This window comes from Lates calcarifer, linkage group LG4 (genome assembly GCF_001640805.2).
Source record: "Lates calcarifer isolate ASB-BC8 linkage group LG4, TLL_Latcal_v3, whole genome shotgun sequence".
NCBI classification, from domain to species: Eukaryota; Metazoa; Chordata; class Actinopteri; family Centropomidae; genus Lates; species Lates calcarifer.
The window spans coordinates 4,662,700-4,715,269 of NC_066836.1; the positions used below are offsets into that span (position 1 = coordinate 4,662,700).

The window sequence follows — 52,570 nt, forward strand, 5'->3', positions numbered from 1 at the left end:
GTCCCTGTGACCCTGCAGTGATCATGTGTGAGTGTAGTGCTGCGCGGGAGAAGGAAATAAAATAAGAGCTAAAGGGGGGACATCGTTTTTTTGTTGCTCCAAGATAAGAGGATATTACAGCTGGTGCAAGAGGGCTTATGGGAGAGGAGACATCATTCAGTCGGGGAAAAGGGTTATGTGAAGTACTTCTTGAAGAGATGAGTTTTCAGCCTTCCAGGGAAGGAGGTGGGTGTCTCTGCTGCTTTCGAATTGCCTGGGAAGGTCATCGCGTCTGTGGGTGGAACAGTGTGTGTGTTTATAGGGTGAAATTAAAGAAAAGCATAGAAAATACTAAACAGTCTCTGCAGGCAAAATGATACTCTCACACATTTATTTTACTGCAAAACAGTCAGATTTGCTCAAATCAAATCAGCTGTTGCATTTGTAAATGTAATTCCAAGCACATTATGAACCAACAGAGATCTATAGACCTTATATTTACTGACAATTACATCAATATTGATGCAACATATTGGCTGGAGACTGTCTTAGTTCTGGGTTTAGATTTCTCATTAAATTAATATGTGTGAAGATGATTTAATCTCATAAGTGATATTGGGAGCAGAGGCTGCTGCAATCAGTTACAGCAGCTGTGCTTTGTTGTGATGGCTAATTTAACTCCCTGTGACAGCTAATTAATATTTTTTTAAGAAGTTTTTTTTCTCTTTCTTCACCTCTCTGACTTCACTATAATGATGATGATGATCATAGTGATGAAGAAACCGCAAATCATGTTTTTTCAGATGCAGTGCAGCTGCAGCTCCTCAGTCGGACACCTCACAGCACCTTACTGGAGCAGAAGTAAGACTGTGTTTCTGTGTGTGTGTCTGAGGATTCAGCTTGGTTATTTACATGTGTGTGGGTTGGCAATTCGTTTTTATGTAACAGATATTACATATTCATTCTTTGCTGTGTTTCTGCCTTTGTTACAGCAGCATGATACAAATAGACAAAACATTTCATTTACTTAAATCAAAGGAGTGGTGCTCATGAAGTTGTACGGAGGACCAGAGGTGATTAAAAATGTACATTTTGTTTATTTCTCACAGTTACAAAGTAAGGTTGTTGTCATTATGAAGTTGTTTAGTTTGTCTTGGTAGTCAATCCACATGGTCTTGACATAACAAATAATTTGTTTGTTTACTCATGGACAGCTGAAAGAGATTTTTTAATATGATGCTAGCTAAGTGCAGAGCTAATCACTGTTACAAATCCCACTGAATTTCAAAAGATTTTTTTTAAAATAAGACATAAAATATAAGACTTTTTTGTGAAATTCCAGGTTTTTTTCATAAGCTAAACCAAAGAAGCAGGATGCAATGTGCATTTTACACATAATAAACTTTCACTTCATTTCTAAATAAAGAATTTACAGCTATCTCTTTGCTGTGAGGAACTGACGTCTTTTCAATGAATAATCATGCTGTGAACTCAACATAATGAGCTTGAAATTGTTTTTCTCATAATGATGGAGTGATTAGTCTGTGCTCACAGGATGGCAAAGCTTCATAATGAGAAAAAATAATGTGTAAATAATTACTCATGCACTCTACAGCATGTCTTTTATGGCCCCAGATAATGTTTTACATGACGTGTCTTGTTGAAACAAATGTTCAGCAGCTCCTCTGCTGTAAAACAAACAAGTTCATTTTTAGTGTCAGGCAGTGAAATGTTTCATTTTTCCAGTCCTCAGAAAATAACTGTGTCACACATTTTTGAACAAACTAAACAAACGGACAAACAAGCTATTGTTTTTGAACGTTCAAACACAGTAGTGCATCATTTGCTAAAGATTCAGTCATATTATGTGAGGAAAACTAACACACACAGTAGTTTTTACCTTAAGCTAAAAATACCCAAAATGGCTGTGAGCGTCATTTCCCAAGGTCAGACCCTTTAAAAGGCGTCATGAATACCAACCTAACATCTCACTCTTGCATCACTCAGTGTAAATCAGTCAGTTTAAAAATACTGTAACACTGCCCACGGGTTTAAAGCGCTGACCATGCACTGACTGTGTCCATGTCTCTCTCCCTCTCTCTCTCTCTGAATTTTCCACCAACTCTCTAAAAAAAAATCCACCTACCAGCTCCACTAATGCTCACCAATTAACACTTTATATCTTGTTTACGGTGCTGCATCTTGTTTACAGCACAGACATGAGAGTGGTATCGATTTAAACTCATTAAACTCTGACTCTCTCAAGAAGGCACATAAATATTTCCCAAAATGTCGAAGTAAGGCTCTAAAACAACACCACAACGCAGAGATGTTGTTAAGCACATGAAGCATGTGACTTAATGTGACACAGAAATGCCATATTTCCATCATGTGTTCTACACTTTCTCTCAGCATTTAAGGTTTGACTGACGCTGTTTTTACTTATGTCATCTTGTTGCACCCTCTTCTTCTGCAGGGGGTTAATAGACCACAGTATTTGAGACATCAAAGAAATTAAATTCATGCCACATTTTGATGGAAACACACTCAGAGTCATTTTCCCAACAAGTTCCTCTTGTCTCTCCAGCAGTGCTGTTCCCTGACTGGGCCTACAAGCCGGCCTGGTCCCCTGGCTCCAGACAGGTTCAACTGTGGCACTTCCTGCTGGAGCTGCTGGGGCGGGGCGAGGGCGGGGCCATCGGCTGGGGAGGGGAGTGGGGCGAGTTTGTCATCCGGGACCCCGAGAGGTTGGCCAGGCTGTGGGGGGAGAGGAAGGGCAAACCTCACATGAACTACGACAAGCTCAGCCGGGCGCTCAGGTGATGAAAAATGCAGCAGTGATGCATTGTGTACATGTACATTACACACACACACACACACACACACATAAACAACCACATGTTACAGCTTTAACTGTGAAAGTGTGAAATCCTCCCTCTCTGTGCAGCTTTCTCCCTCAGGCTGATGCTGTAAATAAAATGCACTCCTCACCAACATACACTGTCAAATTAAATTTTTAAAAATCTGAAGTGCCCACAGATGCAACACATTCCCATCTGGGAGGCACTTTTATCCAAAGTGCCCTACAGGAACGCAAGTGCATACCATAGATATACGCACATCCCAGTTCAAACGGACGCAGTCAGCGCAGCCTGACACAGAAAACATTTTACTTCCAGATACTACTACAACAAACGCATCCTGCACAAGACCAAAGGGAAAAGATTCACCTACAAGTTCAACTTCAGCAAACTCATCCTGGTGAATTATCCAGGATATCCACTGCCGCCCAGCCACCAGGTCATTACCACATCTTTACATCTCAAACCACAGTTTAAAGGACTTCACTGCGTGTGGAAACTGGCTTCTTGCTTATTCAAAATCATTAAAAAGACGTCTCCTAAACTGTTATTTGTCCAGTTTCCTAAAACATGTGTATAGTCCTTTAAGAAGAGTTTTATTCCACAGCACTGTGAGAAAAAATAATTAATTCTATTATTATTATTTTTTTAAATGGGCCCAACTTTAATAGAAACAATTACTCCAGCTTTATCATTTAATATGAATTTGGCTGACTTGAATAGAAATCGTTACCGAAACTTTATCATTTAATATAAAATTGACCAACTGACTGATCCTCTAGCGTAGAGGGAGTTAAAGTTGTATCACATTCACAGGCAAACCGAGGGCTTAGGTCACCTGCCATCCTTTAGAAGGCACCACACTTTGTTTAATTATATGATTAATGCTGTAAGAGGAGGGATTAGTACAGGGATGTGCTGCGTCTGTTAAGGTAGAAAAGTGCTGTGTAAGTGTAGTCCATTTAAAAATGTACTGTTAGTTTTTTCAAATGGAAATCCCAGTTTGGAATAAAACTCTTCATATCATATATTTTAATTAAGTTCTTAACATTTTCAGTCTTAAATGAGGCCAGCGGTGTACAAAATATCAGGAACACCTTCCTGCTAATGAGCTGATTAATGTCTTAATCATCTGCAGTGTTGAAGTGTTTAACTTTTCTGCCTCCTCTCAGACACGTCAGCTTTGATCTACAGTATGTTTAGTACCTCAAAGAATTAGCAACAGATCTAAAGCTGTGTTCTTCGGTGTTCTTGATATTTTGTGCACACAGCGTCTGATTGTTCTGTACTGAAAGATCCATGTTCCCATTTCAACCACCCTTCATCTCCATCCATCCATCCATCCTCAGCTGGTACAGAACGGTCCTCTTCCCTTCCCTCTGCTCCCCGCTGAGAGTGGCCTCCCTCTGTGTGGAGGAGCAGGGTCAGTGATGGACAGAGGTAAGAACAATTGGTACGACTGGTGCAGTTAGCAAGGGGCATTAATTTGCTTTTTATATTCTCTGTGTTTATTCTGTCTGTAGTCTGAGCATGAAAGTGACTAGAAAAAACAAAATGCTGCATCTAAGAATTAAAAGATAAGCAGGGTATGAAATGTATAAGACATAGCAGTGTTACCATTTTTCTTATTGTCAACAAATCCCATAAAAAGACCAAAACAAACAAAAGAAATGAAATCAAAGTAAACTCAAACCCAGTCCACAGCTCATTATTGAGCTCTTTATAAGGGGCTGTAAATATATGGTTTTATTTCATCAGGTCATTGTTGGTTTTGGTCTTTTTGTGGGATTTACTGAGTCTAGGAAAAATATAGAAAATTTCCAGCCTTGTCTTTCCACTTGATTTAGTATCTTTGTTTTGTTTAGCTTTTCATCTACCGCTCTTGAAATAAAGGGGAAACACCAAGAAACTTCTCAGCTCTCCATCCTCCCCAGGCTCACTCAGTTTGACGTCACATAACTCATGTTTAAAAGCTCATATGCTGCAGATTTCTAATCTGGTTCTTCTACACTTTAATGTGTTTCAAGGTGAAACAGGACGTCAGTGACGGGAAATGATGCAAGCACAGAGTTCGCTCTTGACCTTGAAGAAACATTTTTGCTGTTTCTAAAAATGATTAAAGTCAAGCTTCAGACTGTAATACTGCAAGTTTATTGTTTAGACTTTTTTATTTAGTGGTTAGAATCCCTTGAATTTAGTATTATTACAGTACAGTAATTATGCTGTTTTAGCTCAGAAATAAGCTTGAGAAAAGACCTTGAGATATGATTTTTTTTTTTGTTTTGTGTCTTCTGAGGTCAAGAATGTGCTTTCACACTTGAGATTTCATTTTTTTCTTTTTATTTAATTACTTTTTACATAAAAGTGTCCAATATATCTAAGTTATATTATGCTGCATCAGCTAACAAGGTCAAAAAGACAGTTTCCATTTTTCTGTGAATGACTTTAACTTGATTTAAGACCCATTCAAAGCTACAGGTTCCTTATGGGAAATAGTTTGGTGATATTAATATATGAATATTGATAAATGAAGCTCTTGTTGTCTTTCCCATGTGTCTCTGCAGGCATGAAACATCATGAAGAAACTGCTTTACAGTTTGTGATTGATGTGACTCTCTCTTTGTTCCCTGACAGCAGTGCAGCCTGTGCCTCACCCCTTCTTGCTCCCGTGCTGCCTCCCTAAGCCCATCCCGACGCCCCGGGCTCTCCACGGCCCCTTCCCCTTCATCTCTGCCCCTGCACGTCCGGGCGCCAGCCTGAGGGAGCTGAGGGAGTCGGGCCTCCCGTCTCTCGCCTCGGCCCTCCACGTCAGCTCTAACGGCTGGCCGCACAAGAGCCCCGCGGGGTGGGATCTGAACCACATCAGTCGAAGCCTGTTCGGCGGAGTGAAGCAGACTGAAATTCAAGGAGAGGAGAGGAGAACGAGGAGTGATGCACACATGGGGGAAAGAGAGTGAAGAAGAGGAACAAACTACAACAGACAGACCCATTTCCATCCTCAAATCTCTCAAATTCACTCTCTTTTTGTGTCTTTTTGAGCTCATTGTAGTTTATTATTCACTGCCTGTGACTTAAGATACACAGACTTTGTATTTATTGAGTTGGACAATGTTGTGTTTGTGTGTTTTTTTGTAATAGAAATATTGAGAAGCCCTGCTTTTCTTCTGTCAGTACTTCACGCCACAGTAGGGGAATTGCACTTGTAAACAATTAACAACATGGCACTTGTGTTTGAGTAAATAAAGCAGTGCACTCGATGTACATTATTCAGCTGCTTGCCTCGCAGTTCACCCCATGAAAATAATAAGAGCTGCATGAATGATGCAGTCAAACAGACACAGTGAAATTTTGATGAAAGGAGCCCTTCGTGTTTTCTCTGCAGCATCAGGACCAGCAGCCCGCCGGCTGGTACCACTCCGACACGGCAGGGGGCAGTGGCAGCTTTGACATGCCACAAACTTTTCACAGCGCAGCTTTTCCCGGGAGAGAGAGTCAGCACTGAGATGTGCAAAAAATGAAGATGTGCCACTCTGATCGGTTTTTGTGTACCATCATCCTAAGTCAATTTATCTGGGGATCTTTCCATTAGAATGACACAGTACACAACCAGTATTGTTTTTTTTGTTTTTTTGATGATTTCTTATGTTAATTTTCAGTATCATATAGCCTAATAATATATTAGAGCACCTACCTGGAATAATCTCAGGATAGTTTTACATGTTTTTAATTTGTTTTTATCAAGGATATCATGCTTGCTATTTCTACCATTTTGCATTTGTTTCATTTTGTTTGCCGAGTCAGTCTAGCTGCACTCGCCTTGCAAAAACGTGTCCTTGTCTTTCCCTCTTTTGGAGTGGGGGGCCCCAAAAAAGGCCAATTTTTTAGTTCACGAGTGACTCCTCTTCTCTTTTAACGATCTTTGTTTGAGATGTGATTTTGGCGCCGAATATTCCAACTATTTTGTCGATCTGCGGCGCGGCGGGAGTTTGTGTTGTTGTACGTGGATGTTGGACCCGTGTTATTCCTTAACTATTAGTTTTAATTCGTTCCCAGGTGAAGGAAGAGTTTGAGGACAAAATGCAGCGGAGCATCGCGTAAGTAAAGTGACGGCGGCTGCTAAAGGTTTCCGTTTAGCTTGCTAGGAACGAGGGTTAGCTTGGCGACGTTTGAACCCGTATTAGCATTAATCAACCGAGTTGAGTGTGCTATACGTTGTGTTTAGGGGTCTTTAAAGTGCTTACAACGGGGTTTAGCCTGTGAAGTGTAGCTGGGTTTTACTGTTAACCACAGTACCTGCAAGTTAGCATTAGCTTGAATTAGTCTGCAGCGTCTGTTTTGGCGAGAGGATTCATTTAATGTGCAGAGAGACTAAACTCATGTTGTTTAAAATCAGGTGGGACAAACCTAACTACACAGTTTTACTGTGTCTGTGGGAGAAACTGTGTTTATTTTGGCACAGATGTACAAGTATTAGAGTAACGTTGTGATCCAAACAGCTAGCTTAACCATCTGTCATGTGCATGAGGCTTTTAACCATGAGTTAAGACTAACTGCTCATTTTTAATAAACACCACTGCTTTGAATTAGTTACACACACTTCGCTTGTGTTGTAAATAACCATCTGAGTCCCGTTTATTACAGTTACACTCAACCTTTTTTGACTGTCAAGCCTGTCAACGCACCTCAGGCCATTCACTTGTTATATCTGTCTGCAGATCCTTCTTTCAGCCCAAGAGCAAAGACAAGGACATTCAGAAGAAAGCCACAGATGAACCAGTGAAAAAGTAAGATCTTGCTTCATTTAATCACAAAGAATTGGAGGTCATTGCTCTGTGAAATGGATTATTGTTATATATATTATATATTATTATTATGTGTGATGGAGAGCTGAACAGAACTCCATCCTTAAACTACAAAACACTGTAGGAGAAGATAGCGTCCATTTACAGTGAATTTGTTGCTGTCACTTACATATTTGAAAAACTCCACTGATTACAGGATATTACTGTTTTGTTTACGCATTATACTTTTTTAAGGGTCATGCTGCTAATTACAGCTGTCAGATTAGCAAGAATTGGAGTTATCTTTGTCTATATAGATACTTAGAAAGACCTGCGCTGGCTCCAAGACAGAAATATTAATTGGAAGATAACTGACTGTCAGCTCAGACATCAGTAAACCATATCAGTGCATCAGCTAATTTTCAAACACATCTTTGTATTGAAACCCCTCTGACAGTTTGAGTATGTGCAATTATCTTTGAATCTGAAGCCAAGATCTCTGTTGCTCAGTAAAACTTCTTGTGTCCAGTAGTTATTATCAAAAGCAGCGATGAAAAGAGATAACTCCAGTTTCTCATCTCCAAGCTGCTTTGATGATAACTTGCTCATTATCTCAGCACTGTATCATTTTTAAAGTATGTCTTAAAACTCACTTTAATACCCTTGTCTTTATTTAATGATCTCTTCATCATTGCTTTGACCTCTTTCTTTTACAACTCCTCCCTTGATTTTACGTCTTGGTTGTTTTTTTGATGGCTCATTCTATTGACTTTATCCTTTTTAAAATTCTTAATATAGCACCTTGTGGCTGTGCTTTTGAGCGGCGACCATATAAATGAGGCTTGTGGCTTCATTTTATTTGAATCGCACAATGTCTTTACTGCGTGTCCCTGCTCATCCTCAGACCTGTCAAGAGCCCTCTCAAGGTGCAGAACGGTGTCCAGGAAGCCGACTCGCCCATCAAGAAGGTTACCAAGCGCAGCCGTCAGATCCTGGACAGCGACGATGACGAGGCACCGGTTGTTAAAGAGCAAGTCGCCGCCAAGGGGCAAGGAGACAAAGAAGCTCCCAGTAAAACAGAAAAGGTAAAAGGCACCTGATACTCCATGATTCAATACACAATCAACTGGAAATTCTTGGTGGTGTAGGAGCAAAAAACAAATTGACGTTTTGACGGGATGTCATTGTGTTAAAGAAACAAAGCAGACACACTTTACGTTACGTATATTTCTGTTATAACTGCAAAAGATGAATTACCAGTACGATTGCTTTTTCCTTAAACAATGTAAAAGCTATTGAAAGAGTGTGTAACCCATCAAACGTTATAAAGCAGCATTGTAACCTGCACAATCAGAATCTAATAAGACTGTTAGAGCTCCTGTAGGCATATCAGTGCCTATTGTTTATTCAATGATGGGAAAAACACTGTTACACAAAGGCACAGTAATTGTGTAGTGACTCACAGTGTTGAATGCATTTGTCAATAAGCCACATAATGAAAAGACCTGATTATCAGCTCCTGGCCGTCGCTCAGCCACCTGTTGTTTGATAAACACTTCTCTTATCCGCCCTGTTCATTTTGTTTGTGATATGTCAGCAGTGATTGATCATTTGTTCATTGAGCGAAGAAATTTTGACAGATACACAATGTTTGTCAGCATGAATAACCCCTGCATCACTTTCATATGGTTACAGTAATTTAAATATTTTTCATGACTGTGAACAGCTCCACTAGAGATAAGTGCAGGGCAGCAACTGACTTATTATCATCAGTATTTGATCATTTCGTTTTTGTTTTTTTAGATAAATTATTGGTGTATAAAAAGTGAAACAAATGTGAAAAATGTAAAATTTCCATCAGGTCTTGATGGGTCCAAGCTTTTCCACCGCAGAGCTTATCACAAGTCAACAAACAACAAGTATAAGAGGATGTTTCTGGCACAAGTTCACTTACTTTTAAGCTGCATGAAGAACATTAACATTGTTGAATGGCCAAAACACTTTATTTTTTTTTATTTATTTATTTTTACCTCAGATCATTCATTGACACCACCAGTCATGTTTCAGATATGGATTTTAAAGTAAATGTTATTTAACACTGTTACTAATAGCAATGTGGGCAGGGTTACAGTAATTATTTTTTTTTATTTCAGTATATTTCGGTTTTGTATTCATGGTACTGCTAGGAGCTGTATCAAGGTGTGCACAGAACATATTAAAACACAGTTTATTCAATCATCAAAATAATTGCAGATTGATTTTATTGTTGTAGTCTTAGTTTCATCCTTTCCTTCTAGCTCTCTATTTTTGATTTATTTGCTTTCTAAGTCGTTTTTATGATCTCAGTTGCAGCATGTGCTGCTTAGGTGTTGGTGGGAGATGTGTCCAATGCAGTTGGTCTGTTGTAGATGGTACTTTAGTGGATATTAAGACAACAAATATACTAAAGATTAGCATCAATGCAACAATCTGTAATCATATTTGTGTTTATTTTCCTCCTAAGGACAAATATGAGGATATAAACTTTTACCAAATCCTAATTTCTGTTTTGTTCAAATTATCTGAGCCACTAAATCTTGGACTGTATCCAGTCTACCCCTGGGTGGGATTCACTGATATAAATAGCAACTTTATTGTGAGACCAGTGTGTCTGTGTTTGCATTCTTCATCAGCGGAGCTGGAGTTTTGTGCCTGTGACCACGCTTTAACAGTTATTATTAATAGTTTTTAAAGGGTGTTATGGAAGTTTTAGTCTGTGCAGTAACAACACTGTTTAATTGGGAGCATTGAGACATTTCATGTACAGGCCCTAATACTTGCTTTAAGAAGTTGTTGCCAGCTTGCCTCCTATACTGTTCTCTCTTGCAGGCCCCACTAAACGTTGCGCCTCATTGAACAACAAACTTGTTTTCCTTCTGATGGAGGTGTTTGTCGTTCAGGGTTTGCAGTGTTGTTTTCAGACGCTTTGTAAAAATGCTGAGATATTTTGCCTCACAGGCTTTGTTGAGATTTTTGCTTCTTTTTTTTCCATTTGCTTTCAGCCGTCCCATGTGGACAGGTCATTGTTTGTCCATAAACAAATGAATTCTCCTTTTTTCTCTCATTTAACTTGGCAGACAATGCCACAGCGAAGATATAACAAATGAACCACAGCTGTCCAGATCTTATTGTCCTGGACAGCTGGACAACTGTTACTGCCACTTCCTGCATTTTCAATATCATTTGCAGATGGAAATAGTCAAGATGCTGATGCAATTCCACCTCAAATAAAAACCGTGATTGGCTATAATTGCAGCCGTTAAAGCTTTTGTTCATGCTGCCTCCTCTCATGACGATGTTTAATATTTCTGCTCATCTTTTTCAGAAGGATGATGTGTTTAAGGCAGTTCCCACCCCCCTGTCTCCACCACCAGCCCCAACCACCCCCGTAACACCAGCCACTCCAGCCACTCCAGCCACTCCGGCCTCTTCAGCTTCACCGGGGACCCCCAGCACTCCTAACTCCATCTCCCCGTCTGGGATTGTTAAACGCAAGACCGGTCAGTATCTGATCAGGCTTCATTTATTGTTTCTTTGCCGATTGATTTTTATTTTCATTATTTTTTTCCCCTTCAGCCTTACACTAACTTTTCCTCCAGAGTTGCAGCATTTTGAACTTTGACACCAGCTGAGGATTGATAGTTTTTCTGCCTGGAGCTATTTTACTTGATTACTTGTTAGCAGGAGCCTAATGGCTCCAAATACTCATTATTTCACAATGAGGGAAAACAAGACATTTATCACAAACTGAATGCATGAGAAGTTTTTTCACCAGCGACAGTGAAGTACACTTTCCACCAGCCCGCTGCCCCTCTGGACTCTAGCATCTCACCCCTCAGATTGACAACCAGATGGTGTTGCACTCTTTGTCACTCTCTTGAGGCAGTATCACTAATTTGCATTGTGATAATATTACTACTACATTGTCTTGCGATGTTCCATTTCTGCTGACTGGACGTTAATAGAACCAGCAGAGCGAGTCGTCTTATTATCGTGGCTGATTGTCAAAGGTTATTTGGCTCAGTTTTGGTTTGCAGGCCTTGGTAACCTTCTAAAAAAGATGCATATTGGTTTCTGTTCTAACATATGTAGCAATTATTATTTTATAGCTGCAGTCTGTGCTCGACAGCTTGTACGTTTCACACGTGCAGGATAAGAGTGAAAATGAGCTGCTGCTGTTTTTTCACCCTACATGTTCATTATCTGTACATCTTAAATGAGATGTATGTGTAACTGCATTTAACATGAAACAGAATCACAAAGTGATTTCAAGTGAAGCTTTTTACTTTCTGTTCTTTTTTTCACACCACAAAAGTGAGATTCAAGCTACTTAGAGCTGCACAGGTTTCCAGAATTACAGATTTGTTTTCATTTGGGAAGCACCTCCTTTCTTACTTTGTTTCCTTCATCCTACTTTTGCTGTTCGGCAAGCAGCTCATTCTCTTTTCATCATCCCATTCTCTTTGTGTTTGATGACTGCAGTGTTTGCTTTCAGCAGTGGTGCGTTGCCACAATAAGAGCCCCTGCCACCACATCACTGCTGAGGAAAACATCACATTAAAGAAACGCTCTAATTTGACCAGAAATTGCATTCTTAATGTCCTGGGTTAATGCTTTCATTATAATATCTAAAAGGAAAACAGCAGCACTACCTGTGCTAGAACCTTAACAAGGACCAACACAGAGGCGGATGTGGAACCTAAAGCAGAATTACCCTCGAGCACCACTGCTGCATAAAATTACAGAGGAAATTACACTGGAACTGTAAGCTGCATAATATCTTTCAGGATGGAATTAGTGTTTTCATTAGCAAAGTACGTATCTGTGGTTCTCTATTTTTTTATTTTTTTCCGTTGCCCTACATCTGCAGTAAGAGAGCAGGCTCGTCCTGTTTTCATCTCCACATTCTTTCTGTTTGATCGTGGTATGATTTCAGTTGGGATGTCTCTCACTTCTCTTTTAATTTAATTCCTGTCCTGACGTCTGCAGCGAGGAAGATGTTCCCCAAGAGGAAGCTCGATGAGACCAGGAGCGGCAGCGAGAGTCAGAAGGACGAGGCCGAGGCCAAGGAGGAGCAGGGTCAGCAAAATAAACGACCCCGTGTGGAGACCAGTGCCAGCAGTGCAGGTACACCCTCACCTCTGCTATGAGTCTGATAACAGAGTAAAGCCCCTGCACAGGTCTGGAAGATCTTGGGGAGAATGGAAAAATTAATTGGAGCCTGTCAGGGTGTTGGGAAGTTGCACAGACACCTTGGATATGTGTTTTTAAAAAAAAGAAAAGGGAAGGACTATCTCCACATTAGGATCTTGTTTTTTATTATTTCCAAATTGATAAAGAAACACAATAATGGTGACAAATATCTGTACAATTCTTGCCATTATTAAGGCATAAAATGTCCCATCAACATGGTTCTCATATCCTCTACAATACAGATATTTGCTCTCTGTACAAATCTCATGGGCATATGTAGAGAGTTTAAACTCATGTTGTACATTGTGCTGGACTGTCAGCATCAATCTACAAGAATTTTTGATGGTTCATTAAACGTTTAAGCCAGTTATTAAGCAAAAATGCCAAATATTGTTTTGTTCCAGCTTCTCAAATCAGAGGATTTGCTGCTTTTCTCTTTGTTAAATTGTAAATGTAACAGATTTAAACTGTTGTTTGGAAACAAGCAATTTCTAGTCGTCATCTTGGACTCTGATGAATTGTGACATGAATTTTTCTTTATTCCAGGGCATGATCTAAACTGAATGATTATGGATTAACAGAAAAAAAAATAATCAGTGGATTTATTGATTTATAAAAATAATTCCTAGTTGCAGCTCTGACGTCAAATGGCTGATGATGTGTTATCCAAAGCCGCTTTGTCTAATCTGTTTGACTACGTTTTGACATGATGACTTATTCATGGTGAAATTAGGGGGAAGTAATGAGAGTGCAAAAGCAGGCAGCAAAATTTCCTTTCAGCAAAATTATTGACTTTTCCCACAGTCAGCACCTTTTTTAAACCTGATGTTTTTTAAGCAGCGGGTGTTCCTACAGAAGCCCAGCAGACAGGGAAATGGCCCCGCTCTCCTCTCCAAAATTGCTTGGTAAAATACCAAGAGTGACAGCTGGATTCGCCGGCCCAATCCACCAGTCATTTTAACTCGAGGATGAGAAAATTAAAGTTTCATGTCTGCCTCCTCACCCAGTCAGTATCATGACCCAAGCTCGGTCTGCTGAGACTCACTGCTACAAGTTTGTCAATAGTAATTTCTCTCTTACCTGACTCTCTAAGGTGAAAGGGACACCTCAGAAATATAACCTGTGGCATTTATTGAAGAAGGCTGCTCTGTTGAAAACCATCTTCAAACATAGGCTCACGAAAAAAAACCTGGGTTGCTCTCACTAAACTTGCTGGCATTTATCTCCTCAATGACTCCGCTCCCTTTCTGTCTCACCCTGTGTAGGGAACACCGGTGAACCCATGGAGGAGGGAGCAAAGGAAGAAGAAGTTGAAAAGGCAGTGACGGAGGCTAACAGCCCAGATGAGGAGGAGGAGAACGAGAAGAAAGAGGAAGGAGAGGAGGCCAAGGAGGAGGAGCGGGAGGAGAGAAAGAGCTCTGATGAGAGAGAAAAGAAAGCTGAGGGGGCGGAAAAGAAAAATGAAGCAAAGGAGAAGATGGATGATGAGAAAGGGCCCGCCGTTGCCAAGAAGGAGGTGGTTGAAAAGGACACGCGAGAGGGAGAAGAGAGCCCAAAAAGTCAAACAGTGAAAAAGCAGAAAGAAGCAAAAGAGCAGAAAGATAAGGAGCCGGCCAAGAAAGCCCCCATCAGCAGTTTCTTTGGTGAGAAGGAATTTGCATAGCTCTGTGCTTGCACAAAAAAAAAGGAAAACATGTCTGTAAATGTTCTGTGCTTTTATCAGTTAGGAAAAATGGCAAAGTATCGCTCTGCCCCAACCACTACTCCACCCTCACCTTTAAATTTTTTAATTAATTTACTTTTAACAGCTCCTAGAAAAGCTGCAGTGAAGACAGAGAAACCAGAGAAGAATGACGAAGAGAAAAAGACGAGTACAGAGAGGAAGAGTTCAGCGGAGGAGAGCAAAGACACAAAAGGGTAAGGAAAAAGTACAACAGGAAGTTTCAGACAGCTGAGTACTGATATGCTGGACGCCTCATCTGTCTGCTTGTTATCTAGTCTGGGTGAATCCAAATGTCCGGACTTGCGGACTTCACGGGCCTGATCCCAGAAAGTTCTAATCTACAAAACTAGATAGAAGAAAGTTGTTTTTTGTTCATCTGTGGTGTGACGCTCCTCAGTTCAGGGTTTAGTGTCGATAGAATATGATCTTGGTCGCTCATATAAAGGTAAAATTTCACTGTGCATTCTAATCATATCTGTTTTGCTGTGTGATGCAGCAGACCTGCAAATATCAAGCATAACCTGTGCCGTTAAGAGCTGTTCCAGGGTCAGGGATTTCAGTTTGTCTCCATGGAAACAAACAAGGCTTTTAAGTATTGTCTCATAGCAGATTTCAGCCCCTCCCGGTCCAACACCTTCACAGACTTTACGTGATGCCAGTGAACATGTCACTGTGTGCGTGACAAATGTCTGCAAGTCTGATCTGTTTTCTTGTCTGTATACTTGGTGGGTCTTCATGCTTCCTTCAGCAGGTACAAGGTTCATTCTCTGTGGCCTCTCAGATACACCGAACACTTAACTCATCCTCATTGTGTGCTGCTCTGCTGACCTTGACCTCTGACCCTTCTGGTGAAGCACAGCGCTGCTTCTCAGAGAGAGACAGAGCGGAAAATGAAGTTGTAACCGTAATGTTGAAGTAGAGCTACCAAAGATTTGTTTGTTGTTTGAGATCACAGGTGAGTCACGAGTCCCAAATCTTACTGTGACCTGGCGTGACATCTGTACTTGATGTTCAGGTGGCAGGGACCGACTTTACTGTTCAGCTTTAAAGCAACAACAGCGCATGTTTGCGTAAGTCAACACAGTTTTATAAACTAAAGTCAACATGAAATCATTCGATGTCAGTCTGAGGTGAAGGTCGGCTCTGCAGTGGACCTTGTGAGGTGTCCCAGATGCTTCTTCAGTTGTCTTCCTCTGTAAAACACGACACAGGATAAAACAAGCAGTTGTTGTGGCAGATGGAAATTATTGGAGTAGTAAAGGAAGGTCAAGCAGAAGTGATCATTTTCTAGTACAGATCAAGACCTGGAAAGTCTTCCATAACATTAACAATATTTTTTCTTTGATAGCTGCCGCACACAGTATATCACATTATTGTCTAGTACTCTGTATTTAGATGTATTTATAAACACATTTTCTACTATTAAAAGAAGTGCAGTCTCTGCAGGCGTATGTGATCTTGAAGTGCCCTAAGGCACTCAGTTTTTATGCTTATTAATTATTAGTGTTACCATAATGCTTATTGCATGCATAGTGCTTTTATTACATGTGAATAAACCAGCAGCAGCAGCAGCAGCTGTGTATTACTGCTTTGTCATTTTGAGGTCATGTTAACTATACCATCCACAAACTATTTTTAGATCAAGAAGAGAAGAAATGCATTTTTCATCATTCTAACTATTTATTTTTTATCGCTGCCTTGTGTGCGACAGCGTAGGAGTGATAGGCACGGCATAAAAAGGAAAGTTCACAGCACCTCGTATTGAACAACAGACAATGATATTTCCTTTGACTCTAGTTTTTTGCACCTTGTATGAGAGAAACGAAACACTTAACATATCGTGCATGCTCAACGTCAGTAATATACTGTTATATAATCAGTGTTTCTTACAAGAATAAATTATAACATTGCTGGTGAGGAAAATGCACCTCTGTTAAATATGTTGAACGTCTCTTAAGTAGAAGTATTTTTCTTTTGAGATGAACTTTGTTGTAGTTCAACTTCTTCTAGTGTGAAGCAATCAGTGAAACTTTCAAAACATCTTCTGAAATGCTCATTACATTTCAAAGTATCACATTGTTATGATAATAGTGTGCATGATTTTCTTTCTACAAAGAGTTCTGAGTTGGCTTCAGTGGCTGTAACAGCTGTCACCACCGTTCAGTTTGACACTAATTCTCTGTCTTTCTCGTGTTCTTCCTCAGTGACTCAACTTCAGGACAGACAGACTATGATCCGTCCAGACCAGGCTATCATCCCATAGACCACGCCTGTTGGAAGCAGGGTCAGAAGTAAGTTAAGCTCATTCGGATTACTTACATCTCCTGTCGCCTGTCTAATGCAAAAACTGTGAAACCTCAGCTTGAACATCCTGACTGAGGATTCTCAGTGGGTGCAGAACATTTTGGAATATCGTGGAATTTAATGTGTTCTGGTGAAGTCTCAGAATGTGGGAATGTTACAGGGTGTTCTAACTGAAACCTGCCGTGCACACTGCAAGTACAGAGAAATTTCCACAGTTACATGCTAATTCATTATTTAGGTAGTTTTAATGTTATTGCCACATCGCCTACTCCAAATGTTTTACAAATGCCAACCTGTCCCAGAACAGGGAGGTGACATCCATGTTTGCCCCCAGTCTGTCTCTTCTTCCAGCAGTCGTCGCTGTGGTTGATCCCCTCTTCAGCTCTGATAAAAGTGGTGGTTACTGTAAAGTGCATCAATGTCGCCACATAGAACCAGATTTAAAACTCTGGCACACTGCAAAATACAGGGTTTTACCTGGTGTTAATAGGCTTAATCAGCAATGTGCGAACTTGCATGGCAGCGAGGGCCTTAATGTAACAGACGTTCATTTATATGTAAAGGTCCTGAACTCCAGCTTTAAGATGAAAAATCAGTGAAGTGCTTCTTGGATCTTGGATCTAACAACAATGACACAAAAGAGGTGTTCGTGTTGCCTGGGTACTTAAACAGTGTTCACAAAAAAAGATGAAAAAGTCAAGGCACATTGCTTCATTAAGGTCCAAAAATTAAAAATCAACATGATAAAAACAAGACCAGCATATATTGACTGCACACCTGTTTTCCTCAGGGTCATTTTTCATAACTTCTTTTTCATATTGCTGCTGCTGTAAAAAAATTATCCAAAAGAATAACTTTTCTTTTTACTAACATTAGATTTTTTTAACACTGACAAAAAGCATGCACATAACTCCATCTACCCACCCACAGAATCCAACCTTTTGAACATGAGAGATGAAGAGAGACAGAAAAGGGAGACAGAAAAAAGTATTTTATATGCTATAAAATAAAATGTTTTTAGAGAGCTCCTAGTAGTGTATATAATATTCTCCAGCTTGATACAGGTCAGGACTCCCTTTATATTGCCTTCCTTTCTGTCTCAGAGTAATAAGGTGGCTAGCCAGTAAAGTAGTGAAAGCCAAGACCTTTTGCATTGTTACCATCACAGGAAACACACACAAAAAATCATTTCAAGTGAACTGGGAGTTCCAAATATCCTTATTTACTGGCATGAATGAAGCTGTTTTTTTACATCCCCTAGATGAGAGTGTGATTCTAAAGTAAATACAGAAATCACACCCTGTCTAGATGCCATAGACTGTTATTTCAACGGGATGTCGTCTGATTGATTATCATGGATTATGACAATTCTGGTAATTACAAAGCTTCGGATGCCAGAGTGGACAAGGGAACTGTCGTGGCATGTAATTCCAGTCTTTTTTCTCTGCCAATATTTGTTTCCACCCGCCACTTCTGACTGTCAAATACAGATAAAAAGGCCCAAAGCTAATTTACCCACCAAACAATCAAGATTTTTCTGTGCAGACTTCTTGAGTTAGACACTAAGAAATTCAGAAGAAATAAAAGTTTCGCTCTGACTTTGAAAGTGGAAAGTCATGAAAAAATCCTGGAATTTCAAATCAAGGCCATGGTGCAAATCACGCTGCTTATTCCAGACTTAGACCTGAGTCAGCTTCTGTGCTGTGTACGGTCATGTGTTGTGTTTGTTTTAACCTTCTTTGAATACGACATGGAGTTTATGGCTTCTTAACAGTATGAGGTAACATGTCAGTTGCAGAAAGTCACTGAATTGGCTTTTATGATTAGATAAACACTCTCGCTCTCAGATGTTCTCATTTTACAAACAAAACCCATCTGCTACTTTTTTCTAGATTTAGAAAAAAGAAAAACAAATGTTAAGTGTTCAGAATAATTAAAATGTATATTTAAATCTCATAGTTCATCTGAACAAAGCTCAATAGAAAATTCTCTTTTGGAGGCTTTTGTTCTAAAAGAGACAAACGCCACCATATGGAGCTTAATATTTTTTTTTACATATCAAAACTCATTGTAAGGACAGAGTTTTCCGAGCCACCGTGGCAGCTCTGACCTTTGTCCTCCTCGCTGCTGCTTTCATGGAGTTTTGATAACCCAGACTCAAACTCATTCTACTGTTGCACTAATTGTTAGTTGCTCTGAACAGCTGAGTCAGCTAAGCGCCGTGAATGTGAAAAACCTGTCAGTGTGGATGCTTCGCCTGCTAACTGCATGTTCATCACTCTCCAGAGTGCCGTACTTGGCGGTGGCTCGCACCTTTGAGAAGATTGAAGAGGACTCTGGCAGGTAAGAGCTCCATATGGAGGGAAAAGGTGTTTCATCCCAGATTGAGATAAACGCCATTTGGGAGAAAGTGATCGCTAACGATTCAAAGGATATACATATACCAAAGCATTTTTTACAAAATTACCACTCAGGCTTTCTGCTGGGAATTTCTGGAGTGTAATTATAGAAGTCTGTTGCAGCCAGGGAAAGTAAGGAAATTGGATTAATTTTCTAGAGAGGCTGGGAACTTGAAGAAATTTCACAAATAGGTCACTTTCCTGAATGTTCAAAGATGTATTTTAACTGTTTTTTTCTCACTTAACTTTTCTCACTTACTAGATTTTGGAGCCTTTATTCTCTGCAGCTGTCTTAGAAATCTGACTGATGACTTATTTTACAACTCCTCAGCTAAAAATAATGAGGTGAAACCAATGAGGAATGCAGCTTTAGTGAAGGAAATGCATGTGATTCTTAGCTTTAGGAATCCATTTTAAAGGATGAATAAAAACTTAAGGCTCTCAGCAGCAAATTGAAAATACATTTTGCAGACTCTCTTTATATATATATTGAGGATATTAAATGACAAATGTCTTGTTAATGACTTGTATTTTTCCCACCTAGTGCAATTGATGTATAGTGTTTCATAAATGAACTGTTGGTCTGCCTCCTGAACTTCCATTTCCGATTAAAACCTCCAGACAAATCTCATTTCCCCGCCTCCCAGTATTTACAGAATGGCTTTAAAATTCGTTTAACTCGTCTTCCTTGTCTCAAAGCAATCCCGATGTCATTTCCTAGGCTGAGAAACATCGAGACGCTGTCGAACCTGCTTCGCTCCGTGCTGCTGCTCTCTCCAGGTAAATGGTGTTTTATCTCTCCCATAATGCATGCTGATGTGGCTACACAGGCAGCTGGCTGCCAGCCATTCTATCAAGGAGATGATGATGAAGCCAGGTTGCACATAAAAGTGGGAGGATGAGTCAGTTCATTGATGTATGTGTGTATTTGTCAGAGTGAGTGTGCGTGAGTGTATGAGCATGTACCTGTGGGATTCCAATGGTGTGTGTACGTTTGTGTTGTAATGTGTTGTTCTGTGTGCACGTGTGTGTATTTTGATTGTGTGTGTGTCTGAGCTTTTGTGTTTTGTGTCTAGTGTTGTCTGTGAGCGTATGTGGTCATGTTTGTGCCTCTCTCTGTCTGTGTGTATATGATCGTGCCTTCAAGAGAGATTGTTTCTGTGTCTTTGTGTTCATGTTTGAGTGTGTGTGTGTGTGTGTGTGTGTCTGTGTGTATTTGGTGGTGTCTTCAGAGAGTGTTTCTGTGTCTGCGTCCATGTTTCTGTCTTTGTGTGTTGTTTCCTGAGAGTGTTTCTTTCCCTGTATGCCCATGTTTGTGTGTGCATCTGTGTGTGTTTGGTTGTGTATTCAGAGAGTGTCTTTCTCTGTATGTTGTGTGTGTGTGTGTCTGTGTGTTTGGTTGTGTCTTCAGAGGGTGTGTTTATTTTTTTCTTTGTATGCCCATGTTTGAGTGTGTGAGAGGGTGTGTATGTGTAATTGTGTCTTCAGAGTGTTTTTTGTCCATGTTTGTGTGTGCATCTGTGTGTGTTTGGTTGTGTTTAAAGTGTGTTTCTGTGTCTGTGTGCCCATGTTTGAATGTGAGAGTGCATCTGTGTGTGTTTGGTTGTGTCATGTCTGAGAGTGTGTCTATCCATGAGTCCCTGAGTTGTGTATGTGTGTGGGTGTTTGTTGCTGTCTCAGAGTGTGCTATGTCCCATTTGATGCCTGTTACATGTGTGTGTCTGTGCTTCTCCTTGTATTTGCGCATGCCTATGTGTCCTCTGCAATAAAAAAATGTGTGTGTGTGTATCTTTATTTATGTTCTCTTTCCAGACGACCTGCTGTGCTGTGTGTACCTGTGTTTGAACCAGCTGGGTCCTGCCTACCTGGGGATGGAGCTTGGCGTTGGAGAGACGGTGCTGATGAAAGCTGTTGCTCAAGCAACCGGTAATAGTCTCACGCACCTAAATAAACACGCACACACACAACCATAACCACTCTGTTGCACCAAAACACTTGCTTGTGCATTCTCAGCCTAACTGCTAATACCACCCTTCTCTGCTCATCAGCCAGCGAGGCGGCTGCTATTTACCGTCTCGCTCTTGTTTCCAGGGCGACAATTGGACAAAATCAAAGCAGAGGCGCAGGAGAAAGGAGATTTGGGCCTAGTGGCCGAGAGTTCCCGTAGCAACCAGCGCATGATGTTCCAACCGGCCAGTCTGACAGCAGGGGGCGTGTTCAGGAAATTGAAGGAAATTGCCAGCATGAGTGGGAACTCGGTGAGCCACGGAATAACATTTTCATTAGAGGAATGCAGGCTTGAGAAAATATTGTTTTCCCTCTATTTGCCTCTCAGTATTGGGGTCAGGGAGGGAAAAAGAAAGGAAATGTTAATGTGATTGTGTATCCTACAAGGAATTATTAGTTTATTTGTCGACTTCAGAGGAGGGAGGTAATTTCTCAGCCTTTGAATAAGTTGTCACCTGGCTGGAATCTCTCAAGCAATTAGTTCCTTTTTCCTCCCATTGCTACTGGGTCTATTTTTTTCCTTTTTTTTTTTTAATGCTCTGGATTGAACATGGAGATTGTACTCGCTGGTGACCTCAGTCTTTTTGCATTCTGTCTCTTCTCGCTCTTCTTCTGTGAATCTCAATTTCCTCCCGCCTGCCTCAGGCCATGAATAAGAAAATCGACATCATCAAAGGCCTCTTTGTGGCATGCCGCTTTTCCGAGGCCCGCTATATAGTCAGGTAAAATAACACTCTCTCACAGCACACATATACAGGCTCAACTGGGGTGTGTGTGTGTGTGTGTGTGTGTGAGTGATCGCAGCCACGCATGTGCATCTGCGTGTATACAGGTGCGCAGATGTTGCTGTGCCTTCCTACGTCCACGTGTGAATGTTCAAGCATGTAGCTGCTGTCATGGGCAGCAGGTGTCAACACTGACTGCTGCTGGTCTTGTGGTTTTGATTGACAGGTCCCTCGCTGGGAAGCTGAGGATAGGCCTGGCTGAGCAGAGTGTCCTATCAGCACTCAGCCAGGCTGTGTGCTTGACCCCACCTGGACAAGGTAGCCTTGAATTTTAAAGGACATGTTAAAAACTTTTATCTTGAAACACTAGTCAGACACCCATATGTACACTGAGGCCGTTTTTACTTGCTGTTATCACTCCTCCTGTCCATACTGGACATTAAAATACCCTTTCCTAAAGCGATTCCTATGTAAGTGATGCAGGACAAAATCCACAGTCCCTGCTCTGTCCAAAAATGTATTCAGACGTTTATCTGGGTTTAATGTGAGGCTTCCACAGTCTGATTTAGACAGGTGAGTGCTTTTAAAAGTTAAGTTTTTTTTAGTACAGAATCCCTCTTTGTGATACAGTCACTCCACCACAGCTCAGCCAGGAAAACACAAAGACAGAATATTGTACTAAAAATAGTTTAACTGTGGAAGATATCTTCTTGATTTGTCTAACTCACACTGTCGAAGCCTCACATTGACTTAGATAAATTTTTGACCATGGATTCTATCCCACATCACACAGTCTCTACTTAGATTTAAGTTTCCAGACAAGTATATAATGAGATACTTCTGTACTTGTGGTATGTGGTCTCTTGTGATCTCACCAATAGGGAGGAAGGTGAAGTGTAAGAGTGAGTTTTATTTATAACCCCTGTTAAACAGTGTTAAAATATTCTTTGCATTCATTACAGCAGTTATAGAGAAAATTTGATACATTTAACGTGTTAACTAAACCAATGTTTGATCAAATGCGTCTCTTCATAAACTTGTTGAATTAAAAAAGTTAATAAAAACAGCAGTTATGCTGTTTTTAATTAGTTTTTTAGATTAACACGTCTTCTCACCAGTATTTCTGAATTCATCACCTTCAGTTGGAAGTTTTGCAGCTTGCCTCTCATCACCTGCTTTCAGCACCGATCTGACCGACTCTCACCTCCAACACCAAATTAAATAAATTCATCCCTAACTTATTAGTATTCATTCCTTATTCTAGACTGGAGGTATGCTTTAATAAGAGTCAATTAGACCAGAGGCTCGGTGGGGAAATTTGCATTGATCTGTGGTCTGGACTGGAAATGTTTTTCTTAGCATTTTTATATATTTATTTAACCATTATTTTATCAGGCCAGCTAAGAGCTAATTCTTTGTAGGGCTGAAGTGGATCATTACAATTAATAATTCATTTTAATAACTCAGTGTTCAGTCGTATTTTTTAAAATATATCATAAGTAATGTTAAACAAGGAAATAAAATAATTAAATTGATCTGCAATTCTATATTATTTTAAACATTCTGGCTACAGTGGGGCTGGAATGGTTTAGTTCGTTGTACAAAAACACTGAGGTGTGGGCATACACAAGTAATTGCACTGCTTCAAGTCTTGTATCTTTCCTGGTCTTTGAAGTGCCTCTGAACTTTAATCCAACAAATTTTCGGTCGTATAAATGTTCTTACACTTACACAGATCTGTTTGAAATGCATCTTCCCTCCTTCCTTATAGGTTTTCCTCCCGCTGTGATCGACGCAGGGAAGGGGATGAGCGCTGAGAGCAGGCGGGCCTGGATCGAAGAGAAAAGTCTCATTCTCAAACAGACTTACTGGTAACTGAAGCCTAAACAAACCCCCTCGTTTCACTCTGCAGTCTCTCCTCTGCGCCACCACAATGCCTCATCCCCCTTAAGCCCTGTCCCTCATTCTCCCTCACTCATTCTGCTCACTTTCATTGTGGATGATATTGATTTTTTTTTTTTCTTTTTTTGTCTTTCCTCCCAAACACCCTGCTTTATCTCCCACTCCCTCCCCACGCTCTCCCATCCAGTGAGATGCCCAATTACGACGTCCTCATCCCTGTTCTGCTAAAAGAAGGCATAGACCAGCTACCCAATCACTGCAAGCTCACTCCAGGTAAGCGGCCAATCAGGAGGCAGAGAGGTTATTTAATCCCCAAAATGGTGACTGGTGTGTGTTTATTGATCCGTTCAGTGGAGGTGAGTCAGTTATTTTAGTTGAGTCATTTATCACAGAAAGATAAAAGATACCACTAAACTAAGGATTAGCTCCCAATTACACTGTTGTCAAGCTATTTGTGATAAGGAGTCTTGGCACTAAGGTAGGAAATTAATACCAGCCACCATCTGAACGCTACTAAATTGGGAAACTAAATTGGCCGTTGTTGGTCAGTTAGACTAATCTAGCAGCTATTTTGGCAGGTAAACAATTGTTATTCAGTGGGCTGTTTTTGTTCTAAAATGCATTCTAGTTAAGGAGCTCTTTCGACAGCACCAGCCAGTTTGGATGAAACGTTACTGTCCTGTCATATCTGGCTCCATGTTCTGTAAGCCGCAATTAAAGGAATTTGTTTGGTATATTTCATGATATCACTCCTCTGCTGCTTTTGAAGCTTAACTTAGCAGCGCAGCCCAGGGGGATGTGAGTCAGAGAACTTTCATATTAGGGCCAGATGAGAATACAAACAAACTAATTTCAACTGTGGTTTTGTCACAGAAACAGTTGTGGGTGTGATGTTGATGTGTCATGTGGGGATGTGTCATTGAAGCTAATTTCACAGCTTCTGGGTTTTTTGCGAACGGATCCGAGATCTGCCTCGCTCTCGTAACCTGGAGGCCCGTGAGCGCCCGCCCTGCCTCCTCCTCCTCACCACGCGCACCAGAAAGTGGCAACTGAAGAAAACTTCTCCTGGGCGAACTCACAATTAGTTTCTCAACTGTTTAGAATTCATGAAAAATGCATAACCGCATTTTTCATTTAAATATATATATTTTTTTATTGGTTGCTCTGTGTCTCGCTGTTTTTAGCTATTTACTCCCTCCAACTCTCTCACCACCTGTCTTCTCCCAGGTGTACCGCTGAGACCCATGTTGGCCCACCCCACGAAGGGCGTCGGCGAGGTGATGAAGAAGTTTGACGAGGCAGCGTTCACCTGCGAGTACAAGTACGACGGCGAGCGTGCGCAGGTGCGTGTTTGTCTGTGTGGACGTAGGTGGTGATGTGACAGAGTGCAACTGTTTCTCTTGCGTTTGGCAGCGAACATATGTCTGCTGAATTTAGGATGCATGTACCTCTCGGCTATGTTCTTTGAGTATGAGGTATTGGTGTTCTGTGACTCTCGCTGTGTGTTCACTTGACTGTGTGCATATGTGCATGGTGTTTCTGCATGAGGCATGTGTGCCTATTCTGTTAAGATAAACAGTATCGCTGCCTTTGCCCTGGGCCTGTAGGCAGAGCAAGCTACCTCTGCCATTGTGGACCAGAGAGGAGGAGGAGGAGGAGGAGGGGGGTGGGTTGGAGACGGAGAGCAGTGAGGGCAAGACACATATAGAGGGAGAGGGAGACGAAAACGAAGGCACAACGGGAGACGGCACTGGGGCTGAGGAAATTTCGAGAGAGAGACATAAAGAGACAAAGCAAGAGAGAGACTGTAATGTAAACCCCTCCAGCTGTATTGTTAATTTTGGACAGTCATGCCAATAAAGTGCCTTTGAACTGAGTTGAATTGAAGAGAGAGCGAGAGAGAGAGAGAGAGCGAGCAAGCCCTATGACGTCCTCCTCTTCTTTCTCTCTCAATTTTCTCTCTCTCTCTCTCTCTCTCTCTCTCTCTCTCTCTCTCTCTCTCTCTCTCTCTCTCTCTCTCTCTCTCTGGTGTCACTGCAGTGGACTTTACCTCAAACAGCCAGCAGAGGGACTCATGGCACACCACTCCCCCTGAGTGTGTGTGTGTGTGTGTGTGCAGTATAATGTATATGAGTGTGTCTGTTCAGATTTGGCGTGTAGCCACGAGAAAGTGTGTATCTGTGTGTGTGGCAGTTGATGAATCAAAATAGCTGTGTATGTATTTGTGGACTGTGTGTCCCATCTAATCAGTAAAGTAGATGACTGTGTGTGTATTTCATTTTATTATTTATCAAGAGATGACGCCTATTGATCAGCGGGAAAAAAGGGAGCTGTAAATGAGCCAGAGTCATCTGTGTCTCTCGTCGAATGTTAAAAAGGCCTCTTCTCCCTAAAGTAGAATAAGGCCGTGTATGAATGTAGTTAATGTGTACAAAGGGACGTAAACAAATATTGAGCACGAGACAGTACATTATAGTACAAACGAGTCAGTATACTGTAAGATGCAGCTGTAAAACACTTGGTATTAACGCAAAGCCAAATGCTGAAAAAAGAAAATAAAATGCAAGGACAGTTATAGCAGAAGATTGATCAAGACAGATTACAAAATGGCAGCAGAGAAGATACCTGCTTCTGCAGTTCACATGTCTGAAACAGTCAGTATTGAGTTCTCTAATGCCAGATTTGTATTCTTGAAGGCAAGCTGGCTTTATTCATGTAGCCCAAAACCACAAGATTGCCTCAAAAGGCTTCACAATCTGCACAGTGTATAACACCCTCTCACTCCTCAGACCTTCGATTTTTTTATTTTTTTCCCTTTTTAATGGGGAAAAAGGAAGAGAGCTCAGGAAGAACAACAAAGCAATACATATACTGTACACAAACACAACACAGACAACAGAAGTGAAATTGAAATACGGAGAAACAGAATGACAACATTGGGTAGATAGATTGCAAACATGCAGTATGAGAGTCAAGGCAAGATGTCTAGTTTCCAAGTACCAGAACAGGTAGGGGTCTACTACAAAGACCTGGAAAGAGGACAGATGCACAAAATTCAAGGAAACAGAGGGAGAGAGCAAGAGAGGGATATCAGCCTGGTAGTGGCGTTACCTGTCAGTGTCAAGTACGACCCTGCATCTTGGTTGCCTTACATTGTGCTGACCACAAAGGTCAGAGTTTTTTTTCACTGTCTTTCACCTGGTTTGATGACTCATAGCTCATAGGGTGCAGAGAACTCCAACATGCACAAGTGTAAAGATGGCGAAACCGCAGCTGTGTTGTTTTTTAATTTCAGTAAACCACTAACCGTGAGACGAGTCTTATCCCGAACTCTGCTCACGTACATATACTGTAGAACTGCAATGATTAGTTGATTGATTAATTGAGTAGTTAATCAACAGAAAAAGAACTATTTTCACAATACATTAATAATTAATGTCATTTTTCAAGCAAAAAATACTGAACGTTCTGTAGTTTCAGCTTCTTAAATGTGAGCATTTCCTTATGCAAAAATAACCTCAATGTCTTTGGGTTTTGGCCTTAAAACTATTATCAGTCAGTTTATAGACAAAACAATTAATAGATGCATCCAAAATAATAATTCTATACAATAATAATTCATGAGTTACAAGTGGAACAGAGGCGTTTATCTGGCACCTTCAAAATCTCCCACGTACGTCACTGAAGTCGTGACAGATGGCGATCTGTGATTGGTCGTGGTCCAACTCATAGTCTGACATGTCTTTCAGCCAGGTCACAGCAAGAATTTATGACTCTGTCACTGCCTAATCCAACACAGTGACCGTCTCAAAAGACGTGTTGTATGACAAATATTCTCAATATATATATATGTATGATGGTATCGTCACCTAATCTCTGTGATCATGTAAACTGACAGTTACGACACATATGGCGTGCGGTCTGATCTGTGTGATAATGCAGTGAATTCCACTCCACAAGACATATGGCTGTTACTCACACATCCATCACTCAGACTTAATCATCACATCTGAGGTTTCAGATAATACAAACACTGATCGCTTTAAAATCTCATTTTGGTTTGTCCTCAGTTTATTTATTGTATCATGTTCTTTATTTTCCCCCTTACAGATTCACATCCTGGAGAGCGGTGAGGTTCGAATATTCAGCCGTAACCAGGAGGACAACACCAGCAAATACCCCGATATCATCTCCCGCATTCCCAAGGTAAAAAACACTTGAACACAGAGCGCCGCAGCTCGGCCTCCTGGGACAGAGGCATGTCGGTGTGAGCTGTGATTGTCAACTGAGTGCTTTTACAGCGGCGCACGTTTATCTCGCTCTCTCCGTCTTTGATTTTGCCATTTTCTCTCAACATATCTCCCAGCGTCTGGTTTCCGTTTGCCCACGCCTTTTTGAAGCCCCTCTTCAAAGTTTATTTGTTCCATCGCTTGTTCTTAACCTTCCTTGCCTTCTTGCTCCTCTTCAGTTGTAAAGAGCCACCACTACCCACTAAATTTCTTTTTAAAAATTCGTCCACTATGGGTGGAAATTTTTAACCAGCTTGTCCTGAAACTTTAATCCCTCTAATAGATGTCAAAAACACTAGTCGTTCAATTAAAGGTGCAGCTGTGGGCAGGCTCGCCAAATTAGCGAGGATCTGCTGGCGTGAGGGGAGAGAGAGAGAGAGAGAGAACGATCACTAGCACCTGAAGCTTTAGCAGTTTGGCCGCGGGTTATGTGAGCACGCTCGCTACCTCGGCGCCTGCTGAGTGTGTTTTTGTGCCTTAGTGAGGAACTGCGAAGAAGCGGCAAATAAAGCCATACCTGTTTGCTCTGCGCCGCTCTGTGCCTCTCTGATTCACTGTTGCTGTTTTCAAGACTTTGTCAAGTACACAACACGTTATTAAAACATCAGTAATATTAAAAGGAATTCCCACCTGGTCTGCACTAATCAGGGCAGGTTATTAAATCAGATAAACTCTCAGAATAGTCAGGGAACATTACTAATAGGTCCCTTTGCTGGAATTTATTAAGACATAATTTATAGTTTATAAGAGGAAACAGGTGCGCTTCTCCTGCAGTGAATTTTCAGTTGGTGACTGATTCAGAAAAAAAAGAACTAAATTTTGTTTGCTACTCAAAACCTATTCAGGATAAAGGCAGCACTCCAGTGCTTACAGGAAAGCAAAATAATCTCCTCACAGCTTGAATTTTATTTTGAAGTAATGGACTGACAAAACTACAGAGGTTTTAAGCAACTCTTGTCACATAATGATTAGAAAGTTCCATTTTCCTCCAATGCGTGTAGTTTTTCAGGTCAAATCCATCCTTAGTGGAAATCACACTTATTACTGCTTAGTGTAAAAAAAATCTTCTGAGCTGAGAAATAAACCAAAAGGGAATACTGTTACGGGGAACTAAACGCTGTGTTTTAATTCATCACATAGTCTGCTCCATATTCACAGAGAAGATGCATTTTCTGGTCTACATCTCTCGGATCTCAGACACCAACAATCAGATGTTTTTGGGGGGAAATGATGCATCTCACTGGATGTATCTTTTAACGTCAATGTCTGATGACTCTGTTTAGTCCTTTTCAAGATAAGCTAAAGATGAGAAGGAGAAGAAAATGATGATGGATCGCAGGCTGCAACTGCAGGACTTTTCCCTTCCTTATTAGGTCTTTGGGTCTCTCATGCACGTAGCATCAGGCCATGTTTCTTCACAGGTCACATGCACAGGTTACGGTAAGCAGTGGTTCATTGTTTATTTCTAGAGTAGCTGATTGTGTCCAGCTGCTCATTCCTCATTGGTAGTTGCCATAGCAACCAAGGTCGAGCACAGACCCTCAGAGATAGGACAAGGCAGGGTCTCTGGTGAATAGCCCAGAACAACTCATAAGCATAACACTCCTCAGGGTTATTATTTACTCACATCCTCTCTGACAAAGAAAGGTGCTGAGCAGGAACTGCAACATCCCTGGTTCACGTTCAGTCAGCCTTTAAGTGTGCATTTATCTCTCTCTTGATTTCCCAGTTCCTTTCATCTTCCCACTGTCAGCTCTCTAATAAAATCATAAAAATGTCCACAAAAATACTTTTTAAAAACTCTTACCAGCAGCAAACCTGCAGGAGGCTTTTATTGTGAAGCAGCTATTGGAAATGCACTGCATTTGTCATCATGTTATCTTTGTCAGTGGCGCCATTGTCTGGAAAACAAATAGGCCTACACAACAAGATACAGAATGATTTGGCACCATTTGGTCAGCAGATGAGTTTTAAATATTGCAGGGAGGAGTGGTGAAAGAAGAAACAGACGCAGGGAGATTGTAGAGATATTGATGCTGCTGCTGTTTGTGTGAATCAGCACAGCTCCAGCACATCATCAGGGTAGAGCTCAGTGCCAGCATGACTTGAGTGGATGTGGTTTTCTCATGGCTCAGCTTGGTGTGAGTACCCCTCACCCCCCACCACGGGAAAACAGCATTAGGCCATTGCAGCAAATGAGCAAAAAGTTTACTTTTCAGTGCTCCCTGCCCCTCCTTCCATTTATTTTTCTTTCGTTCTCTCTCTCTCACACACCCTGTGTCTCATCAATTCACATAACATCTGCCCTCTCACGTTTCTCTCACACTGACTTTTCATCAGGTTTCTTTTTTTTTGCTCCTTTTCTCTCCGTGACTTTAAAAGCTACATGCCTCTTTGTCTCTAGCTCTCACCTCGTTGCTCCATCCGTCCACTTGTCTCTTTCTCGTGTCGCTGTGTCTAATCATTCCTCTCCTTTCTTCTTCATTACTTCTTGATGATACCTGTTCGTTCCCTCTCTACTCGCTGCTCTCTTTTCACCTCTACTTCTCCTCTCTTCTCACTCTTGTCTTATTCAGTCTTGTCTCTCTCTCTCTTTCTCTTCCTCTCATCTTTTTTCAGGGCTTTGATACAGCCTGTCTGCTATTTCACCTTTCTGCTGTCTCTCTGCCTCTTATACCCTTCTCCTTCTCACCACTCCTGTCTCCCCCTCTACTTTCCTTACATATTCGCTCTTTTTCTCCATTGCCTGTCGATGCTCCTGTCTGCTGTCTTCTCTCACTTTTTTTGTTTTTGCTTCCAGTTCCTCTTTATCCCCGTCTCCCTTCTCACCATTTTTGTCTTTTCTCTTTTTTCCACACATCTCTCTCCATCTCTCTTGCTCCTCTTCCTGCTCCTCATTCTCTCTACACCTCTTAACCTGTTTTCTTGTCATTTTTAATTTTTTTAATCTCCCTCCTTTACTGTCTCATATCATCTCTTTCTTATCTTTTTCACTGCCTAAACTGCTTCTTCTCCGTCCAAATCCTCACAGAGTGAAAAGTTTGGGTGTTTATGCTTAATTTCCATTTTGCAAGATGGCATTTTAAATGATGGCATTGTTTAATTTGTGCTTGAAATAATTTTCCTCTGTTTATGTAATTTATGACCCTTAATTTGCTACTTTTAATTTACTTGTGCTGTGAAAAAAGCCCATGTCAGTTGTTTAAATGGACTTTTCATCTCTGATATCGATTACTGATCATTAATGAGGCAGACGACAGTTGATAAAAGATATTACTTAAATTAAAATTTGCATCCCATGTCTGGCATTAAGTTGTCATGACAATGCCTTTGTGTGTCGGCGTGACATGTGAACAATGCCAGAGTGAAACTTCATACTATCACAGGTTGGCTGCATACAGGAGATGGTCTGATTAGATTTTACAGCACCTTGCTGCATTATTTTGCATATTAATGAGGGAAAACTAATTTTCCTGAAGCTACCATGTGACTTAATGCTTTAAATTATGAATTAATAGTAAAACGTTAACACATTAATATTAATACAGATACGTTAATTTGTAATTAATGCATTACTTAGCCTAATGACCTTAGGAGGATAACTGATTACGTTCAATATATTTCTGTTTCCAAACAACGAGCTACCTCTAATGTGTCTCCTACTCTGAGCTCTGATTGGCTTTCTCTGATCACCTCACAGATTTCACTCGCTGATCATCTCTCAGTCTGGTTCAGGTTGAACATTTAAACATTTGAAGAATCCCAGTGGCCTCAAATCGAGCAGGACGTAAGAGATTAAGCCTCACACACAGGATCTGGTGGCTTAGGTAATTAGCAGCCACTCAGTCTGATCTTGAAAATCAACAGTGATAGTCAATATAATCTTCCCATGAGCTTGATGGTTTATCCACAGCCTAAACCCTATCAGTGTTTTTCCTGCACAGGGAGACAGCTATCAGCTGCCAAAGCCTTTTACTTAATGAAGAAATAAATAAAAAAACAAGCAGCAAAACGTATCTAGTGAAGGATTTGGCTTTTGGCACAGTGCGGGCATACAGCCAAACGAGGGGGTGTGTTTAACGGTTTGGTAACTGGTTGAGTATAAGGGATGGCAGCAACAGACATGGCTACTCAAGAGTAGCGATAAATGTAGGGGAGAATGAAAATGTTAATGTGTTGACTTCCAAAGCATTTGGCAACAAATTGAGGGCAGCTGCAGGTCCTGAAACAGCCTGAACATGTCTGTATGCCTGTATTCATGCCATTTAAAAAGCTTCAAGTGAAGTCTCCTACGGAGTTGGAATCGAAGTTTGTTGGATTTACTTCAGTGAAACTTTCAAACAGTCTCCTGTTTGCTGCGGCAGATGTTGCTTATATGCAGATTGGCCAGTAACGTCATCGGGTTTTTTTAATCATGAAAAACCCTCTTCATCTCTCTCATCTCTCTCTGAGTACAATCATCTATGTTTTCTTTTTTTTTTCTTTTGCTAATTCCCTGTTGCTATGTCTTCATTATTTCTTCCACAGGTGAAGAAGGACTCTGTGGTATCCTGCGTCCTGGACTCAGAGGCTGTTGCCTGGGATCGTGAGAAGAAACAGATCCAGCCCTTCCAGGTCCTCACCACCCGTAAGAGAAAGGTATGGTATGGCAGGGGATGTAATGAGATGGAAACAAAAAGAATGACATGCTCCTGGTTTCATGAAGGTAGAGCAGACAGAAAGAGGGGGAGATTGATAAGTACGAGACAGAGGAGTCAAATAGATCGAGGAGGGGTGGGGGTGGGTGAGATTGCAAATGTCAGCGAGGTGTTTTTTCTCTCTTGATCAGAATAATGGCCTTTTTCCACCACACCAATCACATTAGAGTGAAACTGCTCCCTTTACCCTGTCTTTCTGGATGCATGATGACATCCTTGTAAATTAGGAAAGGAGAAATTTGAGCGCAAATACGGAGAACATGATGATGGAAAATGGGTGAAAATGATTATCCTGATGATTTCTTTGCTGGATGCTGTTATGACCACTATGAAATCATGATTAGTTGTAATGATGGTTTGATGCACAAACTGATTGTACTGCCCCTCTGGCATTTTGTAACAACATCTCGACTGTTTTCACCACCACAAGCGTCCTTGCTGAAATGAAATATTTCAGATGAGGAGATGGAATCCGATATGGACTAATTAAACATCATTAATGATTGGAGGGGAAAGTAATAAAGGAGTGAAATGGACAGTATAGAACAGGGAGAAATCTCCAGTTTGAAGACCACAGAGGTTTCATTATAAACAATGCCTTTTTATTTTGTATTCATCGCATTCCTTTATCACTAGTCATAGAAGCTGTGGAATATCATCACTGCACCAGTTCTTTCTAACATCAAACCAAGCCTAATTATAACTTGAGTGTGTGCTAAGTGGAGATTTATGTGTCGCTATATAAAAACGTGTTACTCCACACAAACTAGTTCTCACTCTGTAAGCGTGAGGTGCACCATCTGTACCTCGCGCTGGATCTCCCCTGCTGTGTCAAAACGGTGACCCTTCAGCTTGGGCGATGATTGTGTTGGTGTGACCAGCAAAAAAAAAAACTTGTTAGCGTCTTGATGGAGCACCCAACTGCCATCACACCACAGTTCAGGTTGTTTCAGACGCCTCAGAATGGCACAGTACAACTCAGCGTTGACAGTCTGACACCGGGGGATGAGTTCCCTGTGCTGACTTGACCTTACCTTCTTTGGCCTTTGAGACTGCAGGGTCTTAGTTAGCTCTGTAGTGGCTACACTGTCTGTTGCAGGACTCCTTGTCATTGAAAATAGTTCTCTGTACATCAGTGGAACGGTGTAAAACCATTGGCAGGCCTGTGTATCATATCACTCACTAGAACAAACATTGCTCCTTGCTTCTACTACTGGTCAAAAACTCTGGTCTGATACTAGCTAGTTGTTGAGGAGGAAGACAAAACATAGCAATGGGTTTCCAAATGGCTGGCACAACTCGATCCGAGAAATTCAATATTACCTCTGTGCAGTTATAGAAAAGTCATGAAATTTTACATCAGGGCCACAGTGGATACCATGTAATAAGGCAAACTCGAGCGAGTGCAGAGACTGACAGGAGTAAACAAGAGCAGAATAAACAGGATAAGGTGTTGGGAGAGGTGAGAGTAGGAGATGGAGAAGTAGAGGAGGTTAGTGAAGTGAGTCGAGGAGCAGGAAGTAATATGCTGGAAGAGCTGGATGAACACAACGAGGAGGTGCAGTGGTGTTAAGAGGTAGAGAGAATACGGGGAGGCGGGGTGGTTAACTTTCAAGATGAACGGGAGGGAAATCAAAGAGCTCTTTGTAACAAGTCCCAAGGTTGGATGTAGCGATTTGTGAATAAGATGCGTCTATTTGCATATTTTTGTCAAGGGAAAAATATTAAAATGTATGTGTGTATGTGTTGATGCTTCCCTGCAGGACGTGGATGCCTCGGAGATCAAAGTGCAAGTGTGTGTGTACGCCTTTGACCTCCTCTATCTCAACGGCGAGGTAAGACCCAGTGATGATGAGGAGAATATTACCCAGAGATCTTTTTCAGCGCCCCTGTCGTGATTTAAAACCGGCTGCGAGTGTGCGTGTTTATTGTTTGTGCGCTCGCATGCTCACCGCCTCGCCATGATGCCAACAACGTCCCTGAATGCCAATGATGGTGCTACTGGAGGCCGTAACTAGATAATGATTGTAACGCTCATTGTAATTCCAGTGGAGTGTGTCTGAGTGTGTGTGTCTGTCTGAGTCTGTATATGAGAGAGAAAGTCAGTGCCTTTCCTGAGACTGTGTCCCCAGCTGTATATGTGTGTGTATATGCATGTGTGTTGGGTCATGGGTGGTAACTGTGCGGGTATGTTTACATCCAAATGATGATGAATTTTCAGGCAAATTCCTAAAAGTTAGCGAAAGAAAATGCAAATAAGTGAATGTTTCCATGTGAATTTTTCCCATGTGGACGAGAACAAAATTACATAATTAAAAGAGCACCAGTGACTCTTATGCTGTGCTGTTTCATTGCTGCATCCCACCTAATATGGTATTTATGTAAATTTGATGAATTAATTTGCCTCTGTAAGCACATGCATTGTGTCTTTTTTTCCATTTGCTCTTACCCTTTATTTGTTTATTGTTTATTTCTCCTTACTACAAATTGGGAATGTCCAATTCCCTGTGCACTGCAGTACTTGTCAGTGCTAGCTCCCTGTGTCCTGAGAGGGTCTGTTCATGCTGTTCCCACCAGTTACTTCCCTGTTAAGTCCCAAACCAACCAGCAGGAGCTGCAGTAGTCACCACTAAGGTCATGTCCTTGGTACTGAATTCAGGAATTCAGGAGGTTTTATGACTGTAAACAGGTTGTTTTGTTTTGTTTTGTTGTTTTTATGAGACAAATTTTAACACTGTAGCAGATCAGTTGTGTCCACATTTGACCGCTTTCAGGGAAAATGTAAAGGAATTGAATTAAAATAATGAGATATTTTGGAAACGTGACCATTAACACACCTGTATGACATGCGTCAGAACACATGCACCCAGTGATTTCTATGTAAGCCTGCACACTGCTGGTGTCTTGATGCATGTCAGTGTGTCAGACTATGCCGCTGTCCTATTTCTCAGCACTGACACACATCAACTCTCCAGAAAAGCAGAACTTTTAGAAAATTCACTCTCCTGGATTGGAGACTTTTTCTGCTGTATTTTTACTCTGTAATGTATTTGTTGCGTGCTGTGGTAACATGTCAAACCACATAACGATCTGCAACATTAACAATATGTGTTGCATTCAAGATTATCAAGTAGGGCTATAACATAAAATGACTGACTACGACTAAATAACATGAAGAAATCTAATCAAATACTTGCAAAATGTCTTCTCAGAACTTTCTCAGTGGGTCGGGATCTGGACTTGTGGCTTTAGGATCTCTATAATTCTGGCTATGGTCCTGGTCCTAATATGGTCCCTCACTTGCTTCCCACACATGTATTTGGTCAGTAGTGTTCATTAGAAACACGACCAAGCTGTTTTAATTCCTTACAGTTTTTGGTAAGGCAGCAATATGTCAGTGCTGCGTCTACACTGCCTGAAATTAAGCAAGTTAAAGACAACCTTGCAGCGTCATCGTTACCTGGAGAAATCTGCATCTGTCGACTTCAGGGCATCACCCTTTTGTCAATACATTATGTAGTTTCTTTGGTGGTGAAAGACTTAAATTAATGTGAATTTGTGGCCATGTTATTCATCTTTCTAATGCCCCAAAAACTTCAGTAGGTGGTTGGAAACATGCTCATAATGATTGTGTCTTTTTGTGTGTGAAACCAAGGCTGTGTGTGTGCTCTGCAGGTTTGAGACTGTGTGTGCGTGCGTGTGGGTGTTTGTATGTGTGTCCAAAGCTGTCGTGACTGTGTATCTGTGAGTATACTCTGAGACTGTGTGTGTTTTGTGTTTGTGTGGGTAGCAAGTTGAGATGGCATTTCATTCTTGTCATTGCAAGGCTCCAAGCTACGAAGAGGAAATGGTTGTAATGATACAGTTTTGCCATTTGTAATGATGCATGTGTCTGTGTGTGTGTGTGTGTGTGTGTGTGTGTGCGTGTGCACGTCTGTGTGTTTGTGTGTAGTCCCTGGTGCGACAGCCGTTGTGTCGGCGTAGGGCTCTGCTGAGAGAAAGCTTCTCAGAGGTGGAGGGAGAGTTTGTGTTCGCCCGATCCATCGACTCCGACAACACCGACACCATCGCCGAGTTCCTGGAGCAGTCTGTCCGAGGTGTGTGCGTTTGCGTGTGTGTGTGTGAGATGGAGACAGACTTTCTTACTTGTTTTCCTTCTTGCTGTCTTTTTGCGTCTTGAACTTTGTGTGTGTGTGTGTGTGTACTAACTGTGTGCTTGTTCCTTCGCCTGCTATCCCTGTGCATCTTGAACCTTTTTGTGTGTGGGTGTGTTGCGTGAGAGTTTCATTTCATTTTGCCTGCTGCCTTCATGTGCAAATTGTGTTAGCGGTGTGTGTGTGTGTAGCTGTTGTGTACTTGTTCTGCTGTCTCTTTGTTTGGCCCGGATGTTGGTTGGATTATTGTGTGTGTGTGTGTGTGTGCGCGCAGCAGAGATGGAAGCTGTAAGTTGTGTAATTGAGTTTTCTTGTGTTTTGTGTTTCTGAGACTGTATATGAGATAGAACATAGAAATGTGTATCCCCATGTGTATTATGTGCGTGTATGAGTTATATGCCTGTGTCATGCATTTGTGTGTGTGTGTGTGTGTCACAGAAGGAGACAAAGACCTTCCATGTATCTGAAAGATAATCTGTTCATTTCCTTTCTGCACGAGTAGAATCGTGTTTTGGTGTATTAATGTGTGTGTGTGTGTGTGTGTGTAGATTCCTGTGAGGGCCTGATGGTGAAGACGCTGGAGAAGGATGCCACCTATGAAATTGCCAAGCGCTCTCATAACTGGCTCAAGGTGTGTGTGTGTGTGTTAGGTGGTGGTGGGGGTCAGTGCTGTCATATAGTAGTAACTCACTCACGCTTCAAGAATAGTACTCATAAATGTGGGGACACATTGACACGACACTTAGTTTATGACACAAACATAAACACAGCATAAAGTGACTGTAAAGACTATAAACTTCTTTATTTACCTCTGTGTTGGTGTAACATGCAAAAACTGTATTCTCCTTTAAAATGTCACAGTTTACTGCAAAATACAAACAGAACAGAATCTTCAAAATGTCAAAATAAAGCAGCTCACTGCAGCAGAAGAATTTGATCTGCACACAACTAAAACTGAAGAGTAAAGAATGATGAGTCCTCGTTAAGACAAAGAACAAATGCCAGCGCATTTTTAGTGTAACACTTGAGTTGATAACAATCCTAGGTCCGACCATTTTCACCCAAAATGACTTCACATTTCTGGAGGACAAGAACATTTTTGAGACCATTAGCTTGTCAACATTTTCAGGCAGCAGCTGAGACCTCTGACAGTTCACATTATTAATAAATGACAGTTAATTGTGCCCCCTGGCTTTAAATTTATGCAGAGAAATAATACTGAGATGCATTTTTCAGCTCCAATAATACACAGTGTCAGAGTTGTGTTTCGCTATATTGTGCCATGATGTATCGTAACACCACTAATTCATGAAATATACTCACCCCACCAGCTGAAGAAGGACTACCTGGAGGGGGTGGGTGACACGGTGGACCTGTGTGTGATCGGCGCCTACCTGGGGAAAGGCAAGAGGACGGGCACCTACGGGGGCTTCCTGCTGGCGTGCTACGATGACGAGAACGAAGAGTTCCAGTCTGTCTGCAAGGTGCGTGTCTAACAGAGGGCGCAGCAAACTTATAGTTCTGTTTAACATACGACGGAGGGGGGAGGGGGAGTTATGGTTTGTTTCACTGAGGAGAAAAACTGACTGTTAGAGCAGAAAATTCCTTTTTTATTCCTCCTGAAGCTTAAAATGTGCAAATGAGGTTTTCAAGTTCAATCATTTCTTAGATATTAGAGTAGTTTATCTTATCATTTTGATTGCAAAATTCACATAATACAATCTCTGAAATAATAAAACCAATCAGCTTTTTTTATGAGCACGTCCATATCTATAATATATAATCCTTCATAGAAGGATAAAAAATGGCTAGATGACAATGTTCCTAATTTCCTCATTGTCTGAAAACTCCAGCAACAATTAGTATAAATAACTTCATTGTAGGACCAACAGGGTTTGGTTTTGTGGCGTTCATCAGGGTAGAGATGTCATTTATATTATACGTGTTCCTGGAGTTTTGACGTCTTCAGACTTTTTTTTTTTTTCTCTACATGCTTTGCAAGGACGTGAAGTTATGTCAGAACAGTGTCTGAAAACCACAGAACTGTTGTTGTCATCAAGAGGACAATTATTTATTATATTTATATTTCATTTGAAGTATGTTATTCTTACTGTAGCTTCTAGATGAAGGTGTGCTCTGATCTAGTTGCATTAGTATTATAAAACAAAAAAGAAGTATATATGATCGCGCTCACAATATGTTGTTCTTTACGTTAGTTTTCTCCCCATTTCTTTTTCATATGTCCTGCAGCTTCAGTGTATTTCTGGAGTTGGACATAGGCCACAGAACCCAGAGGAACTGATTTTTATATTTCTGGCCTGGACAAGTATGTCAACATTTCCAGGCAGCAGTTGAATCCCTCATGTACAGTTAAAAATGTTAATCTATGTAATTTCAGTTTGCCCTGTGGCATTTCATGTATATAAACGTGTAACCACTGGGAGGAAAGACTGAACAGAAGTTAATAGTGCGATCAATATTCAGCTCCAAGATGACCTATTGTAACACACTCAGTTGGCAGTTTATTAGGAACACCTAGCTTTAACTGATGCAGTCTAATACAGCAGTCCTGCGATAAATCCAACCATCATGAAGGTTATAATGTTCAGCCTAAGTTTATTGACATAAATGGGATAGAAACACAATACAGCTCAGCAGCACCACGAACTACATCCTCCAAAATGACCATACAGTTGAATCTACACCTCTCTAAAACACTGTCAACACAAATTGAACATTTTAACTGTGTGACCGTTGGATTTATTGCAGGACTGCTGTTTTAGACTGCAGTAGCTTTAACTAGGTGTATCTCATAAACTGCCAACAGAGTGTATTCCATATACTGTTACACCCCGTAGCAATTTGGTTGTCAACTTGTTTGTTTCTCTTTTGTGCAATATGTATTTCAGATCTTTGTATTGAGGTGCTATAGAGTGTTAATGGAGTGTGAGTTTCCTGTTTACGGCTGTTTGTAGCTTGTGTGTGCGCTGCGGGGTGTTTTCATGTTTGTGATGAGTGTATTTTGGATGTGTTGGTTGTTTTATTTTTTTGGAGGTGTATGTGTGTGTGATTGCTCTGTTTGTGTATGTGCTTTTTGAAGTGTCAGTTTTTTTTCCCCCGTGAATCTTGAGTTGGAGGTAAAATGTGTCTACAAGTGTGTGTGTGAAGGTGAGACTGGGTGCATCTTAGGATAAGTGGTAAACATGTATCGGAGCATGCGTGACCACTTGAGTGTGTGTGTTTGAGATACTGAGAGCGTGAACAAGTGAGAGTATGACTTCACCACTGAGCATAAAGTCTGTCTCCTCTGTCCTGCAAAAACCTTCTCTTCCATTTCTGGCTCTCTGTAACTTTTATGTCTTTATCCATGGAGAAGAGATTTTGTGAGCAGCAAGCACACTCACCCCCCCCCCCCAGCACCACCTGCCTCACTTTCACATACTTACGCACATTCACACCTGGGAACTCGCTGGTACAACCACAGTGTTCTACTGTTGGCCGCTGAGCAGTTTCTCTGGAGCCAGTGGAGTTTAAAGCACCCATTAGATTAGTGTTCTTCCCAGGCAGCGCTAGTGGTTTTCTCATGTTCACACTGCTTCTGCTATAAATAAAATCTCACTGGAGAATGTTTTCCCACATGAAATGACTGTCCTGGATAAGTGAGGCTGGGCTTGATGTGAGTTTAAATTACAGAAGACACCACTTGCTGTGAAAAATGTCGGATGAATAACTCCTGTCTTTTGTCTATTATTGATTTTCATATTAAGCTTTTTCTCTGCTCGTGTAGCTGCTAGCTCCAGTCTGTGAGAGTACTTCAGTTTTCAGATGTTTTATTAACACAAGACTTTCATTTTGTATCGTCAGCATTTCTTAAACTTTCAGGTCTCCATTCTCTAAACAAATGCTGACTGAGCTGCAGGATGGGGGGGATTCGGTCACACCTGTAAGTCAGTGTGGTCTGGTGCAGGTTTTATCCACTCTGTTATTCACACTATCAGCTCAGATCTTGGCCACATTAAGATCAAGTCTCAAACTCTGAGGTGTTCGTTACTTGCATTCTTTTTTTAATCTCAGTTATGTGTGGATATCTTGGCAGTCACATCTTGTGCTTTCTTAAAGTTGAGTTGGTCCATCTCCTCCCCCATGCACACCAACTTTACTAATATTCTAAAAAGTACACAGAGGCTCATAGTCTTCCAAGGCCAGAATCAGTTTATACCATAATGAAGTGGCAGGCTCAGTGATGTTTTGGCACTTAATGGCTTCCAGTGAGATACTTTTCTTTTATATTGTTAGGTATGAAACACTGTGGATATTCCAGGCAGTGTCATGTATTTATTATGGACTTTTTGACAGAAATGGTACTAGGAGAAGAAACCTGGAAGAAGAGTGTTGCTGAAACTGTCACAACAGTTAAAGGCTGAATTCAGCCAGTGGATAATGTATTTATCTCAAAAATAACTGGATAAATACCTAAATAGAAAAAGGTTTTTGGAGAGAAAAGTCTTTGTACAGGAAGGTCTGTTTTTCTACTAATGTCTCACTTCTGTCAGTTCAACAAATCAGAATCAAAAATCTTCCCAGTTAAAGGGCATCAGTTAGACCGAGCAGCACCTTAACACAGCACGAGCTTCTATATCTCTCTCTACGTCTACATGGGATGTGTTCAGGAACGGTTCAGCGCACATAAAATGGAAGTGACTGTATTCTGCAGTGTATGTAGATGGCTGTATTGTTTAAAATAGAAGCATATCTGTTCCATCAGACGTGCGTGAGATGGACGACTGAAGACACAACGCTCATCTTTCTCTCGCGGTGCACGATGGCAGTGCAGCAGTTAAGGATCGTCAGTGACCGCAGCGCTCACTTTCCCTGCGTGCTACATGTCATCTTCCTTTCTCTCTGTCACTCTTCAATGTCAGCCTCAAAACAAAGGCAGAAATCCATAAAAAATAATCTTGTTGTCCTCGACACTGCAAACTTCTGGAACCCTCAGTCTGAGGGGTCTACTGTAGCTGAGAGCCGAATTTAAGTCACATTTCCAATTCCCAAATGAAATTTCAACTGCACGTCCCGGTGAAATGTCCTTGAGCGAGACACGAGTCCTCCACAGATCCAGGAGCAGTGCTGCTTCCCTCACAGAAACAGAACACAAATGAAACACAGAGGACAATTATTGTAGGTCACAGTCACAGCAGCAACTTGTTATTTTGAGTCTCCACATTAATTTTCAGAGGAGAATATTCTGTTTTGCTTGTTTGTACAGCGACACAAACAAGAGTTGTAAAGATCCCATGGACTCACAGAAAGCTAATTGATTGGATATTTGGTCATTATTAGTACTGACATACTCTGGCATGAAATCTCAGTCCTGCTGAGTTTTCTTAGTATGAGCACTGGCTATTGTGTCAACACCCATCTCATTAAATGCTTGTTTCAAGTCTGTTTTGGGTGAGCACAGTAGGATGCCTCAGAACATAGACTTTAACAGCTCGCTGTCTTGGTAGAGTCTCCTCATGTACCTTGATGGGGTTCATTGAACATGTACGGCTTGATATTTTGGAAGGTAGCAGTGACTCGGAGCAACAGGCTGATGAGTGAGTGAGTGTTTCAAAGATGTATCAAAGCATATTCAAAAAATAAGAGGCCCAAGCCAAAGGGTGCAATATTATCCATTCAAATACATAAGAAACGGGATAACAAGAAATTCTTACAATATAAGAATAATTAGATTAAAAAAGTTTCTTATGAATTCTCTCTGTAGGGCTGTGTATCGAACTTCAAAACTATGAGTAACGCCCAAGATGCGTTTGTCGAATTGAGTGTCAAACTGTCAGGTACAACGCTGGCACCGAATGTCTGATTGACTCCCTCTGCTTTGATCAGATTTTTCCTGATCTAAATTATAACTTTTATTTCTTACTCAGGCAAAGTTCATGTGTTAAAACAACAAACACAGATCCATTGAGACATTTGAAATGTTTAGTTAAGCACAAAATTCAAGCACGTTGCATAACTCCTCTGGATTACACCATGTGTTTTTGGCTTCTTGTTCCTGATACACAGACACTGATCAGTCATGATCATATAGAGAATGTCACAAGAGAAAATAGCATTGTATTGTAGCTCACACTTGTCTATGCTTGCCTGTGTGTGCTTTCTTTAAGTTTAGATAATTGGGGAAAAGTGGGTTTGTGGAACACACAAAGTATCCTCTCAGTATCAACCCAGCCTCATCTCTTAGACTCTCACCCCCCTGTGTTGATTTTAACCAAGCATGTAACGCATTGTAATTTTCTTAACCACATAATGAAGGAGTCCTACAGTGTCTTCTGTGTTTGGTGTGATTAGTTGCTCTAGATTATGCTCTCATTCCTTACAAATGGCGCTGCAGTTGGCCTGGTGAGATAGATAAAGCTGAATACGTGAAGGTGCCACAGTCGAATCAAACACCTTTATACCTTCCCGTGTTGAATACAGCCTTGGAACATAGAGCTTTATGTGGACACCTTTAGAATATATCCGTGAGCTGGAAAATGCTATATTTGCATGATATGCCAGCCTTTTTTTCCTCTCTTTCTGTGCATGTCAGCCCATTAGGTGATTCTTGTGTCTCAGCGGGTTCAGGTCTTTTGAGAGGTGACACGACGCTTCAGGCGAAGCAGGCAGACAAGGTGCTCGTGGTGTAGGGGTGGATTTGCTTGCTGTTCTGTGTTCTGCCTCTCGCTGCCAAATGTCTGCTGTCTCACCATGAGGGAATATGTGTATGTCTGAGTGTGTGCGTGTGTGCGTGTGCGTGTCTTTCTTATCTCCTCTCGTCTCTTTCAGATCGGGACAGGCTTCAAGGATGAAGATCTGGAGCAGCATTACAAGTTCTTAAAGGTAAAGTGGCACGGTGTGACTGTTGCACTCCCTGGCTCAGTAAAAATCACAACTCAGCACCTGTTTGCACAGAAACTGACGCCTCCATTTAAAAAAAATAAAATAAAATAAAAAAAAAAAAATCATAACCTGGCCTTTTAAAATTCTGCAGCCACAGCTTCATTTTTAAACAGTCAGATTCAGTTTTGTTGTTAAGAGCCAGAATGAGAGTGAGGTCTTTGGGGCCCTTTTATTCTACAAATAACCATTCCCTCATTTCACATGTAATGGAGATTTTCAACTAAAATAAAATGACTGGTGTGTAAGGATACTCCAAAAATACAACTCACATAATGCTGTCATTTTGTAAGCAATGCCTCCAGGTACCTTTTAATTTAACAAAAAGACAGAAGTTGTCGAAATAAGCTCAACTATGAAAATGAAAATATGTATTTTTTTCCCCCATGGTTTGACCACTTGGTGTCTATTATTCTAAGTGAGCAATATACCACCTCAAAGAAATTACAAATATACACAGATATCGGCTTGCAAATGTGTGAATTTAGTCTCTACTTGGGGAAATACTGAGCAGAGATCATGAACTACGTCTGTTTCACCAATAACAACGTGCATTTTGAGTAACTGTGCGGGCGTGCTCTGGCATTAGGTAGCGAATTGCTTTTTCAATTTACATCTGAAGAGGTTTGTTCCAGAGCAGCAGCATTTTGAAGAAATTGACAACTGCTCTCTAAAACATGATAGCTGTCGTGAGAGTCAGAATTCATTTGAATGTTGGTGTTGACTTTAGAGGCTAAATTTAGACCTGCTTTTACAGAAACAAGAACAGAGGGTTTTTTAAAATGCAGTCATCTGTTTTTAAAAGAGACTAATTGTTAAATAACAGTGACTGTACAAATCTAGAACACTCTGGTGTTTTGGGATAAACTGACCTTAAAGTAATATTGTAGAGGTTAAGGGTTTTGACTCAGTGGTATAAACTGCTGCTCGGTGCAGAAACACAGTGAAGCAGTGATTGAGAAGGCAGTATGACCTTTTTTTTTCCTCTCCACACCAATACAGCCTGTACTGTAGTGCTTTGTAATGAAGCTCTCCATCTGAAAGTGATGGATGGTGAATTAAGGCGAGCTGCTGGTGTGGCCATGTTGCTTTGGTTGCAGCACTGCAGGCCGATGGGGCTGCAGACAGGGAGATGATTGGTTCTGTTCACACTCCTCTGGGTGGCGAGGTGCTGTGCAGTAACAAGGGACACGCTGATCCCTTTTCTTTCTGTCCTGATGTTTATTCTGATACAGCACCTCCACTCAGGATTTCATCCAGCATAACTCTTAAACCAGAGCTCCTGATGGGAATTCTTCTTCTGCTGTACATGTTGGGTAACGAGCCTTTAGCTACACAACAGCTGAAACAATTAGACGATTAATCAATTAGTTGATTGATAGAAAAGTAATCTGCGGCTCTTTTGCTGTTCAGGTAATCGTTTATTTATTTTAATTTTATTTATTTTGTAAGCAAAAGGCCAAAAATTCACTGGCAGCATTCTCTGTAAATATTTTACACTTTTTTCATCCTCTGTGACAGCAAACTGAATATCTTTGGATTTTTGAATGTCAGCTCCTCATTCATCATTCAGTCATTTTTCACAATTTTCTGACACTTCACAGACCAAATGATTCATTTAGAAAACAATTAGCAGATACATTGAAGGTGAAAATAATTCTCAGTTGCAGCCTTAAGTGTTATGTCTCCAGTTGATTAGAACTGGGGTGTTATTTGCCTGCGACAACAAGGTTTGACACAGCAAGAATCTCATGAATTGGAGTTATTATCAGATATTAACTTGGTGATTATTGATTAAAATTTTGTCCAAAGCTAACATAATTTCTCAAAAAGTAGCTTTGATAAATTCTTTATTCTGTTTATTCCACAGCACTAATACCATCAGTGTGTGCAGGCGTTACTCTTTTCATCACTGCTGATTTCACCTGGCTGTATTGTGCACATAACACCCTTCACATTCAAAGCCAGCTCTGCTATTATTTATATTTGATTAGAACCAACATTTATCAACGAATTTGCAATAAGCCCCAAGATATGCTAATCTTGAATTGACCTTTAAGAAGAAAATCTAAGATCTCCAGTTTTTCTTTTCAAACAGGAAGTCCAACTTATTTTTAAATCACCATTATTGCTGCACAAGCCATTTCATTTCACATTAACAGAAATGTTCTACAGCCAGTAAAAAAACTGTTTCCCACTGCAGCACCACCTGTGCTTGATTGTAATTACTCTCCTTAAATAAGTCTCTTTACACTTGCCCTCAAGATGAAGTCTTCACCCAGCGCTTGGAGGTGTAAATATATTCACGTCAACACAAATAGCTGCATATGACTGAAATAGCTCCACGCTTGTGTGAAGGGTGTTTATTATTTTTGAAGGTATTTAAATTGGTGTATGTTACATTTTATAACCAAGCAAATGCACAGTGTTCAGTGTGGATCAGTTCTGTCTATTAAGGTATATAGGTGTGTCAGCGCATCACTAAGTGTAACTGAGTGGCCACAAGTTTGAGCTCCGACAGAACTTGTGTGTCGATCGGCAGCAACATTTTATAAGACTCTACACGCCTACCAGCTCGCTCATTGTAATTCACTCTGTATAAGAGTGTCACTTAAATGCCTACAGTATAAATACTGTGTGCGAGAAAACCTCCACTGCTGCTGGAGCCTTCTTTTCCCAGCATTACTTAACCATGACCCAGTTATGTGGCCACTGCAGCAGTCTAGTTAACATTACGCTGTTTGAGAGTCACATTTGCTGAAATGCTTGTATTATGCCCAAAAGGAGATGGGTATCATTTTGTACAAATGTGACACCTACGCCAACAGAATGATTGCTTGTGTCAAAGTTAAAAAGGCACTACTGAATATTGTAGAAGTTGACAGTTTGCTTACAGAACAGTGGAGGCCTGAGCTCAGCTACGAGGTTTTGTTTTATGTTTTTTTTTTTTTTTTTACCTTCAGAGGTGAATATCAGGTAACAAAAACATGTATATCAAGGTGTTTCTGAATGAAATCTTTCATGTAGGTGTATGAAAATGTGGTTTGGAAATCACCCTCTCATGTTGCCCCTCAGGCAGGTAGGTGTCATTTGAATATGAGAGTGTTCAAACTCTGTGCTGTCTCTTGGGAAGTGATTGAAAAGCAGCTGCAGGATCCAGCAGGGCAATCAAAGCCACTCTGTCACTGTGTCTTTATCAGGTTCTCTGTGAATGCATTGCCCTATTTTTTACATTGTGTATGCCCCTATGTATCTACAGTGTACATACACTGTACATTTATATATATAATTGAATATCTCTGTTTTAGACGTCACCTGATAACAAAAATGGGTTTTTGTTTTACTTCCTCCAGGATCACATTCTGCCCAAGCCCCGTGCCTACTACCGCTTCGACCAATCAGCAGAGCCCGACGTGTGGCTCGACGCCGTACAGGTTTGGGAGGTGAAGTGCGCCGACCTGTCGCTGTCGCCGGTCTACAAGGCTGCAATGGGAATGGTCAGTTCAGCCCGTTAATCCCCCCCTCCCATGTGTTTCCACTGATAAATCCTGCCTGTTATGGTCTGTTGCCTACAATGAACAGTCACAATTAGCACCTCTTAATTGAGTTATTAAAAACGCTGTAAAAGATGCTGGATTTAATGGAACAGATACTTGTTTATTACCCCTGATTTTTGGCTGCATGTTGGACACAAAGTCCCACAGTGCATATAAAACTGTTTGCCACAACATCAGCAGTACACAGCTCTCATTTTAATCACTGTAGATAGACACATTCTTACCATATTAGGTTATAAAAGAGTTTAAAAGTGCTACTTGTTGCGTTTCATTGTCAGTTTAAATAAAGTCTTATTTAAATTTAGATAATATAATGAGATGCTGTAAACAAATGGTTTGGTTCGAGTCAAACCTGAGAAAAAGTTCCTGTGAGTGAATATTTCTTGTTGCACTTTTCCAGTTTTGCCTTTAGTTTTGATTGCTTATGAGGCTGTTACGAGCCCACAGTTGCTGACAGTTTCACCAGAAACCTCACTGATTTCAGTGATTAGCTGCATCACTGTTCTGTAGTGAGCTATTATATTTGATACATTCCGAGTTTCACAAAAAATTCACTTTACAACAGAACTTCTATTGATGAATCTCACCCTTACATGTCTGTAATCCATCAAAAAGCTTCAATACAACTATTCACGTCAAGCATTATTCCTTTTCTAACAGCCCTGATTATCCAGAAAAATAAAATGTGCAATACATCAGTTGCTGAAGGTAATAAGAGACTATGAGAGGCAGATAAATTGAAATGGGACAAAAGTGCAGTTTTTGAAACGGAAAACTTTTCCGTTTTAAAACCTTGAACTAAATGGGTTTTAACAGCTTTCAAAGCCTGACAGTCAAAAAATAATAATTCAACACAGATCCAGGAAGAAACATTTTCAGTACAAGTAACAAAGGACAAATGTTCACATGTACCAATGACAGTATCCTGCTTACTGACTCTGATTCTGTTTACATGTCTGCCCTCAGGTGGATCCAGAGAAGGGCATTTCTCTGAGGTTCCCGCGCTTCCTTCGGATCAGAGACGACAAAAAACCAGAGGACGCCACGACTGGAGCTCAGGTACATCACATCACCTGTGCTGGGAGAAAACAAAATAATGTTTGACACACATTTTAAGCTTCAAATATTATCCCTGAAGTGTGTGTAGAAGCACATAAGGTCAAACAGGTTAGCCTTCTGTCCTACAGTGACTGTAAAGCAGTAAAGATTCAGTCATATGTTTGTTGGGCCATGTTACTTGAAGTGTCATATAGAGATGATGCATCATCATCATCATCATCATCATCACGGTCACTTCACAAGAGCTGTCCTGTAAAATTTCAAGGGTGAATAGCACCGCAAGGACAGTCTCTTTTATACCAGCACTGGTTTATGTAGCGTCCAACAAAGCTCTATAACAGTCAGGCGCAGCAGCACCTCTGCAGTTTAGTGCTGGACTCTGGGAAATATATTGTCATGCAGCAAACAGCTGCTGCACTGTATAGTAGAGAAGTGCAGGTCAGCTGTGCCTTCACCTCAGTGAACACATGTTCAGCTGTCCAACAACAAACACCAGCCTGTGTTTCTACTGAACATAAAAACCATAAATTCTTAATCAGTGGGTTTCCTCATAGATCGCTGTATGAACAGACATCTCACTCTGCTTACTGACAGTAACGTTTACTGAATTACAAGTCAGTGCACACACTACACCACTGTACTGTATATGATATGGAATACATTATACAAACTAACAGAGGCTGTTGAGGACCACCTCCACACGTTCTCTGAAAACAGCGTGATATCACTCTGCTCTCAACATTTCTCTTTGTGCACAGTAACTGTGCTGATACAATTAGTCAAACAACAAAAAATAATAACGAGGACCTGTGGTATATTTGATGGTGATGATGTGAAGATGATGAAGAGAAGATCTCCGCTGACAAGTTTATTACAAAGAAGTCCAGCATCAAAAGAAGCGCTGCAGTAGCCTGTGAGAGGATCCGAGCCGATATGGATCTCTCTGCCTAACAGCTCTAAACACCAGTATATATATATGTTAGTTATCTTCATTATTTATAAGAAACATCTGGACCTTACTCAATGACCTTACATTTCCAAAAACAAAGAGGAGGGAGAGAAGAGAGAAGATGTCTAACACCTACAGATTTACGTTCACAAATTTACGTTTACGGCTATTAACCTAATGAACCCAAAGACTAGAAAAACATACATAGAATTTCAGACATTGTTAAGAGAGTGAAAACATATGTAGAACTTCAGACACTACAGACCTCAGCGAACAATGGTTTTCCTCATTGATAATTCTTCCCATTATTTTCTTGATTGATGGTTTAAGCAGTTGGTCTATAAAACATTAAGAGAACGGTGAAGACTGTCTTCAGGAGAAGAAGAGAAACGAATCCCACACCCTGAAGGAGCTGGAACCAGAAGATGTTTGACCTGTTAACTTGAAAAATGATCCATTATCAAAATGGTCGCAGATGAGTTTTCACTCAGTTGATTAATCAGCTAATCATTCCACAAAAAATGTCTCAAATTTTCAAACTTTAGCTTGTTCCAGATTTTCTTTTCTTTTAGCAAAGTCTGAGATCAAACTGGGCTCTGGACAGTTAGGATGGAACTTCATATATTTCATAGATTAACGATAGATCAATTGAAGAAAAAAGGTAGATCAATTAAAAATAAGCGGTATGTTGGTGGTAACCAAAGCTTGCTGTTTTGTTACACCTGTTAAAACAGGTGGGTTTAAACCTTGATTTATAAGAATCTTGGTTTTTCTGCAAGGAGCCAAGGAAAGAATAAAAATGAGAATATTTTGCAGAGAAATGTTATAAAAAATTCAACAGTGCAAAATGTACGTTCTCTGAATTTATAGTTGGCTAACTGTTGTGATAATCTGATCGCGACCAAATATTTATCTTCGCTTAGTCTGATGTAGAGCTGGACTAGCAATTATTCTCATAATTGATTTGTCTCTTTAGCTAATGGATTCATTGTTTGGTTTATTGTTTGTCAGAAAGTGGTTTTTAAAAAAAGAAAAATGCTGCTCACAATAAGCCCAAGGTGACATCTTCAGATTGCTTTTGTTGCCTTATCAACAGTCCCTCACAGCAAAGCAGCAAAATCTCACAACTGAGAATCTTTAACGAGGGAATGTTTGGTATTTTTGCTCGACAAATAACGCACCTAAATCAACAAACTGCTTATTTGTTGATTGTCATTAATACTGAGGAATAACTCCATCATTTTAGAGAAGTCTGTACTGGCAGCCGGTCTTGCAGCATGTTCTCTTCTGTGTGCGGATGTTTTTATGTTTGTCTGTGAATCAGAAATAAAAATCAATCCATCACTGAGCCTCCACCTCCAGCCAGACGAGCGCTAGCCGTGTTTGGCCCTGGTTTGTAAACATGTTCAGTCTCTACCACTTTGTCAGACAGCAGGCTACCATTTTGAACAAGCATTTTGATTCTCTGCTAAAAATTTTAAGACGCGTTCGCCAGCATCAGGAAGTTGCCCTGGATGTACAAACTCTGACTGACATCCGAGCCGGGCATCGCACAAGCATCGCTCGTTGTTGTATATGAGCACACGGGACTTCCTCACATAGATGTTGAGTTTTAATGAGGCCCCAGAAAACTCCAGCTCAAGCCTGGATTTAGTTTTTTCCTGAGCCCAGACTGTTATCACCATCATTAGATGTGAACCAAACTATAATGTGGATTTTCACTGATTTGAATTAACAGCCATCTGCTACCTGTGGCGTTTAGATGTGTTATATTTTCAGCGAGGATGCACACACACTTGTTAGAACAACACATTGTTTTCTCATTGTGTGATTTAGCAGACAATTTAAATGAAACTCGACGTCATTCGAGTCCGAGGGAATTAAGAAAACAGGGAGCCTGAATGTTTTGGACCCAGTCAGCAGAGAATCAAAGCTTTACCTTGATCCTGTGCAGGAGGAAATAATGTGATGCCTCATTGTTTTCTCCCTCGCTGTGCCGCCCCGCTGCACTGGTACTGATACTGCTGATTCTGGTTGGACTTGCTGTTCACACATTATTCATTGTCCCACCCTCCTCACCCCTACCCCTTCACCCCTCACCCCTCATCCCCCCCAAACCCAAACCCTGGGGAACTAGAAGTGAACACAACCTCCGTCTCCCAGTCAGCAGCTGGGAGTCACCGACTTCAAAGCCGGGAATATGAATAATCAAACCGTTATTTTTAGCTTTTCCTCTTCATGTTACTGACCTGACTTCATGATCTTCCCTCCCTCCCTCGCTCCATCCACCCATCTCTCATGCGAAACCCTCCCTCTCCCTCTCTCTCTCTCTCTCTCTCTCTCTCTCTCTCTCTCTCTCAATATCTCTCCGCTGCTCAATCTCTGTCCATCTCATGTGTTCTCTGCAGATTGCTGATTTGTACAAGAAGCAGCAGCAGATTCAGAATCAGGGGGAGAAAGCTGACCCAGAGGACTACTACTGATCATCTGCAGTCATCAGCAGGAAATAATAAATAATGGCAATTTCAGTGTAATTGTAAATAGCTTCTTTCTTTTTGTAATGTTGAATGAAAATAAAGGCTCTTGCCACTTTTAAGAATCCTGTCGTTTGCGTTATTGATTTATCAGAGCTGCTCCTTCAGTAACTACGATTTTCCTGTCAGAGTCCAAAATTGCTAAAATATCTTGCTGCATCCGGTGCAAATAAATTCCAAAAAACCCAAATTGATTTAGCAGTTACAGCACACCTGCTGGTAATAGATCTGTATCAAAAATTCACTGTGCAAAAGTGCCCAGCAAAACATGAAATGTATGCATGGCATACCAATACTCGGGAGCTGGTCTGGTTTCTGCTGGACCGCTCAAAAGGTGGCAGCAAAGTGCACTCAGCATGTGTGGTAATCAGAGGACAAGCCAAGGAGATTGCCGGCTGCCTGAAACGTTATTAGAAGCAGAAAAAGACGCCGGAGCTGACAGTTGCTCAAACAGCAGGACAAAAGAGAAGCACTCACAC

At 40.9% G+C, this 52,570-nt stretch overlaps 2 protein-coding genes across 3 annotated transcripts; both read left to right on the top strand.

Moving 5' to 3' along the window:
- The first annotated feature begins 1,900 nt into the window (after positions 1-1,900).
- Positions 1,901-5,797, top strand: LOC108884135 (ETS domain-containing transcription factor ERF). Its single transcript, XM_051069754.1, has 5 exons — positions 1,901-1,925; positions 2,567-2,798; positions 3,159-3,279; positions 4,190-4,280; positions 5,475-5,797. The coding sequence occupies exons 1-5, from the start codon at positions 1,901-1,903 to the stop codon at positions 5,795-5,797; spliced, it is 792 nt and encodes a 263-aa protein (XP_050925711.1).
- Positions 5,798-6,764: 967 nt separating this feature from the next.
- Positions 6,765-52,156, top strand: lig1 (ligase I, DNA, ATP-dependent). Of its 2 annotated transcripts, none has more exons than XM_018678172.2 (27): positions 6,765-6,934; positions 7,556-7,624; positions 8,526-8,706; positions 10,986-11,160; positions 12,650-12,787; positions 14,119-14,496; positions 14,662-14,770; positions 16,781-16,867; positions 19,167-19,223; positions 20,001-20,059; positions 21,092-21,205; positions 21,371-21,537; positions 21,932-22,008; positions 22,238-22,329; positions 23,783-23,882; positions 24,101-24,186; positions 25,141-25,256; positions 28,024-28,119; positions 32,730-32,840; positions 34,663-34,734; positions 36,852-36,996; positions 37,602-37,684; positions 38,385-38,537; positions 43,882-43,935; positions 47,346-47,489; positions 48,516-48,608; positions 51,966-52,156. In XM_018678172.2, the coding sequence occupies exons 1-27, from the start codon at positions 6,918-6,920 to the stop codon at positions 52,038-52,040; spliced, it is 3,048 nt and encodes a 1,015-aa protein (XP_018533688.1). In that variant the 5' UTR covers positions 6,765-6,917; the 3' UTR covers positions 52,041-52,156. The 2 variants fall into 2 exon arrangements, with proteins under 2 accessions (XP_018533688.1, XP_018533689.1); XM_018678173.2 differs by having other exon boundaries at positions 10,989-11,160.
- The last annotated feature ends 414 nt before the right edge of the window (positions 52,157-52,570 follow it).

What these genes read in the sequence shown, in the direction of transcription:
- lig1 (XM_018678172.2), top strand. An exon ending in CCCCATCAGCAGTTTCTTTG is followed by an intron (nt 14,497 to 14,661) that starts GTGAGAAGGAAT and finishes TACTTTTAACAG; the next exon opens with CTCCTAGAAAAGCTGCAGTG. An exon ending in CGTGCTGCTGCTCTCTCCAG is followed by an intron (nt 20,060 to 21,091) that starts GTAAATGGTGTT and finishes TTCTCTTTCCAG; the next exon opens with ACGACCTGCTGTGCTGTGTG.
- LOC108884135 (XM_051069754.1), top strand. Translation starts at nt 1,901, where the DNA reads ATGGCTGTGAGCGTCATTTCCCAAG. An exon ending in TGTGAGCGTCATTTCCCAAG is followed by an intron (nt 1,926 to 2,566) that starts GTCAGACCCTTT and finishes TTGTCTCTCCAG; the next exon opens with CAGTGCTGTTCCCTGACTGG. An exon ending in AAGCTCAGCCGGGCGCTCAG is followed by an intron (nt 2,799 to 3,158) that starts GTGATGAAAAAT and finishes TTTTACTTCCAG; the next exon opens with ATACTACTACAACAAACGCA.